Raw genomic sequence first — 72,089 nt, forward strand, 5'->3', positions numbered from 1 at the left:
GGGGACTTCCTTATTATGCTCACTCAGGTAGACTGGAATCGTCTTTTTACAGAAAAATATGATCTGTTTTGAGAGCTATCTGCTTCCTTAAAATTTCAGTGGGAGTATATAGCATTTGTCATGTGTGGTTCTATTTTGGAGTGTCTGTACTCTCACTTAGGTGAGAATATGAACAAAACTTAAAGCATTAGCATTAGTCTCAATAACCATAATTTTGGGCTTCCATCAATTGTTTTCTTTTCTTTTTTTTTTAAATTTTCTTTGTCTTAAAAAAATTTTGTTTTATACTTTACGTTCTAGGGTACATGTGTACAATGTGCAGGTTTGTTACATTTGTATACATGTGCCATATTGGTGTGCTGTACCCATTAACTCATCATTTACATTAAGTGTATCTCCTAATGCTATCCCTCCCACCTTCCACCACCCCACAACAGACCCTGGTGTGTGATGTTCCCCTTCCTGTGTCCAAGTGTTCTCATTGTTCAATTCCCACCTATGAGTGAGAACATGCTGTTTTTGGTTTTCTATTCTTGTGATAGTTTGCTGAGAATGATGGTTTCCAGCTGTATCCATGTCCCTACAAAGGACATGAACTCATCCTTTTTTATGACTGCATAGTATTCCATAGTGTATATGTGCCACATTTTCTTAATCCAGTCTGTCACTGATGGACATTTGGGTTGATTCCAAGTCTTTGCTATTGTGAATAGTGCCGCAGTAAACATACGTGTGCATGTGTCTTTATAACAGCATGATTTATAATCCTTTCGGTATATACCCAGTAATGAGATGGTTGGGTGAAATGATATTTCTAGTTCTAGATCCTTGAGGAATCGCCACACTGTCTTCCACAATGGTTGAGCTAGTTTACAGTCCCACCAACAGTGTAAAAGTGTTCCTATTTCTCCACATCCTCCCCAGCACTTGTTGTTTCCTGACTTTTTTATGATCACCATTCTAACTTGTCCCATCCCGCAGGATCGTCAATGTAGGCCCTAGAAGAGGGAGTGGGAACTCGGGGGGACAAGAGACACGAGAAATGGAGACAAGACAGTATCCTGATCAAGTCTCGTTTATTGGTGGCAGTGTAATGCCTTATATAGACTGGCAGGGGCGGAGGTTGGGCCAGGGCGATGATGGTGGCCCTGCAGTGGGCGTGGCCAGGTAGGTCTCGGTTTCTTCGGTCGGACGTCATGTTGCGCCTGCGCCGTCGGTTGGTAATTTTCCCGGGCACGGGATGGCGCCTGCGCTGTAAGTTGATCATTTTCCCGGGCGCGGGAAAATGGGTGATGAAGAACCAGGAAGAGCGCCATGTTGTACTGGCGTATGAGACAGCAGAACAGGGAAGAAAGTAAATCTAGGGAGGAGGCATAAAGTGGAAATGTATAGAGCTCAGGCGTCAGTCGTCAGTTATAATCGCTATGGCCGGGCCACGCAGCTCCAGACAGGTCCCCCTTTTTTATTATTTCATGATGAGAGATAGCCCCTCGGGAACTGCGCCTGTCTTAGGTTGGGTCAACTCATCCCCACCTTTTAAGCCCATCATGGGATTAGGCAGCAGCAAGGGCGGCCCTCCTGTCTTAGGCTCAATTGGGGGTGGTGTCCTCTTACCCGTCATTGACTGTCCAGTTCAGCTCACAGGGGAGGTGGTCTTATAAGGGCAGATAAGACTCACTATGTTCAGACATCTCAAGGCGATGATAATGGACCTGTATAGGCTTGACCTGGAAGGCCTCGATTTGTCGTCTGACGAATGCCATAAGCTTATTAAGGATTATAGGCCCAAGAGTGAGAAAGAGTAGAAGGGTAAGTAAAGGACCCAAAATGGTAGAGATATGGGAGAAGTCCGTGAGTCCAGTCCAAAGCCGGATTGGCGGCCAGGTCTTTTCTACGCTTTTCAGCTCTTGTAAGGTCTTTGTTTTATCTCTAATGATCCCGGATTTGTCGCATAAAACAGCATCTTCCCCCTAGGAGCCAAACAGATCCTCTCCCTGCACCGCTGTTAGTAAGTGCTCCAGGACCTCTATTTCAGAACTACTGTTAATGAGAGTCTACCTGACTTGTAGATCTTGTATAGTGCCTGACTATGGAAGTTACGTATTGCTTCCTGTTGTAAATGCAGTGGTGATTCCCAGTCCAGCCAACAAGGAATAAATTGTATGGCCCATTTTGGTCTATATATAAAATGCTCAATAGTGGGGATGGGGATAGGTTCATCTCCAGGATGATATCAATGTCGGGAGAAGATGCTAGAACACAAAGCCCCGTCCAATTTGTGGGTAGATAAGTATATGCCATGTTGTTTCTACAGAGGAAAAACTGTTTACGAGTAGCAATACTAAGGGGCTGGTGACATTGATTATGGAGGTACAGTTGTTGAATACAAATATAGCCTAGGATCAATTCCCTTTCAGTGCTATTGTAAGAGGGTGAAAAGAGGCAAGAGGAGTTAGAAAACTTCATTGGTTGAACTAAGAGGGGAGAAATAATTGGACAAGAGTTCTAACAAGGACTCAATTGCAATTGGACATAGGATAATGAAAGTTTGAGCACTCCATCATAAGGTTATCTCTAACCTTAGGCAGGGCCAAAGGGTGATATTGAATTTCAGGATATGTGGGCTTTATGAATTTCTTCTAGTTTTTCTGAACAGTTTTAATTCTTGTGGTGTCTAATGGACCTCCCATCAGAGATGTGATAGGGGCCAGAAGTGCTCCAGCAAAACAGGCTGTCCTTTTGGTCATTACAAGGAGATTGTACAAGTTTATTGGTGGATCCTAATACTTGTATGTCACTGGTACCTCCAGTTTGTAGTTTTTAGTAACATAGCCGTGATAGTATGTTTTATTGACTGATTTGCATTGTTACTATGAGGTGTAGCAAGAACTGCACAGAGGACTGGAAAGCAACTGCAGGGGCATTCTTGAGCTGCCCGCCAGGAGAGGTGTCTCTTGGGGTTGACTTCTACATTTCCATAGCTGGTTTGGCATTAAGTAAGCTGTCTTGCTCCTTGTGCAAGTCACTTGGAAGATTCTGTCTGGATCTGGAGGTTGAGATACTTTGTCCCTCTCGCTTTGCAGTCAAGCAAGGCTGGTCAGTGGTTGCTTTCTCAGATTAGTTCTATTGCTTTACGAGGGTCATCAAACCTGCATAGACTGTCACTATGTTATATAAAATGATTATTTCCAAAAGAACTTACAAGTTGGGCTTCATTTTCTGAAACAAAAGGGAAGAAACTTCTCAGGAGGATTGTTTTCCCTGGATTGACAATGGTTATGATTCATTTGTCTTACTAATCTTTCGGCACCCATCTGGCTGCATCATCATTTTTTGTGAGAAAAATATATACTGAGCCTCTTCCCAAATTAAAACTTGGTCAGGGCCATGCCATGAATTATCGAAAGTGGATCTTTTTTTTTTTTTTTTTTTTTTTAAATTACTGGCCATTATTATACTGTAAGTTGTAGGGTACATGTGCATAACGCAGGTTTGTTACATATGTATACTTGTGCCTTGTTGGTGTGCTGCACCCATCAACTCGTCATTTACATCAGGTATAACTCCAATGCAATCCCTCCCCCTCCCCCCTCTCTACATGATAGGCCCCGTGTGATGTTCCCCTTCCTGAGTCCAAGTGATTCATTGTTCAGTTCCCACCTATGAGTGAGAACATGCGTGTTTGGTTTTCTGTTCTGTGATAGTTTGCTAAGAATGATGGATTCCAGCTGCATCCATCTTCCATTTTACCATTGCTAACTGTTTTGAGATTCAGGCTGTGAAACGGTCGGGCAGATTTTCCGCGGGACTGTCCAAATTTAAAAAATTAAGGATAAAGAGGCATGATTAAGTATGTTTCTGGGGTACCCTTCACTGCATCAGCTCCCCTTTTATTTTTCGGGATAGTAGTTTTTAATGACAGATGGGCCCTTTCTACTATACCTTGTCCTTGGGGATTGTAGGGAATGCTCTGTGATGTTTAATTTGTAGGGTGTTGCAGAATTGTAAGAAAGTTTTGGCTATGTAACCAGGACCGCTATCTGGTCTTAATTTGTTTGGCATACCTAAGATGGAAAAAGCAAATGTAATAAATGAGTTATGACATGTTTGGTGGCCTCTCCTCTCTGGAGAGTTGCAATGAACCCACTATAGGTGTCTATGCATACATGAATATATTTTAGTTGGCCAAATTCTGAGTGATGCGAACGCATTCCATTTGCCAAATTTCGTTGGGGATGAGTCCTCAAGGGTTAACTCAGATGAGGAACGGTAAATAAGTTATGCAGTTGGCACATTGTTTAACCATTTGTTGGGCTTGTTCTCTAGTAATTTTAAACATAAGTTCCTTAAGGTCTGGCTTTAAAATGATGTAGGCATGTGCTTTTGTGCTTGTTGTAAATTGTCTATAGTGACTGTGGCTATGGTTTTTGTTGCCATGTCAGCTGTTGAATTACCTTGTATAAAGGCCCCGTAATCCTGAAGGTGCTCTTAATATGTCCAAGGAAAAGGGAGTAGTCCTTTTTGAATAAGTTGTTGACATTGTAGAAATAGGTTACCTGTGTCTGAAATATGTTTAATTTGGAGGCACGCTTCTAAGAGGGGTATTGAATGAGCCAGGCCAAGTCTGTAAATATTAAGTGGCTGGACAAGGAAAGCCGATAATGCTGCAATTATGGCTTGTAATTCACTCAGCTGAGCTGATGTATATGGTTTGGAATTTGGACAATTGTATTATTGTAGGTGTAAGCAGCGAAGTCCTGTGGGAAGATCCATCAGTGAAAATTAGTAATGCGCCATTGAGAGGTTCCTTACTGGTAATATGAGGAAATACAAACGCATGAAGTTTGCAAAATTGAATGAGTTTGTTAGGTGGGTAATGGTTGTCAATTGTGCCAGTGTAAGAAGCGCAAGCAATTGGCCAGGCTTCTGTATTTTGTAACAGCCAATGGATGTGTGATTGAGTGTAGGGCTGTATAATGGTAGAGGGTTCTATTCCAGCATTTTCTACTGTTTTCTCTCTTCCCAAGATAATTAGATCAGCTTGGCACTGCTAATAAGGCAACAAACCTTTTTGGGGAGTGAGGGCAGGTGTACCTACATAATGGGATTGTTTTTGCCAGAATAAACCAGTAGGGGTTATTGCTGTGTTAAAATAATGAAATAATAATGGCTGAGAATAACTGGCCACTGGTAACAAATTGTGTTGTAATGGCATTTTCACCCGTTGAGTGCCGCACGTTTCTTTGAAATGGACCTGGGGATTTCGGATTGTGAGTCTCCTTTTATATCGAAAAGAGTTTTAACCTCCTGTGGTAAGTTTAAGTATGGTCGGCTAATTTATGTCTCCTATAATTTTTGGAAATCATTTAAAGTTTTTAGATGGTCACGACGCATAACGCGCCTTTTTGATTAATGATTTTGGGTCCATTAATTTGAAAACCAAGATAGGTATATGGATTTTGTAGTTGTATTTTTCTGGGGCTATTTGCAGTCCCTGGGTTGTTGTCAAATCCTTGTTTGAGTTGGGCAATGCACTGTAAGACTTGGTCACCAAATTTGTCCTGCTATTAAAATGTCATCCATATAATGTATAATATACACTTGTGTCCATATTTTCTGACTGGTTCCCATAGCAGTCAGCTTTTACATATTTTTGACATAAGGTAGACTATTGGCCATACCCTGAGTGTGCAAGACTCTCCATTGGTAACGCTTCATTGGCTGCCTAAAATTTGTAGATGGAAGACTAAAGGCAAACCTTTTCTGATCAGCAGGATGAAGGGGATTGTAAAGAAGCAATCTTTAAGGTCAATAATGATTTTAAAATATTTTTGAGGAATCGCGAACTAGTGAGGGCAGTCCCGTTGTAAGGCACCCATAAGGACCATAGTGATATTTTACTGCTCTTAAATCTTGTAAGAGTCTCCATTTTGCCAGACTTTTCTTCTTAATGACAAAGATAGGTGCATTCCCCCAAGGGGAATTACTTTCTGTAATATGTCCTGCTAGCAGTTGTTCCTGCACTAACTGTTGGGCAGCACTTAGCTTATCATTAAGTAAAAGGCCACTGGATCAACCCAAATGGGCTCATCATCTTACTCCAAGTAATGGGGTCAGCACACTTTGGGGTGCAGGTATGCCAGTGGCCTGGGCTAAAAATTTCCAAACCCTCTTTTATCAAGTTGTCCTGAGACCTGCATAGGCTGTGGGACTGCCTTTTTCCAAGACCTTTAGCAGGGGTGTATCCCTGAGCTAGCATTTGTGCAGTAACTATATCATTTGGGCTGCACATTATAATTTTCATTTGGGAGAGCAGGTCTGGCCCCCAAAGATTAACAGGTAAGTGAGGGATGATAAAATGGCTTAATGAGGCCTGAATTGTTTCTTATCTGTCCATGTTAGGTATTTAGAACTCTTTGTTTAGGATTACTGCTTTGTCCAATTCCTCCCAGGTGAGTTAAAGTCTCTGTGGTAGGCCAATGAGAGGGCCAATCTTCTTGTTTAATGATGGTTACATCGGCCCCTGTGTCTATTAGCCCAGTAATGCCTTTTACCATCTAACCATAAGGTTAGAGAGGGTTTTTGATTTGTAATTGGTTGCACCCAATATATATATTTGATGATCCAAAACGTTTTGTATTCCTGTTAGAGTGTTGATATTATTATCTGTTTTAATCCATGGGTAGCAAAACTAACTGTGCTATTCTAACTCTGAGGGATAGCATTAATGTTGTTAATAGTGCTCTGGCCATGATTTAATTTCTTCTTCATAATCATTATCGATAACTCCAGGGAGGACTTGTAAACCTTTCATGGTGATACCTTACTTCTTCCCAAGCAAGAGTAATTTGCAAGTACCAGTGGTAAAGGCCCATATATTCTGTATTTAAGGTTTGTGGTCCCATCTCAGGTGTTAATACTGTGTGGGAGGTGGAACTGAGGTCCTCAGTCCTGCACTTCCTGGGGTTGCTCTCTACTAAGTTTTGAAATGGATTGTTGCTGCTGGTTGGAACAAAGCGGACCGCTCCCCATATGCTTGTTCTAGTCTGGGCTGGCCCCTCACCCCATTTCCTGCTGAGACAATAAAGGATTTCCTTTGACTATCAGTTTTAGATTTTATTCATTGGCCCAGTGCCTCTCCTCTTACACCTTGGGGCAAAGGCCTGAATTTTGTTTCTGGATTTTATTTTGCTTTTCATGGCAACCTTTTGCAAAGTGTCCTTTTACCGTGATTTAAAGCATCCCCTTTATCTTTACCTTTGTTATTGAGGAAGTTCCCATTGTTTGACTTAAAGGCGCGGGGCCATTGCTAGACCCTCTGTTGATAAGGAGGCCCAATATCTGAACAAAGCGCTAATATATCCTGTTAGATCTGTTTTCTTCGATAAGGTCTGGATTGCCGCTGGCAGGCAGGGCTACGCTTACATGCCAAATTGTTTAACATAATCTACACCCGTTTCTGTGCATTTCCAAAATTCTACCTGCCGCGGGTCATGAGTCTATGTACAAAATCTGAGAACGGCTCATCTGGTCCTTTTTGTTTGACTGCCGTGAGTGAGGCCCCCTGGGTCTCCCCTTTTTTAACAGGGAGTTTCCTCCAGGCTTTTGTAGCGCTGCCTGGATTTGTGAAAACAAGCCAGACTGCTTGCATTTGGGCCTGAGTGTCTGCATAGTTACCTGAACCAGTTAACAGATCAAAACCAGCCGCTTTCCTGCCTGTTGGTTTCTTTTTAGCTGTGTGCCTACAATTTTCGCAAAAACTCTGACTTCCAAATTAAAATGATCTCCAGAAAGAACTGCCCCTAACTAAGGTATTCCCAATCTGTAGGGTGAGCCAGTTATCGGCTACAGATTCCATTATTATGAGAGTATATGGAGCAGTAGGCCCCATATTGAGAAGCAGCAGTTTTTAACTCTTTATGATAGTGGAATCAAACCCAGTATGATGTCTCCAAGCTTGTCCCTTGCCCATCTGTGGTTCTTACAGTAACTGGGAAGATGTCTTTGGGGAGGAGTCTTCTATGTCAGCTAGCAACTAACCCCCTCTGGAAACATGTTGTCCAGGCTGAGGTGGGCTTAGGAACCCTCCACAACATCTGGGTTAGGTATCTTCTGCTTTCACTTTGGAGCCTAATTATCAATGATTGATGCAACTCCTCAAGTTTAATTTGTTCTTCTAGTTGAGCAATTTTTTCTTTAATTCTTTTCTCTTTGGGATCTACTACTGCCATAACAATGGGCTTAGAAGCCCCATTACGGTCCCATTATATGGGGACGGGCGGAGTAAAGGGAGGCCAGTCGGGTTATGATATTTAGTCAGCCTCTTTCCCTCTAAATCATCCCAATTTATGTCTGATTGATCATCAGGCTTATTAGTTTCTTCCTCTTTTTTGAGGCGTTTGTAAACTGATATTTTTTTCTGTTTGTTTTGTGTAACATTTCTTTTATCTGTTACAGAAGGAGACTTGACTTCCCTCATCATCGGCCTCAAGGGAAATGAGATCCTCCTCCATATCTTGTGGAGGCTTTGTGAAGTTAGAGCGGGAACTAACCTGAATATGCTCCCAGGTTTGAGCCACTGCGCCATGACTTGTGGATCGACTCCTCCTTTTTATCTATCAAATCTTTTTAATGAGATTCCAATAAGAGAAGGCCATGTCACAGGAATTTTTTCTGGCCCAAAAGTATTATAATAATCTTGAAAAACAATCTCCTACTCTACGCCATCTTTAATATCAATAGTTCCTTCCCTGTGGGAACCAAGGGCAAGTGTCTTTTACAAAATCAAAAAATTTAAAACAAATCATTACCTTTAACCTTTACTCCTCTTTATCTTTAAAGCCTCTTTAATTGTCCCACATAGACGATGCTGACTTAATTCTTGTCCCATTTCGACGCCAGCCACTTACCTTTTCTCGATTCTGACGCCGCAGGTTCCCGCCGTGATCGGAGGAGTTTAGTTTCAGCTTGACGGTCGACCGCTCTTTTCACGCCCTTCCTCACGGAATCCCTCATTTCCAGGCTCCACGCTGAGGCTGCTTACGCCGTCCCATCCTGCAGGATCGCCAATGTAGGCCCCAGGAAGAGGGAGTGGGAACTCGGGGACAAGACACGAGAAATGGAGACAAGACAGTATCCTGATCAAGTCTCGTTTATTGGTGGCAGTGTAATGCCTTATATAGACCGGCAGGGGCGGAGGTTGGGCCAGGGCGATGATGGTGGCCCTGCGGTGGGCGTGGCCAGGTAGGTCTGGGTTTCTTCGGTCGGACGTCATGTTGCGCCTGCGCCGTCGGTTGGTAATTTTCCCAGGCGCGGGATGGCGCCTGCGCTGTAAGTTGATCATTTTCCCGGGCGCGGGAAAATAGGTGATGAAGAACCAGGAAGAGCACCATTTTGTACTGGCGTATGAGACAGCAGAACAGGGAAGAAAGTAAATCTAGGGAGGAGGCATAAAGTGGAAATGTATAGAGCTCAGGCATCAGTCGTCAGTTATAATCGCTATGGCCGGGCCACGCAGCTCCGGACACTAACTGGTATGAGATGGTATCTCATTGTGGTTTTGATTTGCATTTCTCTGATGGCTAGTGATGATGAGCATTTTTTCATGTGCCTATTGGCTGCATAAATGTCTTCTTTTGAGAAGTATCTGTTCATATCCTTTGCCCACTTTTTGATGGGGTTGTTTTTTTCTTGTAAATTTGTTTGAGTTCTTTGTAGGTTATGGATATTAGCCCTTTGTCAGATGAGTAGATTACAAAAATTTTCTCCCATTCTTTAGGTTGCTTGTTGACTCTGACGGTAGTTTCTTTTGCTGTGTGGAAGCTCTTTAGTTTAATTAGAGCTTCATTTGTCAATTTTGGCAATTTTGGCTTTTGTTGCCATTGTTTTTGGTGTTTTAGACATGTAGTCCTTGCCCATGCTTATGTCCTGAATGGTAATCCCTAGGTTTTCTTCTAAGGTTTTTATGGTTTTATGTCTAACATTTACATCTTTAATCCATCTTGGATTAATTTTTGTATAAAGTGTAAGGAAGGGATCCAGTTTCAGCTTTCTACTTATGGCTAGCTAGTTTTCCCAGCGGCATTTATTAAATAGGGAATCCTTTCCCCATTTTTTGTTTTTGTCAGGTTTGTCAAAGATCAGATGGTTGTAGATGTGTGGTATTATTTCTGAGGACTCTGTTCTGTTCCATTGGTCTATATCTCTGTTTTGGTACCAGTACCATGCTGTTATGGTTACTGTAGCCTTTTAGTATAGTTTGAAGTCAGGTAGCGTGATGCCTCCAGCTTTGTTCTTTTGGTTAAGGATAGTCTTGGCAGCACGGGCTCTTTTTTGGTTCTGTATGAACTTTAAAGTATTTTTTTCCAATTCTGTGAAGAAAGTCATTAGTAGCTTAATAGGGATGGCATTGAATCTATAAATTACCTTTGGTAGTATGGTCATTTTCATATTATTGATTTTTCCTATTCGTGAGCATGAAATATTCTTCCATTTGTTTGTGTCCTCTTTTATTTCATTGAGCAGTGGTTTGTAGTTCTCCTTGAAGGGATCCTTCACATCCTTTTTAAGTTGGATTCCTAGGTATTTTATTCTCTTTGAAGCAATTCTGAATGGGATTTCATTCATGATTTGGCTCTCTGTTTGTCTGTTATTGGTGTATAAGAATGCCTGTGATTTTGGCATATTGATTTTCTACTCTGCTGAAGTTGCTTAGCAGCTTTAGTAGATTTTCGGCTGAGATGATTGGGTTTTCTAAATATACAATCATGTCATCTGCAAACCAGGACAATTTGACTTCCTCTTCTCCTAATTGAATACCCTTTATTTCTTTCTCTTGACTGATTGCCCTGGCCGGATCTTCCAACACTATGTTGAATAGGAGTGGTGAGAGAGGGCATCCTTGTCATGTTCCCGTTTTCAACAGGAATGCTTCCAGTTTCTGCCCATTCAGTATGATATTGGTTGTTGGTTTGTCATAAATAGCTCCTATTATTTTGAGATACTTTCCATCAATACCGAGTTTATTGAGAGTTTTTAGCATGAAGGGCTGTTGAATTTTGTCAAAGGCCTTTTCTGCATCTATTGAGATAATCATGTGGTTTTTGTCTTTGGTTCTGTTTATATGTTGGATTAAATTTATTGATTTGTGTCTGTTGAACCAGCTTGCATCCCAGGGATGAAGCCCACTTGACCATGGTGGATAAGTTTTTTGATGTGGTCCTGGGTTCGATTTGCCAGTATTTTATTGAGGATTTTTGCATCAATGTTCTTCAGGGATATTGGTCTAAAATTCTCTTTTTTTTGTTGCGTCACTGCCAGGCTTTGGTATCAGGATGATGTTGGCCTCATAAAATGAGTTAGGGAGGATTCCCTCTTTTTCTGTTGATTGGAATAGTTTCAGAACTAATTTTACCAGCTCCTCCTTGTACCTCTGGTAGAATTCAGCTGTGAATCCATCTCATCCTGGACTTGTTTTTGTTGGTAGGCTATGAATTATTGCTTCAATTTCAGAGCCTACTATTGGTCTATTCAGGGATTCAACTTCTTCCTGGTTTAGTCTTGGGAGAGAGTGTATGTGTCCCGGAATTTTTCCATTTATTCCAGGTTTTCTAGTTTATTTTCGTAAAGGTGTTTATAGTATTCTCTGGTGGTAGTTTGTATTTTTGTGGGGTGAATAGTGATATCCCCTTTATCATTTTTTATTGTGTCTATTTGATTCTTCTCTCTTTTCTTCTTTATTAGTCTTGCTAGCAGTCTATCAATTTTGTTGATCTTTTCAAAAAACCAGGTCCTGGATTCATTGATTTTTTGAAGGGTTTTTTTGTGTCTGTGTCTCCTTCAGTTCTGCTGTGATCTTAGTTATTTCTTGCCTGCTGCTAGCTTTTGAATGTGTTTGCTCTTGTTTTTCTAGTTCTTTTAATTGAAATGTGATGTTAGGGTGTCAGTTTTGGATCTTTTCTACTTTATCTTGTGGACATTTAGTGCTATAAATTTCCCTTTACACACTGCTTTTCATGTGTCCTAGAGATTCTGGTATGTCATGTCTTTGTTCTCATTGGTTTCAAAGAACATCTTTATTTCTGCCTTCATTTCTTTATGTATCCAGTAGTCATTCAGGAGCAGGTTATTCAGTTTCCATGTAGTTTTGTGGTTTTGAGTGAGTTTCTTAATCTGGAGATCTAGTTTGATTGAACTGTGGTCTGAGAGACAGTTTGTTATAATTTCTCTTCTTTTACATTTGCTGAGGAGTGGTTTACTTCCAACTATGTGGTCAATTTTGGAATAAGTGCGAGGTGGTGCTGAGAAGAATGTATATTCTGTTGATTTGGGGTGGAGAGTTCTATCGATGTCTACTAGGTCCGCTTGGTGAGGAGTTGAGTTCAATTCCTGGATATCCTTGTTAACTTTCTGTCTAGTTGATCTGTCTAATGCTGACAGTGGGGCGTTAAAATCTCCCATTATTACTGTGTGGGAACCTAAGTCTCTTTGTAAATCTCTAAGAGCTTACTTCATGCATCTGGGTGCTCCTGTATTGGGTATATATATATTTAGGATAGTTAGTTCTTCTTGTTGAATTGATCCCTTTACCATTATGTAATGGCCTTCTTTGTCTCTTTTGATCTTTGTTGGTTTAAAATTTGTTTTAACAGAGACTACAAATGCAACCCCTGTCGTTTTTTTTTTTTTTGTTTTCCATTTGCTTGGTACATCTTCCTTCATCCCTTTATTTTGAGCCTATGTGTGTCTCTGCATGTGAGCTGAGTCTCCTGAATGCAGCATGCTGATGGGTGTTGACTATCGAATTTGTCAGTCTCTGTCTTTTAATTGGAGCATTTAGTCCATTCACATTTAAGGTTAATATTGTTATGTGGGAACTTGGCCCTTTCATTATGATGTTAGGTGGTTATTTTGCTTGTTAGTTGATGCAGTTTCTTCCTAGCATTGATGGTCTTTAAAATTTGGCATATTTTTGCAGTGGCTAGTACCAGTTGTTCCTTCCTATGCTTAGTGTTTCCTTCAGGAGCTCTTGTAGGGCAGACCCGTTGGTGACAAAATCTCTCAGCATTTACTTGTCTGTAAAGGATTTTATTTCTCCTTCACTGATGAAGCTTAGTTTGGCTGGATATGAAATTCTGGGATGAAAATTCTTTTCTTTAAGAATGTTGAATATTGGCCCCCACTGTCTTCTGGCTTGTAGATTTTCTGCCGACAGATCCACTGTTAGTCTGATGGCTTCCCTTTGTGGGTAACCAGACCTTTCTCTCTGGCTGCCCTTAACAATTTTTCCTTCATTTCAACTTTGGTGAGTCTGACAATTATGTGTCTTGGAGTTGCTCTTCTCGAGGAGTATCTTTGTGGCATTCTCTGTATTTCCTGAATTGAATGTTGGCTTGCCTTGCTAGGTTGAGGAAGTTCTCCTGGATAATATCCTGCAGAGTGTTTTCCAACTTGTTCCATTCTCCTATTCACTTTCTTGTACACGAATCAGATGTGGATTTGGTGTTTTCACATAGTCCCACATTTCCCGGAGGCTTTGTTCATTTCTTTTTACTCTTTTTTCTCTAAACTTCTCTTCTCACTTCATTTCATTCATTTGACCTTCAATCACTGATACCCTTTATACCAGTTGATCGAGTTGGTTACTGAAACTTGTGCATTTGTCACTTAGTTCTCGTTTCATGGTTTTCATTTCTATCAGGCCGTTTAAGGACTTTTCTACATTGGTTATTCTAGTTAGTCATTTGTCAAATCTTTTTTCAAAGTTTTTAGTTTCTTTGCGCTGGGTTCGTACTTTCTCCTCAAGCTCGGAGAAGTTTGATTGTCTGAAACCTTCTTCTCTCAACTCCTCAAAGTCATTTTCTGTCCAGCTTTGTTCCCTTGCTGGCAATGGGCTGCGTTCCTTTGGAGGGGGAGAGGAGCTCTGATTTTTAGAATTTTCAGCATTTCTGCACTGCCTTTTCCCCATCTTTGTGGTTTTATCTACTGTTGGTCTTTGATGATGGTGATGTACAGATGGGGTTTTGGTGTGGATGTCCTATCTCTTTGTTAGTTTTCCTTCTAACAGTCAGGACCCTCAGCTGCAGGTCTGTTGGAGTTTGCTTGAGGTCCACTCCAGACCCTTTTTGCCTGGGTATCAGCAGCGGAAGCTGCAGAAGAGTGAGTATTGCTGATCAGCCAATGTTGCTGTCTGATCATTCCTCTGGAAGCTTCATCTCAGAGGTGTACCCAGCTGTGTGAAGTGTGGGGTGTCAGTCTTCCCCTAGTGGGGATGTCTCCCAGTTAGGCTACTCAGGGGTCAGGGACTGTCTGTCCTGACAGGATTGTGTCAGGCAGTCTGTCCTTTCTCAGATCCCAAACTCCATGCTTTGAGAACCATTACTCTCTTCAAAGCTGTCAGACAGGGACATTTACATCGGCAGAGGTTTCTGCTGCCTTTTGTTTGGCTATGCCCTGTCTCCAGAGGTGGAGTCTACAGAGGCAGGGAGGCCTCCTTGAGCTGTGGTGGGCTCCACCCTGTTCAAGCTTCCTGGCCGGTTTGTTTACCTACTTAACCTCAGCAATGGTGGGCGCCCCTCCCTCAGCCTCGCTGCTGCCTTACAGTTAGATCTCAGACTGCTGTGCTAGCAATGAGGGAGCCTCCATGGGCATGGGACCCTCTGAGTCAGGTGCAGGAGATGATCTCCTGGTGTGCCGTTTGCTAAGACCCTTGGTAATGCACAATACTAGGGTGGGAGTGACCTGATTTTCCTGGTGTTGTGTGTCACGGTTTCCCTTGGCTAGGAAAGGGAATTCCCTTCCCCTTGCACTTCCCTTGTGAGGCAATGCCTCACCCTTCTTCTGCTCTCATTCGTTGGGATGCACCCACTGTCCTGCACCCACTGTAGAAGATGCCACAGTGAGATGAACCCAGTACCTCTGTTGGAAATGCAGAAATCACCCATATTCTGTGTTGCTCATGCTGGGAGCTGGAGTCTGGTGCTGTTCCTATTTGGCCATTTGGCACCACCACCCCCCTTTTCTTTTTTTTAAATGGAGTCTCCCTCAGTGGTCCAGGCTGGATTGGAGTGGCACAACCTAGGCACACTGCAGACTCCATCTTCTGGGTTCAAGTGATTCTCCCACCTCAACATCCAAAGTAGCTGGGATCTGGCCAGCAGCCCACAATGCAACAGGCCTCTTTCTTTGTTCCCAGGTAGATTGGCAGGTCAAGAAGTGAAAGACACACACATGATATTGAAAGCTGGGTCCATGGTTGTCATTGCCTTCTGGTTCTGCGATGCCACCAATGCACTGAATATACCAGCATTAGTTATTAAGTTTAGTGAGGGCGGGGGTAGGTTAGTGAGGGATTTAGGGTCATTTGATTATGAGGTGAGATGGTCACATAGGGATGAAGTAATTCTTTAACATAACATCGGTATGCAGAAGTACAGTATACAGAGATAAGAATTTACATCATAGTGTGTGCGTCAGTAATTTCTAACAGAGCCTTAAAACAGAAACACAGTCTGTCCATATCCTATGATTAGCAAGATATTAATCACCAGTAACAGTTGAAGGAAAAGCTGGTTGCTAGCAATCAATAGAAACAGGGCTTGAAGCTAGACAACTGGTTAAACCAAAAAATTCTCAGAAGGGAGTATGCCTAAATGCTACAGAGACCTAGAAGAGCTGTGGCAAAGTAAGGGCATTTATAACCCTATCTTATCCATATGAACAGGCGCTCCTCATGTGTCCATTTATAGGCTCTCCACAAGGGTTGCATTCCATTTCCAGAGCTATGAACATCTGCTTTTCTGGGATAGGAATCTTGGTGATGTGAAACCTCCATGACTACAGGTCCATTTATAGGCTCTCTGCAGGGAGAAGTACATCACGCGCTGTTCGCTCATTGTGGCAGCCCAACCTGGCATTGTCTTTACACAATCCTGCAAGCCATTTTGTATTTACAATAATCAGGAACATTTCATCTTTTATTCCATAGCAATGGTTTCAGGGGTTCTCCCTACAGGACTACAGGTGTGCACCCTCACACCCGGATAATTTTTGTATTTTTAGTAGAGACAAGGTTTCACCATATTGACCAGGCTGGTCTTGAACTCTTGACCTTGTGATCAGCTCACCTTGGCCTCCCATAGTGCTGGGATTACAGATGTGAGCCAATGCACCTGGCCCATATACCCCACATTTCTCTGAGTTTTTGAATTGCAGCCCAAGAGAAACACTTTGATATTGGAAGGATGGCTGCACACAAATATTTGCACACAAATAAAAATGTTTGTAGATTGCACCACATGAGGGAAACTACCAGTATGACTATCAGGATGAAAATATCGAGAGTTTGGAATATACACCTTAGGCAAGATGCAAACCAACTACGATAGAATAAATCAAAGAAGAAACCAGAAGAGTCTAGTCATTTTAACCAGGCAGCACATTTGTTGATTTTTACAACTGAGTATCTATAATACCCGATGTATTTATCCATGTGCAACAAGAAGTGTCAGAAACTGCACAGGCTCCCCCCTGCTTAGCTGGTAGAGAGCAATTCTATTTTCTAGCGTTGCATGTTTACATTAAATTAAAACAGGGAGTGAGAAGAATAGGCAAGTATATAAGTAGAAGTCTGAAAGAAAAACTCCATACATTTGAGGAAAAAGTTGTGTTAAAGATGCAGCTAACATCAGCCTTTGGGTGGACTAAAGGATCTCTTGTTATGTAAAAATGTGTGGGCCAGGTGCGGTGGCTCACGCCTGTAATCCCAGCACTTTAGGAAGCCAAGGCGTGTGGATCACCTGAGATCGGGAGTTTGAGACCATCCTGACCAACATGTAGAAACCCCATCTCTACTAAAAATACACCATTAGCCTGGTGTCATGGTGCATGCCTATAATCCCAGCTACTAGGGAAGTTTAAGCAGGAGAATCACTTGAACCCACGAGGCGGAGGCTGTGGTGAGCCAAGATTGTGCCATTGCACTCCAGCATGGGCAACAATGGAGGAACTCCATCTTTTTTTTTTTTTTTTTTTTATACTTTAAGTTCTAGGGTACATGTGCATAACGTGCAGGTTTGTTACATATGTATACTTGTGCCATGTTGGTGTGCTGCACCCATCAACTCGTCATTTACATCAGGTATAACTCCCAATGCATTCCCTCCCCTCTCCGCCCTCCCCATGATAGGCCCTGTTGTGTGATGTTCCCCTTCCTGACTCCAAGCGATCTCATCGTTCAGTTCCCACCTATGAGTGAGAACATGCGGTGTTTGGTTTTCTGTTCTTGCGATAGTTTGCTGAGAATGATGGTTTCCAGCTGCATCCATGTCCCTACAAAGGACAGGAACTCATCCTTTTTTATGGCTGCATAGTATTCCATGGTGTATATGTGCCACATCTTCTTAATCCAGTCTGTCATTGATGGACATTTGGGTTGATTCCAAGTCTTTGCTATTGTGAATAGTGCCACAATAAATATACATGTGCATGTGTCTTTATAGCAGCATGATTTATTATCCTTGGGTATATACCCAGTAATGGGATGGCTGGGTCATATGGTACATCTAGTTCTGGATCCTTGAGGAATCACCATACTGTCTTCCACAATGGTTGAACTAGTTTACAATCCCACCAACAGTGTGAAAGTGTTCCTATTTCTCCACATCCTCTCCAGCACTTGTTGTTTCCTGACTTTTTAATGATTGCCATTCTAACTGGAGTGAGATGGTATCTCATTGTGGTTTTGATTTGCATTTCTCTGATGGCCAGTGATGACGAGCATTTTTTCATATGTGTGTTGGCTGTATGAATGTCTTCTTTTGAAAAGTGTCTGTTCATATCCTTTGCCCACTTTTTGATGAGGTTGTTTGTTTTTTTCTTGTAAATTTGTTTGAGTTCTTTGTAGGTTCTGGATATTAGCCCTTTGTCAGATGAGTAGATTGCAAAAATGTTCTCCCATTCTGTAGGTTGCCTCTTGACTCTGATGGTAGTTTCTTTTGCTGTGTAGAAGCTCTTTAGTTTAATTAGATCCCATTTGTCAATTTTGGCTTTTGTTGCCATTGCTTTTGTTTTTTTGACATGAAGTCCTTGCCCATGCGTATGTCCTGAATGGTATTACCTAAGTTTTCTTCTAGGGTTTTTATGGTATTAGGTCTAACATTTAAGTCTCTAATCCATCTTGAATTAGTTTTTATATAAGGAGTAAGGAAAGGATCCAGTTTCAGCTTTCTACTTATGGCTAGCCAATTTTCCCAGCACCATTTATCAAATAGGGAATCCTTTCCCCATTTCTTGTTTTTGTCAGGTTTGTCAAAGATCAGATGGTGTAGATGTGTGGTGTTATTTCTGAGGGCTGTGTTCTGTTCCATGGGTCTATATCTCTGTTTTGGTACCTGGACCACGCTGTTTTGGTTACTGTAGCCTTGTAGTATAGTTTGAAGTCAGGTAGCGTCATGCCTCCAGCTTTGTTCTTTTGACTTAGGATTGTCTTGGCAATGCGGGTTCTTTTTTTATTCCACATGAACTTTAAAGCATTTTTTTCCCAATTCTGTGATGAAAGTCATTGGTAGCTTGGTGAGGATGGCATTGAATCTATAAATTACCTTTGTCAGTATGGCCATTTTCATGATATTGATTCTTCCTATCCATGAGCATGGTATGTTCTTCCATTTGTTTTTGTCCTCTTTTATTTCTCTGAGCAGTGGTTTGTAGTTCTCCTTGAAGAGGTCCTTCACATCCCTTGTAAGTTCGATTCCTAAATATTTTATTCTCTTTGAAGCAATTGTGAATGGAAGTTCATTCATGATTTGGCTCTCTGTTTGTTACTGGTGTATGAGAATGCTTGTGATTTTTGCACATTAATTTTGTATCCTGAGACTTTGCTGAACTTGTTTATAGCTTAAGGATATTTTGGGCTGAGATGATGGGATTTTCTAAATATACAATCATGTCATTTGCAAACAGGGACAATTTGACTTCTTTTCCTAACTGAATACCCTTGATTTCTTTCTCTTGCCTGATTGCCCTAGCCAAAACTTCCAACACTATCTTGAATAGGAGTGGTGAGAGAGGGTATCCCTGTCTTGTGCCAGTTTTCAAAGGGAATGCTTCCAGTATTTGCCCATTCTGTATGATATTGGCTGTGGGTTTGTCATAAATAGCTCCTATTATTTTGAGATACGTTCCATCAAAACCGAATTTATTGGGAGTTTTTAGCATGAAGGGCTGTTGAATTTTGTCAAAGGCCTTTTCTGCATCTATTAAGATAATCATGTGGTTTTTGTCTTTGGTTCTGTTTATATGCTGGATTATATTTATTGATTTGCATATGCTGAACCAGCCTTGCATCCCAGGGATGAAGCCCACTTGGTCATGGTGGATAAGCTTTTTGATGTGCTGCTGGATTCGGTTTGCCAGCATTTTGTTGAGGATTTTTGCATCAAATTTCTTCAGGGATATTGGTCTAAAATTCTTTTTTTTGTTGTTTCTCCGCCAGGTTTTGGTGTCAGGATGATGTTGGCCTCATAAAATGAGTTAAGGAGGATTCCCTCTTTTTCTATTGATTGGAATAGTTACAGAAGGAATGGTACCAGCTCCTCCTTGTACCTCTGGTAGAATTCGACTATAAATCTGTCTGGTCCTGGACATTTTCTGGTTGGTAGGCTGTTAATTATTGCCTCAATTTCAGAGCCTACTATTGGTCTGTTCAGGGATTCAACTTCTTCCTGGTTTAGTGTTGGGAAAGTGTAAGTGTCCAGGAAATTATTCATTTCTTCTAGGTTTTCTAGTTTATATGCGTAGAGGTGCTTATAGTGTTCTCTGACATTGTTTGTTTTTCTGTGGGGTCGGTGGTTATATCCCCTTTATCATTTTTTATTGCGTCTATTTCATTCTCTCTTTTCTTCTTTATTAGTCTTGGTAGCAGTCTATCAATTTTGTTGATCTTTTCAAAAAACCAACTCCTGGATTCATGGATTTTTTGGAGGAATTTTTGTGTCTCTATCTCCTTCAGTTCTGCTCTGATCTTAGTTATTTCTTGCCTTCTGCTAGTTTTTGAATGTGTTTGCTCTTGCTTCTCTAGTTCTTTTAATTGTGATGTTAGGGTGTCAATTTTAGGTCTTTCCAGCTTTCTGTTGTGGGTATTTAGTGCTATAAATTTCCCTCTACACACTGCTTTAAATGTGTCCCAGAGATTCTGGTATGTTGTATCTTTGTTCTCATTGGTTTCAAAGAACATCTTTATTTCTGCCTTCATTTCGTTATGTACCCAGTAGTTATTCAGGAGCAGGTTGTTCAGTTTCCATGTAGTTGAGCGGTTTTGATTGAGTTTCTTAGTCCTGAGTTCTAGTTTGATTGCACTGTTGTCTGAGAGACAGTTTGTTATAATTTCTCTTCTTTTACATTTGCTGAGAAGTGCTTTACTTCCAACTATGTGGTCAATTTTGGAATAAGTGTTATGTGGTGCTAAGAAGAATGTATATTCTGTTGATTTGGGGTAGAGAGTTCTGTAGATGTCTATTAGATCCACTTGGTGCAGAGTTGAGTTCAATTCCTGGATACCCTTGTTAACTTTCTGTCTCGTTGATCTGTCTAATGTTGATGGTGGGGTGTTGAAGTCTCCCATTATTATTGTATGGGAGTCTAAGTCTCTTTGTAAGTCTCTAAGGACATGCCTTATGAATCTGGGTTCTCCTGTATTGGTTGCATATATATTTAGGATATTTAGCTCTTCCTGTTGACTTGATCCCTTTACCATTATGTAATGGCCTTCTTTGTCTCTTTTGACCTTTGATGGTTTAAAGTCTGTTTTATCAGAGAGTAGGATTGCAACCCCTGCTTTTTTTTGTTCTCCATTTGCTTGGTAGATCTTCCTGCATCCCTTTATTTTGAGCCTACGTGAGTCAAAAACTTCTTGAGACTAGGAAGCCAAACCAAGGCCAACTTCAGACTTTGCCTGCATTCCTTTTGGGTTTATTGTATGTATATTCTCAAATAGAACATCCCAGTCAAAGCCTTGGTAATATAACCAATGTTTTCAAATGTATCCTGTTATAAGAGAGACAATTCTTACTGAACATGTGCAAATAACTTTTTTAGCATAAGCACATGAATATTCATGAATAGTTTTTCGATTCTGGGGCACTCAGATTGGGAGCTAAAGCAAATGTTTCAATTTTTATTTATGGAAGTATACTTAACCAAATTGCTGTAAATTATAAATAGCTTAAGAGAGAAAGTCCATAAATCTGGAGAATAAAACATTCAAAGAATTAGCACATTTTCAAATAAAAAATTATGAAAACATTATCCTTTTGATTATTTAGTCCAATAAATCTGAGTTTCTTTTTTTCTTCTTTGTCTTGAATTTCATGAAGGTATCAGCCTGTTTATTAAAATTTTGAAAGTCCTCAGAAGTCCAGTGGTATGATCTTGAAGTTATCAGAAACTTGTATTCAAGAGTCTTTGTCAGAGTCTTTTCCATATATCTCCTCAAAGAAACTGCAATTTTGGACTGTAGCTGATTATAAATACTTCGAGGAATAATCAAAGCAACTGTCTGGGAATGACAAAGATTTAAAATGACTATGGTTAAAAATCTAATGAGATTTTTATTAGGTTTATTATGGTAAAGACACAGCTCACAGAGAAATTTCGTTACTTCTGTGGCATATGACACTATGACTGGTAACATATTCGATTTCCAGAAATTTCATATAGTTTTTAGAATACTCATTTTTAAAATTTTTTTTTTGTTTTTTATTTTTATTTTTTGAGCTGGAGTCTCGTTCTGTCGCCCTGGCTGGCGTGCAGTGGCAGGATCTCTGCTCACTGTAAGCTCCCCCTCCTAGGTTCACGCCATTCTCATGCCTCAGCCTCCAGAGTATATAGGCGCCTGCCACCATGCCTGGCTAATTTTGTTTTTATATTTTTAGTAGAGATGGGTTTTCAACGTGTTAGCCAGGATGGTCTCAATCGCCTGACCTCATGATATGCCCGCCTGAGCCTCCCAAAGTGCTGGGATTACAGGCATGAGCCTCCGCACCCAGCATAGAATACTCATATTATTAACATTCTCATAAATATTATTTAGAGAAGGTTTAGCATCACTTATCACTCATTTGAAAATACTTTATATATATTTTAACATATCAAATAAGGTGGCTTTTCCATTCAGCTTCTGTTTCCCAACTGGATTACTGAGTTCTTGGTGTAGCCCATTAATAATTAGGGCCAAAAAAGTATAGTCTTATGTGTGTTGAAAAAGGTCCTTAAGTAGTTCAAGTACTTCTACCTAAACATAATTGATTTAGTTTTAAGTTCTACCTATTATAACAAGAGTTCTTCATCCTCGTTACATGTTTGTAGTGTCAGGGAAGACTTAAAAATTAAGAGGGCCTGGGTCCTTCTCCAGACCTTTAAACTGGAACCCGTGGGTGGGGCTTGAGCATCCACTTTTAAAATGTTTTCCAGTGATTCCAATGTGTAGCTATATTTCCCATCAGATTTCTCTGATTTCTTGTGGCCTTCACTTTTTTTCTATTTTGGTATCATGATTATTTTCAGGTCTCATTTCCTGTCTTAGGCTTTATGTCCCCTGGGGTAGGGACCTTGCCTTCTTCATTTCTGTATCTTTTTGGAACACGTGAATTGGTCATCAGGGAAAGGTCTCAATCACACATAGGTTTTGTTCTGAGTCTCAGGTTCACAGGCTAATCCCAAAGTCTTTTTTCTCCATGAGGTCAGAGATTGTTTGTGATGAAGGGTGTGGTTAAGTCTGTAGTGCAGATGGTGGAGGGGAGTTCACCCTGTTTTTAGGCATAGCATTGGCACTAAGAATTTTATGTCTATATGGGTGAAGGGGAAGGGATGTGTAGGAAGACAGTTCCAATTAGGATGGAGGAATTATACTAGGAAGTAGAGGTAAAGGAAGTGAGAAGGATTAGTAAATAGAAGAAATGTGAACTTACCAAATAGGCTAGAGTAGACCTCTGGAGATTCTTGATTAAGTGAATTAACTAGATTTTAGAAAGGTAATGAGGCAGTCATATGCAAGGAAGATTTCAAAGTCTGGACACAAGAAGTCAAGCAACACTTCGAGAAGTGGTTGGGTTTTATGGGAATGGAGAGAATTACACTATTGAGAGATGTTAACAAATAATGATGAAAGTTTCACAATGTGAAATTGTGTTTCTCATTTGAATCTGAGAAACAAATGAACAGAGGCTGAAGATAATTATGTCTAAATGACAGTGGGATACAGGGAGCGTAAAGGCCAGGGAGAAAGGGAACTGTAGGAATTAGTACCGAGAAGCAGGAGTTTGGTGGAGGAAGGAGGAGATCCAGTCCCAGATACAGGCAAATAAGTCTTTTCCCTCTCCCAAGCATGGCAGTCAGTCCTGCAGGAAATGGGACAAGAGAAAAGACCATCATACCTGCCAGTCTTCCTGAAATACAGAAATGACATCATGGCTGCTATATTGGATTAAAGTCAGGATGGACGTCCTATTCCTGAATGAGCTGTCATGGAAGGAAAAGAAAAAAAGGAATGTAGGTGATGTTATTTTACAGGGGGGAGCCTCAGGAACAAGCATGTAACATGAGATAATCTCTAAGTGTTTCTTCAAGGAACACATTATTTCTGTTGGAAAGTTGATGGGAGATGATTATATTCTTGCAGGTTTTTTCCCCTCTCACCATGTTTCTAGGTTGGTGATCAGTCCTCTGTCAATTCTCTACCGCACTCAGATATTTCAGAAAGCTTTCAGATGTGCAAAAGGCTGATTGCTATTTTCTATGTCATTAGAACTTTCCACCTTTCCAACTTTCCATGGTTGCATCTTTTTCTCAGTGTCTCTGTAGTGGCATCCATGAATGAGACCCTGCCAGGTGTCCATGGCAGGGACCTGATCGACAGAAGGCCCAGGTCAGTGCATTTCAAATTCACCACCTCCTTTGCACAGAAAACTTCCTTCCCACAGGCTCCCAGCAAGGGCGTGAAAGCAAGCCTAGTTCTTTCAGGCTCTCTTTAACTCTAATGGGTGACTGGTTGGAGGACTCCCCATCAGCGTTGCAAAAACTCTCTTAGAACTGTATTGATACTTAAAACTTCTTTCTCTTTCTTTTTCACAGGATTCAGCTTTGCATAGTGGTCTGTGGGTTTTCCCATACTATTTTCATGCCCTCCCCGCATTCCCTCACAAGTGTCTTCCCTGATAAATTATCTTATATGTCTAATCTCATAATGGATACATCTCAGTTGGTAAAAGGTAACATACCAGGCTTGGTTCTTTGCACTTAGCTTTTTTCCTTTGTCTCCCACAAGTGGTCAGTAACCATGTCCTAGTGTGTTATGTGGTACCTCTTTTTCTATATATACATGGAAATAGGTACTGTTGAGGGGCACGTCCTATATGCCAGGCCCTGTCCTACATACTTTACCTATACTTCATTTAATTCACACAATAACCCTGATGGGTAGACATGATTTCCATTTTGCTGATGAAAAGACAGAAGACAGACCAGAAGTCAGAAAAGATAGAAGCTTAGGGTTGTTTAAAATCTTTCCTGTTGTCGTATGGCTAGTAATAGATGGATCTGCGATTCAATTCTAGGACTATTTAACCTTAAGGCTAATGATGATGGTAGTAATATAGCCGCTGACATTGGTTCATCTATATGTGGCATCTTGTTTCATTGACTGCTTGAAACCTTAAAAGAATGGTATGATGCAAGCTCTCTCATACTTTAGGATATGAAAGAAGAACAAACTAAACCCAAGCACAGTGAATGAAGGAAACAATAAGGATTAGAGTTGGTAAAAATAAAATGGAGAATGGAAAAAGATAGAGGAAATTATTGAAACCAAAAGTTGATTCTTCAAAATAAAATCAAAAAAATTGATGACCATTAACTAGACTGACTAAGAAAAAAAGAGAGAAGATTAAAATTACTAAAATCAGAAATGAAAATGGAGTCTGAGCATGGTGGGTCATATTTTAATCCTAGCATTTTGGGAGGTCACAGAGGGAGGATTTATTGAGGCCAGGTGTTTGGACCGGCATAGGTAACCCGGGGAGACCCTCTCTCTACAAAAAAAATTAAAAACCAATTAGCTGGGCATGGTGGCATGCATCTATAGTCCTAGTATCTTGGGAGGCTGAAGAAGGAGAATTGCTTGAGCCTTGGAGGTTGAGGCTGCAGTAAGCCATAATCACACCACTGTATTTCAGCCTGGGCTGGCCTACAGAGTGAGAACCTGTCTCTCTCTCTTCCAAAAACAACAACAACAACAACAAAAAAAAAAAATAAAAGAAAATGAAGCGATTACTATCAATTCTAATAAAATAATGATTATGAAAGTACTATAAATAATTGTATGCCAATAAACTGGATAACGTAGATGAAATAGACAGATTCCTAGAAAAACACAAATATATGAATAGAAGTAAAATCAGTAATAAGATTGAATCAATAAAAGCATTTAATGAAATTCAATATTTTTTCATAATAAAAATATTCTAACTAATAATGGAAGGAAACCACCTCAACATAAAGGCAATATGTGAAAAACACAATGCTAACATCATATGCAATGGAGAAAGACTGAAAGGTTTCCCTGTATGAGCAGGAACAAGACAAGGATGCTGCTTTTGACATTTCTATTCAATGTAGTATTGAAAGGTCTAGTCAGAAAAATTAGGCAAGAATTTAAGAAAAGACATTCAAATTGGAAGAAAGGAGTAAAATTATTTCTGTTCGCAGATAACTTGAAGTTATATGTAGAAAATCCTAAAGATGGAACAAACCTATTAGAACTAATAAATGAATTCAGTAATGTTGCATAATACAAAATCAACATTCAAACATCAGTCGTATTTCAATACACTAACAATGAACAATCTGAAGGGAAATTAAGAAAAAAAAATTAATTTGCATTAACATCAAAAAGAATAAAATATTTAGGAATAAGTTTAACCAAAGAGGTGAAATGATTATACCTGAAATCCATCAAATATTGCTTAATGATGACATCAATAAATTGAAAGACATTTTGTTTTCATGAATTAGAAGACTCAATATTGTCAGGAGGACAATGCTACCCAGAGTGAGCTGCAGATTCAATACAATTCCTATCAGAATCTCAGTGACATTTTTGCAGTAAAAGAGAAATCTGTCCTAAAATTTGTATTGAATCTCATGACTCTAAATAGAGAAACAACTTTGAAGAGGAAGAATGAAGCTGGAGGGACTCACACTTCCTGATTTCAACATTTATTACAAAGCCTCAGTAACCAATACAGTGTGGTACTAGCATAATGAAAGACATAGAAATTAATGCAATAGAACAGAGAGCCCAGAAAGAAATACTTGCATATATGGCCAAATGATTTTCATCGAGTGTGCCAAGATCGTTCAATGGGGAAAGGACAGCGTTCTCACCATACGATGTTGGGAAAGCTGGATATCCAAGGGCAAGAATGAATGGAACCTTTACCTAACACCATATACCTAACCCACAATGAATCAAAGATCTAAATATAAGAACAAAAACTGTACAATTCTTAGAAGAAAACATAGGAGAAAACCTTAATGATATTGGATTTCACAATGATTTCTTGGTTGTGACAACAAAAGCATAGGCAACAAATAAAATGGATAAATTGGACTTCATAAAAATCAAAACCTTTTATATATCGAAGAACATTATCAAGAAAGTAAAAATGCAACCCATGAAATGAGAAAAATATTTGCAAATTATAAGTGTGAAATTAATTTCCAGAATACATGAGAAACTACAAGTCAAAAACAGCAAACATCCAAAAATCCAATTAAAAAATGAACAAAGGGCCGGGCACGGTGGCTCAAGCTTGTAATCCCAGCACTTTGGGAGGCCGAGATGGGCGGATCACGAGGTCAGGAGATCGAGACCATCCTGGCTAACACAGTGAAACCCCGTCTCTACTAAAAATACAAAAAACTAGCTGGGCGAGGTGGTGGGCATCTGTAGTCCCAGCTACTCTGGAGGCTGAGACAGGAGAATGGCGTAAACCCGAGAGGCAGAGCTTGCAGTGAGCTGAGATCCGGCCACTGCACTCCAGCCTGGGCGACAGAGTGAGACTCCGTCTCAAAAAAAAAAAAAAAAAAAAAAAAAAAAAAAAATTAACAAAGGATTAAAATAGAGTTTTCTCCAAGGAAGATATACAAATATCCAATAAGCCCATGCAAAGTTCCTCAGCGTCACGAATACTTAGAGATATGCAAATCAAAACCACAGTGTTGCACCACCTCACACACTTAAGGATGGCTTTGATAAACAACAACAATGACAGCAACACAAAACAACAAGTCTTTTCAAATAGGTGGAAAAATTGGAGCTCTAGTACATTGCTGATGAGAATGGGAAATGTTATAGCCACTGTAAAAAGTGGTGTGGCTGTTTCTCAAGAAATTAAACAATAAATTACCATTTGATCCAGCAATTCCACTTCTGGACATACTCCCTATAGAATTGAAAGAAATTTGAACAAATATTTGCACACTGATATTCAGAGAAACATTACTCACAATAGCCAAAAAATGGAAACAACGGAAAAGTCCATTGAAAGATAAGTGGGTAGGCAAATGAGGTATATCTATACATCGAAAAATGTTATTTAACCTTAAAAAGGAATAAAATTCTAATACATCATGCAAAATGGATGAACCTTGAAGACATTATGCTAACTGAAATAAGCCAGACACAAAAGGATAATTATTATATAATTCCATTTATGAAAGATAGAATAGCCAGTTATGTAGAGACAGAAACTAGCATGGTGGATGCTAAGAGTTAGGGGGAGAAGGAGTGAGAGTTACTGTTTATTGGGTACAGAGGTTTAATATGGTAAAAGGAAAAAGTTCTGGAAATGGATAGTGTGATGGTTACACAACACTAAGTTGCACACTTAAAAATAGTTAATGATAAGTCTTATAATAGATATATAAAGTGTCCTGGTAGTCTTACACTCTATAAATACATTTTTTTTGGCATTGCCCCTTTCCTGCCATGCAGAGGCCCAGAGGTGAATCTCCCTATTTCTCCAAGTGTGCATCACTTACTATCCTCTGTGCTGTGTCCCACGTGCTGTGCGCACAGCCTCATACAGCCTGTGACTTCAGAGCCAGGACACAGCTCAAGGGTCTGCCCCAAGGCTCCCTCTCGTCTTGTTTCCCTGCAGCCTTGGCTTATCTTCAACTGGCAGCTCGATTTATCCGAATTCAGGACAGGCCACCAGGGCTCTTTCTCCATACATGCTGGTCCCACCCTAGGTGGAGTCAGGCAGGGCCAGTCACTGGAGAAGCCCGGAGCAGAGCAGGGAGCAGTCTGAGCTGCTCCTCTCAGCCAAGGGACTTCCTCCTCTCATTTGGGGGAAAAATGTGAAAAATTTGGGGAAAAATGTTTCAAAGCCTCAGATATTCCTTGTAGCTCATGGAGTAGGTGAAAGAAACAAAGATGTGGCAGAAAGGTATGTGTTGGTGACACTGAGAAGCAACCTGACCTTGAGGACTCTCCTTCATGTCCCTCTGTGAAGCCTCTTCCAACACAGGGCTCAGGGCTGAAAAAGCCCCCTCCCCACCCTTCTTAGACTGAATACAAAGTCAGCCATTAGAAAACAGGAAAACAAGGAGAAGAGAGTCTGTAGAGACAAATTGGGAGGGTTCAAGAGGAGAATTTAGGATTTGCTTCTGCCCATGGGACACAGACTGGGAATAAAAATGTTTTCCTGACTCTTCTCTGAAAGCCAGATAGACTCCACCTAAAGCCCTATTGCCAATGATGCAGGGATCCACTTACCTGAGACTCTGATCGTCTCTAATGTGGAACGTTCGCTGCCAGTGGCTGAGTTACGAGCACAGCAACGATAGAGCCCGCTATGCTTTGTAGTAATTTTGGGGATATAGAGCCTTGGTCCTGATTGCAGAAACTTCCCATTTATCATCCAAGTATACTCTGCCGGTGGATTAGAGTACGCGAAGCATGACAAGTAGAGGTTTTCTCCTGAACGGTAGTCGATCAATGAAGGGAAAATCCTGGGGACGTCTGGACCATCTGGAGTAAAGGGAATAAAGCCACAGGTGATGTCATCCAAGGGAAGGGGATGCTCCTGATCTCTTAAATTGACACAGTGTCCCCCTGAGCCAAGACACACCCTTAAGTCCCAGCCAAACCCCTTCTGTGTTCACTGAGCCAAGGCCTGAGGTATTCACCTGTTTCTCCCATCACAGGTTGTAGACCCCAAGTCTCCCATGACAAGAGCATCCCCTCCCCTTATATTCTTGGTTAAGGCTGTGCCTACCCAGGTTTTCCCAGGGCAGGGAGTCATGTCCCCCTCGGGTGTCCAGAAATAAAATTGTCTGTACTTGGACCTTAGATAGACTGAGATGTCTGGTCTCTGGTCGTTTGGATTTAAGCTGGTGGCCTGGCCCACAGAGGAAACAAAGATATAGAGGACATCCAGGGTGACTGGTCACTGCAGATGCTACCAACTTGGTCCCATATTTCACATTCATAGGTTCCTGTGCCATTTCTTGTGACATTGGGTACAATGAGGATCCTGTTTTCACCGAGTTGCTTTAGCCTGGGACTGACCGGGAGGCTCTGACCATTTCCCCACCACATGTAGGTGTAGCCCTGAGTCTTAGGTTCACAAGTTAAGGCTACAGAATTCTTATTCTCCATGGGGTTGAAGTTTTTGCTGGTGATGTAGGGCTTGGGCAGCTCTGCTGTGTGGACAACAGAGAGAAGATTGTCCGGTGTGGCACCTTTGATTCCTCCACAGGCATCCTTCAATCAGAGTTGGCATCCCCCACCTCTCAGCCCTCCTGAGTCCTTGAAAGTCAACAGCTGGTGCATGTGTCACAAGACAGATGCATGATGATCTAAGGGCTCAAAGACTGTGAGGCTGCCTGCTCTGTCTTAGGGAAGCACAGACTTTCTCAAGTGTGAATTGAGTAGCAGTGTTGGGTCATGGACAGACACATCAGTGGGAGTCACAGGCCCAGGTACCCTTTCCAGTCCCTCTCTAATCAACTGACCAGCTGGCTCACCTTGGGTTCCTTACCTGGAATGTACAACTGCTGTGCCCCTTCCAAATTCCATCCTACTTTGCCCCTCTAGATGTGATTTCTCTGCAGTTTCCATTTCCAAGGATATTCTGGAGATGAGTAATAATGGGACTTCCCATTGTCCTCAAATCCTGAAGATACTGAGCAGCCTGGCCTGGGACTGGATGTTTCAGCAGAAATAAGACAGGGGAGACCAGAGTCAAGCCTTGAGGTCAGTTCAGTCATCAGGCAGTGGAGGCACAAGGTGGGGCAGTTTTCTGCAGGTGTTTCATGATGACTTACTTGAGCCAGTGACCTCCAAAGATAGAGCAGAGTGCAAGGAGTGATCTAGAAAGAGTGAAGGGGACAGGCAAGAGCTAGTGGCTTGGGAGCAGAACCATGTTCCCTGTTTTGGGTTCTTTAAGTTTCTTCTCCTTCTGCAGAGGACAGGTGAGGACTATGTGGATCTTTCCAGAAACACATGTGGACATTTGTAAATGCAGAACTGACTGGTGGAAAGGGTGGGAATGAACTGCTGGAAATCTAGTACTCATGGATCATGTGTGTTTGATGGATATGAGACAAATTTGGGGAGAAGTTTTGCAAATATTTTCTTTCATTAAACACTCTACTCTCCGATTCCATTTGTTTTACTACTCTAGGGACCTCATGTAAGTGGATTCCAGAGTGAATCTGAGAAGTGACTGCTGGTTGCCAGGAGCTGAGACTGGGAAGAATCAGAAGTTGTTCATGGGTGTGCAATTTGAGTTATGCAAGACGGGGAGGTTCTAGAGATCTGCTGTACAGCTTGATGCCTACAATTCTCACAAATTGAGTATTTCTTATGCATAAGACTGAGGACAAAAAGTGTTTTGGATTTCTGACATTTCTTGATTCTGAAATATTTGTCATATAGTTACTGGTTTGGCATCCCAAATCTGAAGGATTCAAAATCTGAAATGCTCCAGTGAACATTTCTTTTCAGCATCAGATTAGTATGCCAAAGTGGGAGGTGATAAGCCAAACAAATTCTTGCCTTTTTTTTTTTTTTTCTCTCACTACGTTTCTAGCTTGGTGATTAGTTTTTGGGCAATTCCATATTGGCCATGCTGCACTCGTGTATTTTTGAGGGATTTGGGATGTGAGAGAGGCTGATTGCTATTTTCTATGTCATCAAAAGTTTCCACCTTTTCATGGTTGCATCTTTTTCTCAGTGTCTTTCTTGTGGCCATCATTAATAAGAGCCTGTCAGGTCAGATTTTGGACAGATTTTTGTAATTCTGCAAAAAATGTTACTGGGATTCTGGTAGCGGATGTGTTGAATCTGGAGCTCAATTTGAGTAGTATTGTCTTACTAACAATATTGATTCTTCCAATTCGCGAGAATGAAATGTCTTTCCATGTATTGATGTCGTGTTTAATTTCTTTCAGTAATGTTTTGTTGTTTTCAGGGTATAACCCTTAGACCTTTTTGGTTAAACTTATTCCAAAATATTTTATTCCTTTTGATGTTAATGTGAATGGAAGTTCTTTTCTGAATTTTCTTTCACATTGTTCATTGTTAGTGTATAGTCTAAAGAATGATCTAAAATGAGTGAAGGATACATGCAAAAGCTGGTGGTTTTGGAGCAAAAACATATTCCCTGTCCTGGGATTTTGATTTTCCCTCTCCCTTTGCAGAGGGCATGTGGCTCTTCCCTGATAGCCAGATAGGCTTCACTGGAAAACATATTGCCAATGCTCCAGGGATCCACTTACCAGGGACTATGATCTTCTTGATTATGAAATTTGTTCCACCAGTGGCTGAGTTATGCATGAAACAGATATAGACCCCTCTATATGTTTTAGTGGTTTGGGGGATAAAGAACACTTGTGCTGATTGCTGGAACTTCCCATCAGTCAGCCAAGAATGCTGTGCCAGTGGGTGAGAGTCTGTGAGGCAGGAGAGCTTGGGGACTCCCCTGTGTGGTAATAGGTGTATGAAGAAGAAATGGTGGGGGTATCCAGGCCATCTGGAGCAAAGAGAAGAAATCACAGGAGATGTTGTCAGAGGGAAGGGAAAATCCTGGTCTGTGGAAGGGCCACAGTGACCCTGTGAGCTAAGTCACAACACTGAAGTCCCAGTCAAATCCCTGCTGTGTTCGCTGATCTGGAGCCTGAGACATCCACCCATTTCTCCCATCATAAGCTGTGGACCATGATTCTCCCATGACAGTAGCAGCCTTTTCTTGTTGTTGATCAAGCCTAAGCCTACTCTTAGTACTCATGGCCAGCTTTGATGTCCAGGAGTAAAAGTGTCTGTATTGGACCTGAGAGGGACTGGGAGGCCTGGCCTCTGGCCATGTGTATTTGGGATGGCAGCCTGGCTCACAGAGGAACAGAAGATACTCACAGAGGAGATTCAGGGTGACTGGGTCACTGCGGCTGGCACTCACTGGATTCTTCATTTCACATTCATAGGGTCCTGCAGTATCCTTTGTGACAACAAATAGAGTGAGGGTCCTGTTGTTTTTGGACAGCTGCAACGTGCGACTGTTACGGAGGCTCTGACCATTTATCCACCACCGGTAGCTTGTGTCCTGAGTGTCAGGATCACAGGATAAGATGACAGTCTCCACGGCCTCCCTGGGGTTTAAGTTGCTGCTGGAGATGGAGGGCTTGGGAGTCTCCACTGTGCAGATAACAGAGAGAAGGTTGCCCTGTGTTGCACCTTTGATGCCTCCAAAGACATACAGGGATGGCCTTTCCCAACTCTCAGCCCACACAAGTCCTTAAAAGCCCATGGCAGTTGTGTGTGTGTTACAAGACGGATGGCAATATGAGGGCTCAGAGATTGTGAGGCTGCCTGCTTTATGTGGGAGAAACACAGACTTTCTCAAGTGTGAATTGAGCAGCATCATTGGGTCATGGAAAGATATGGGACCAGCAGTCACAGCCCCTGGTGCCTCTGTGAGTCCCTCCCTCTCCAACTGCCTGTCTGGCTCACCTTGTGTTCCTCACCTGGAGCATGCAGTACTGGAATCGTCTTAGTTTCAGTCTTACTTTGCCCCCCAAGGTATGTTTTCTCTGCAGCTTCCCTTTCCAAGGATATCCTAGATATAGATGATGGAACTTCCCATTGTCCTTAAACCCTTTGTGTACTCATTGTTGGACGAAGGCTAGGCTAACCATGGGAGGAATTTAGTGTATGGTTTAACTTTGAAGCAAGAATAATAGTTTCTCCCTAAAACTAATACCCTTATTTTGCCCAGGGATTGCCTTTAAAACTGGTGAAGACCATGAGAGTAAGATTATAGGAGGGAACTGAATTCTGCTAAAATGTAGGCACAGTTTCTATAATCCCTTACTTATCAAATGTTATTTGGTCAGAGTTTACAAAATTTGTAACTAATTGCTGCTCTAGATAACATCACTATTGTAGAACCTGAGATTGGTCTTTTGAGATGTTTCTCATTCTTTGCATTCTGGTAACCCACTGATCTCATCCATACCCATGACTAAAGGCTCTGCCAGTCATGTGGTCCCCACCTAGAGATGGATTCAAGCGCAAACAGATCATTTCCCTCCGCCCGCATGATTCCATCCGCAAACAATCAGCAGTACCCATTTTTTACTCCTGTGTCCCTGAAACTATCCTTGAAAATCTCTAACCCCTGATCCACTAGGGAGGCTGATTTGAGTAATAATAAACCTCCGTCGTCCTGTTTGGCAGACTTGGAGTCATTAAAATCTTCATTTACTGCAAATCACCATCTGGATCAATTGGTTTTGTTTGTGCAGGAGGCCAGAAAAACTTGTCTGGGAATTATAAGAGTGGATGGAGGAGTTGTCTATCCCTGTCCCACGGTCTTGTCCACAGAACAACCTCACAAAGGGAAAGAGCTCTGGATGGGGATACAGTGGAAGCTTATTCTCTTAGGGACCTGGGGACATTAGCTCAAGATGAAGCCTGGCAGGAGTGGCAACTCCAGGTGATTTCTGCACATTTCCCATTTCCTGGGAGGTGGGCCATTCCACAGTGTTAGCAGGAAGGGAATAGAACAGTCAGCCTAGTTAGAGGGAGTGTCTGGGGAAGGGCTAGGAGTGGAGGAAGAAGCTGTGCAGGGCAGGGCTTGCCAGTTAGAATGAAGTGGGAGGAAGATGAGGGACACAGAGAAGCAGAGAGAGGTAGAGACAGCATGGCAGTGAACAGTGGGGGCTACAGTGACTTCAGAGACCCCAGGGACTAGGTGTCCCCATTTCCACAGTCCAGGACTAGGGAGCCCTGAAAACCTTCCAGTGCCCAAGGAACTTCAGAGTTACATGAGGTGGAGTGTCTTTAATGGCAAGAGTTAGTAGGGGGATGAAACATGGGCGTCAGCCTCTGAAGGAGAAGGGACAGGTGTGGCTAGAACCTCTTAGGATTCTACATGTGAGATCCAGTCTCTAAAGAGGTTATGAATCACTCATTTCTTCATTCAATTCCTTCATTTGTTATGTGAGAGCACCTGACTGTGTGTCTCTCACTGGACTTGAGCTGGTGCAGGGCATGAGTGGGAAAGAATACAAGCTCCTCTCCTTTATCTTGTCATGCCAGTGACATGGACACTTTGGGAAACACAGGATTTCAGGTCCAGTGATAGGGCTGAAGATCTGAGGGGGAGGCCTGGACATATTTTGCACTGACTCTGACAGTTGAGGCAGGTGATTTAGTTTGGAGAACAGACTAATCAGCTGACCATTTGCTCTCACTCCTCTGAGGTTTGGATGCCTAAGAAGAGAGGATTTGAACCAATAAATGACTATGGGGTCCTCGAAACCCAATAAGCCCTCACTTCTGGTGGAGGAGAGGATGGGCCTGTGGCTGCAGACAGACCTCATGTGACCCTGATCTGCCTTTTGTGTTTGTGTGACTCTGGTTCAGTGACTGTGCCTTCCTGTGCCTCAGTTTTCTCTCAGTCAAATAAGCTAAATGGCAAATGGACTGTGACTTTTTGTGCTATCTGTGAATAAATTGTAAATTCTTCACAGTCACCTGACCTAATGCTTGGCACAGTGGAAGTGTTCACACAAACAGTATTTATTATTATTCACTTCCATGAGAGAGCACCTTTAGGTCAGATCCCTGTGGACAAGCTGCTGCCAGGTACATTTTCTCTCTTCTGTTTCTGCTTCTGGGGACATTAGACTTTCTATGGAGTGTCCTAAGCCTCACAAGGCAGTTGGCTGATGGCCTACAAAGCTTGTCTTTCTGTCCTCTCCACTCTGAGTCTCAGGTGAAGAAAGTTCTGTCCTTGCCCAGATGAGGCTCTGAGGGCTGAGCCCTGGCAGTGAGCAGCTCCAGGAGACACAGTCCTCAGACAACTGGTAAATCCTTGGTCCCAGTAAGCCCTGCCACAACCCAGCCATGGCACAGGCTCCTCAGCTTTATCTGGAGTAAGGATTTAGGGACAGGGGTCTGGGGTTGAGGCTTCTTGGGCTGAGCTTCTCTGAGAGTATCTCAGGGGTCCTCTTTGGCAAAGCCCTGCTCAGTTCTCCAGGGTCTTTCTCAGGGTCAAGTTTATGAAGAGGACATGAGGTGCTTGGCTGAGACTGATCTCCTCCTGCTGAGCACCCTCCCCCCCCATCAGACTGTCCTTCCTGTGCAGCAAGTGTCTGCAGGGTCTGGAGGCAGGAAAGGAATTCTGATCTGCTGAAGTTTGTCTCCTCTGTGTGTATCCTGCACTAAATGCCAAAACCCCAACATGGGACATAATGCAGAGTGGGACACAGCCACAGTCTAGGCCTGACAGTCCTGTGTGTGCAAAGTAGAAGTGACCCCGCTCCCCCACACCCAGGGATCATATGGAATCACTCACGGTATAAGGTGTAATGTCCAGTTTCTCCTTCAGTCCTATCACCTCGCTTTATGATTTCTATGGTGTAGGATCCTGTGTCCTTCCGGGTGACATTCTGGATCAGCAGGGATGCATTGGAATATACTGTTTCTCGTCCACTGTATGCAGGCCCAAATATAATTGTTTCAGCGTCTATTACATATGATGTAACGTAAAGGTGGAGGTCCGTTTTTTGCCCTTTGTATCAGATGTAGCCAGTAAGATTCTGGGGCAAATTGTGGACAAGTAGAAGAACATCGTTCCCCTCGGAAACTTTGGTTGGCTGGGCTTCAATTGTGACTTGAGCAGTGGTGGGTGGGTTCCAGAAGATTAAAAGTGATGCTAGGAGGTGGAGAGCGCATCAGTCAATATTGAGACCTATGTATGGGGGTGAAAGCATTGAGCCCTGGGTCCTGAGAAGATTTCTTCAATTATCAGCCTTGAAGATACACACACACCCCAGTAGGACAGTAGGACACACACACACCCCTTTGTGTCTGTGTGTGTGTTTGCGTGTGTGTGTGTTTGTGTGTGTGTGTGTCCTACTATCCTACTGGGTGAAAGTCAGCAACATGACCCCCATTCCTTCAACCCTTCTGACCTTGGCATTTTTCTGTTTGGAATCCTCTTCCCCAGGGATCTTCATGGCTCCCTCCACAACACCCTCAGGTCCTGCTCACATCAGGGCATCCTTAGACTTCTTTCCTGACACCTCCTTCAGAGACCCTGGGTCTTCCCTTTCTGACCTTTCCCTGCTCTGCTCCCTCCAGAGCACTTGTCAACACCTGACCTCACATTCTAGATCTCTTTGCATGTCTGTCTTCCTCCCCATGACAGTGTGAGCTCCGCAAGGACAGGGACTTTTATGATCTTGGTTGCACCCCAGTGCCTGGGACAGGCTGCAGACTTTTGTAGATGTGAGAGTTCCCAGGGCCCTCCATGCCTGGGTTGTTTCTTTTATTCTTTCCCCAATTGTTGAGGTTTTTTGCTGAGGACAATGTTTCATGCCCTGTTTATATTTTCATTTGAAGTGTCATCTGATAATAGTTATTATCATTTTACAAAATGTGGTGTCCGGTGCTGATTAACCTGGAAAACAGAACACTTGAGATTTTCCTACCTCTTACCAATTCCGGTTCAATGTCATTTTCCTGTTTTAGCCCCTGTCCCTCTCTGGTGTATTTTCCCCTATCCAGGCTCCAACAGAGCCTTCTTTCCTGTTTTTTGTTTTTTCTTTCTTTCTTTCTTTCTTTTTTGAGACGGAATCTCGTACTCTCTCCCAGGGTGACATGCAGTGGCACCATCTCGGCTCCCTGCCACCTCTGCCTCCCAGGGTCATGCAAACCTCGTGCCTCAGCCTCCCGAGCAGCTAGGATTACAGGAGCATATCACCACACCTGGTTAACTTTTTTGTATTTTTAGCAGAGACGGGGCTTCACTGTGTTGACCAGACTGGTATTGAACTCCTGGACTCATGATCCGCCCACCTCAGCCTCCCAAAGTGCTGGCTTCTTTTATTTCTTAGAACCCCATCCTCTCCAGGAAACCCCATTCAATCATTCTGCTTCCTCCTCCTGTCCTCTCCCAGGAAGTTCTCTCCTCACCTGTGAGCAGGAGCTCCTTCCAGGTGATGTGCAGTGTGCAGGGAGGGGCTGAGAGGCTCCCCATGGCTTGTGCCGCCTGCGTGTTCTCCTCTGTGGAGATGAGCCTGGGATCCAGAAACTTTCTGAGCACGGCTGTCAGCTGTGCTGTCCTTCCTCCTTCTGTGCTGAGCCTCTTCCCGGGGCAGGAGCACCTCTCAGGCTCATGGGCAGGGTCTGTGCCCAGGACACCTCTCTGTTCCCTCCCCTCTCAGTCCTGCCTCCTTGTCCCTCCTTCTCTATTTCCTTTTGTCTGTGTGTCAGGTCCCTGGGAATTGTGGAGGCCTCTGTCTTTTTCAGCAGTGATTCTGTCACCAATCCTCAACACACACTGTGTGCAGAAACATAAACACACACACAAAAGAGACACACGCAGACACACACATACCCTGTATGTTGGAGCACAGTTCTGGGCCTCAGCCTCCTGCTGTCCCCATGGGTCTGGGTCTGGATGCACATTTGCACCCTTTGCCCTCTTGCTGGAGCTGTACCAGGTCCCTGTCACAGGGACACCCCATTGTGCTGTGGGTGAGTTCTGTGTCGCCTGGTGACAGGAACCCTTCCTTTCTTTAATTGTGTCTAGCTTGGCTGCAGCTTCCAAGGATAGACATTCTGGACCCGGGTGTCCCAGAGGAAACTATGCTTCCTGGAGCTGTGCAGGATGAATCTCTCATGTCTCTTGGGAGGAGAGGCCTGTGGTGGTTGCTCAGTGGGGGCTGTGAGTCCCATGGTCAAAGGGACGGTTCTCAGTCACTCTGTTGCTCCCTGGGGTCTGGTGGCTGAGCTGGGGCTCACGGTTTCTCATTTGTTCCTGACCATCCTTGGTGTCCTCTCTTCTCTGTCCAGCTGATTGTCCTGTGATTACCACACCTTCCCCATGGTGGTGCAGGAGGAAGTGGGGAGTTACCCAGGAACCCCGTGGAACATGGCTCATTGAGATGCAAGAAGGGGAGCCTGGGACAGAGCAGGGCTTCAGAACTGGAGAGATTCATCCCGACTTACTCCGTGGTCGTGATGGGCTCAGCCCTCCATGTGCTGACATACCCAGGGGTCTGTACTGAGGGTTTTGACCTGGCCGAGCTGCTCTCTGTAGAGGAGGAACAGGCAGTCGCCAGAGAGCCTGTCTGGAGGGACGTTGCCCACCCCTGAGAGGGCGGGTGGGGGTGAGTTGTGTTCTGGGAGCAAATAGCAATAATACCCCCTTCTCCCGGCAAGGACACAGGAGAGGTCTGTCTTCCCAAGGGATAGCCGGGTGTAGGTGACCACGTCCTGGATGGTGCCTGTGTGTGACCATCCAGGCGCTCTGAGCCCCACAGGGTACAGCGGGCAGACAGGTCACAGGGTGCCTGACTGATTCCCGGGGAGGCTGTAGACCCTCAGGCAGCCGCTGTTCTGTGTCAGCGCTAGGCTTGGCCTGGGACGCCCCAGAAAACAGGACAGATGGAGTAGGGGCGGGCATTTAGTGAGCAGTGACAGAAAGAGTTGATTAGGATGGAGGGAGGTTACGAGGGGAGAGCGCCCAGTATGGCGTCGCGTGCACCATCGCTGCCCTGGGAGATGTCTTTTTAGCTGATCCCAGGGAAGGAGCAGGTGTGTGGGTCAGGAGCTGCCTGCAGAGGGAGTGGTGTCAGGTTGGAGGCCTCCAGGTCAGGGAGGAGCTGACAGAGTCCGTGTGGGGAGCATGGAGGGCCCTGAGGACTTGGGCCGAGGTGACCCTGGTGAGGGTGCCTTTGGGTTTTGCTTTGGGTTTTGCTAAGGGAGGTCTGCATCCCCTGGGATCCAGGCTGGGAGGGACTCCGCCGCCCTCTGGTGGACAGCAAGGGAAGTGTGGGTGGCCCTAGTCCCAGGCCAGGCGGCGTGTTTTATTCCTCAAGGATCTGCACATTTCACATGAGGTCACCCATATGTTATGTTGCAGCTGCATCACCTTTCAGCCCCGTGAGTGCCGGTCTCTGCGGTTCTACATTCGCTGTTCTCCCTCTTTCACAATTGGATGTCCCAAACGCAGATTTTTGTCAACTTCTGTGAGTTTGTGTTTCTAGGCGGCACTGCGTATACCCTGGGGGGCAGTGATATCTGGGGCTGAGCACTGCACATGGGCTTGGGAGCAGAAGAGGGAGCAGCAGGGTGGGAGGATCAATGCCAGGGGAGCAGGGACAAGTCATTTTCATTTTCTCATTCCCAGGGACCAGAAACCAGGATTCTGACTCCAGGGCACAGTACCACACCCTACTGGTGTCCCTGGATGTCATGAGTGCTCATAGTGTCATGTTACCTTGACATTCATTTTTTAAGGTGTAAGTTTTTTTGCCTCACATCAGAGTCAGGTCTTGGTCACCATGGCAGTTTTCAATACTGTATCTGTTTCAAGTGGCTCCAGTTTGTGTCCAGAGATAAAATCTTAGAGGCATCTCTCCTGCTTGGTGTGCTGGGCTCCCCTCTCTCCAGCTGCTTTCTTTAAACGGATAATTCTGACATTTGCCCTCACATTTAAAGTGACCACTTGTCAGTCACAGCATGATCTCCTGGTCCCAGTGTTTGCTCTCCTGGTCCCAGTGTTTGACATCTGTGGTCTCCAGGTGTGCCGAGTGCTCCCCAGTGTCTGTAAGTAGTAAAATCACTTACACTTTCACGTTGTGGTTGTATCACTATAGCCTCACATGCCATCCAGGGCCTGACATCGAGGCTGCCCTATGGGACCTGTGCTGGTTGAGCCTCTGCTGGAGCTCTTGTTTTGGGACCTCTGGTTCTGCTGGGGACAGGAGCTTCCAGTTAACTTGATTGAAAATGTGATACGATTCATTGAAAACACTGGGTCAGATGATGTATTCATGGGCTTCAGCTGCCATAACAAACACCTTAGCCTGGGTGAATTAAGTAATAGAAATTGATTTTTCACAGTTCTGTGAATAATGTGCAATTTTAATCACTTTAAAATGTGCAGTCAAGTGGAATTAGCCACATACACAGTGTTCAGTTGCCATCACCACTGTTTTTCCTAGAAAAATTTTTATCATTGTAAACTGAAACTTTGTATCTTTTGAACAATAATAACTCCCTGTATTTTCCACCCTAGACCTTGATCACCTCTACTCTGTCTCTATGAATTTGCCTATTCTTGATGTTTCATAGAAATGGAATTATATATATATGTTATTTTGTTTCTGATATGTTTCACTTTGTATAATATTTCCAAAGTCCATGCGTGTTCCAGCGGATGTCAGAGCTTCATTCCTCTTTATGGCAGATTAACATTCTGTTGTATGTGTGACCACATCTGTTTATTCATGTGTTAATGAACACTTGGATTGTTTTCATATTTTATCTTTTGTGAGTATTGTTGCAATCAACATTCCCATGTAAGTACCTGTTTGAGTCCCTGGATTCAATTCTTTGGGTACATATCCAGGAATGGATGCTGTTTCACATGAGAATTCTATGATTAGCTTCCTGAGGAACAGCACAACTGTTTCTCCCGGTGGCTGTACCTTTTTATAATCTCACCAGCAATGTATGAGGATTCCAAATTCTACATAAGGCTTTCACTTGTTATTTAACATTTTAAAAGAATGGTAGCTATATTTGTAGGTGTAGTGTGGTGTCTCATTGTGGCATTGAATTTGTATTTTCCTAATGAGTAATGATATTGAGTTTCTTTTCATGTCCCTCTTGATGATTTGCATATCTTCTTTGAAGAAATGTCTATTTGAGTCCTTTGCCCATTTATATAAATTGGGTGGTTTGTCTTTGTGTTTTTGAGTTGTAGCCGTTCTTTATATATTCTGGGCATGAAACCATTGTCTGAGTGATTTGCAACTATTATGTCTCATTCTGTGTTTGGTCTTTTTATTTTCTTGATAATATCCTTTGATGCACAAAAGGCTTGCGTCTTTAGCTCAATTTATCTATTTTTCCTTTTTATTTTTCAGGCATTTGGGTCATACCTGAGAATCCATTGCACATTTGAGGTCATTAAGTTTTACCCCTATGTCTTTTTCTAAGATGTTTTTATGGTTATAGATCTTATAATTAACTGATGATCCATTTTTAGATAATTGCTTGATATGGTTGTAAGTATAGTTCTCTAAGTTTATTGTTTTACATGTGGTTATCTAGTTCTTTCTGCACTGTTATTGGAGAGGATGATTGTTCCTCTATTAAGTTATCTTGACACCCTTATGCAAGAGCAATGAACTATAAGGGTGAGGGTTTATTTCTGGACTCTCAATTCTATTCCTTTGGTCCCTATTTTTGTTCTTATTCCAGCAGCTTCTGTTTTTAGTAGTTGTAATGTCTTGTGAGATTTCAAATAAGAAAGTTCAAGTTGTGCAATTTATTTTGGCAAAATTGTTTTGGTTATTTAAAGGGTACTTTTTTGAAAAGCAAGGAGGCCAATGTTTTCCAATTGGAAAGTCTTTTCTGTCTTCTTCGGAGGGAAATTTTGCAGCGTAGGGATGTTTTCAGGAACTTTATCAAAGTAGGTAAATTATCACCACTTCCATTGCTGAGGTACTGTGTTAAAATGTGTGTTGCCTCCCGTTGAGGAATTGAGAGACCCTGAAAGCACTTGCCTATGTGGTGAGGGACAGTGACCTCCTTCATGAGGGGCACAGAAGACATTGCTTTGGTACACAATATTGTCAGGGGAGCTGTGTGCATCTCTATTTCTTTATTTTTTTGTACAGGTTGCATCTCTGCTGGACATACTAGATATTGAAATCTTTGTTCATTCTCTTGGTTCTGGGTTGGCTGACATGTCAGCTGGAGCTGGAGGACATGCCTGGCAGGGGAGTGACTCCCATGGGAAAGAGCAGGGCTCAGCAGAGTGAAAGCAGCTGGGACCCAAAGAAGCCAGGGAGGTCTGAATCTTAGAAGCCAAAGACCAGCAGGTGGGTATCCTCAGGGGCAAATGGACTGCACTGGTAACCATTGCGGTGAACTGGAAAATGGTACGAGGCTTTGGATATTCCATTTTCTTTCTCAGCTCTTCAGCAGGAGATTTGGGCCCTGGGCTGGTACTGTCCTGCAGCAGGAACAGGGTAGGCAGGAATGGCTGCATATCAGGCCTAACTCCATGTCATCCTCTCAGGCATTGCCACTGAAGATGGAGAATTTTGCTTAGAGGCCTAGCCTTGGCACATGGGAGAAACCATCTTGTTAAAATTAATTTAAAAAAACGGTGTGCATGCTTTATTCTTCTAGAATAATTATTTTATTTTTAGTTTTTATTATACTTTAAGTTCTAGGGTACATGTGCACAACGTGCAGGTTGTTTACATATGTATACATGTGTCATGTTGCTGTGCTGCACCCATCAACTCATCAGCACCCTTCAACTCATCATTTATATCAGTCATAACTGCCAATGACATCCCTTCCCCCTCCCCACTCCCCATAATACGCCCCGGTGTGTGATGTTCCCCTTCCCATGTCCAAGTGATCTCATTGTTCAATTCCCACCTATGAGTGAGAACATGTGGTGTTTGGTTTTCTGTTCTTGTGAAAGTTTGCTGAGAATGATTGTTTCCAGCTGCTCTACAAAAGACATGAACTCATCCTTTTTTATGGCTGCATAGTATTCCATGGTGTATTTGTGCCATATTTTCTTAATCCAGTCTGTCACTGATGGACATTTGAGTTGATTCCAAGTCTTTGCTCTTGTGAATAGTGCTGCAATAAACATACGTGTGCATGTGTCTTTATAGCAGCATGATTTGTAATCCTTTGGTTATATACCCAGTAATGCGATGACTGGGTCGTATGGTATTTCTAGTTCTAGATCCTTGAGGAATAGCCATACTGTTTCCCACAATGGTTCAACTAGTTTACAATCCCACCAACAGTGTAAAAGTGTTCCTATTTCTCCACATCCTCTCCAGCACCTGTTGTTTTCTGACTTTTTAATGATTGCCATTCTAACTGGTGTGTGATGGTATCTTACTGTGGTTTTGATTTGCATTTCTGTGATGGCCAGTGAGGACGAGCATTTTTTCATGTGTCTGTTGGCTGTATGAATGTCTTCTTTTGAGAAATGTCTGTTTATATCTTTTGCCCACTTTTTGATGGGGTTGTTTGTTTTTTTTCTTATAAATTTGTCTGAGTTCTTTGTAAGTTCTGGATATTAGCCCTTTGTCAGATGAGTATATTGCAAAAATCTTCTCCCATTCTGTTGGTTGGCTGTTCACTCTGATGGTAGTTTCTTTTGCTGTGCAGAAGCTCTTTAATTTAGTTAGATCCTGTTTGTCTATTTTGGCTTTTGTTACCGTTGCTTTTGGTGTTTTAGGCATGAAATCCTTGCCCATGCCTATGTCCTGAATGGTATTACCTAGGTTTTCTTATAGGGTTTTTATGGTATTAGGTCTAACATTTAAGTCTCTAATCCATCTTGAATTAATTTTCGTATAAGGAGTAAGGAAAGGATCCAGTTTCAGCTTTCTAATTATGGCTAGCCAATTTTCCCAGCACCATTTATTAAATAGGGAATCCTTTCACCATTTCTTGTTTTGTCAGGTTTGTCAAAGATCAGATGGTGTAGATGTGTGGTATTATTTCTGAGGGCTCTGTTCTGTTCCATTGGTCTATATCTCTGTTTGGTACCTGAACCATGCTGTTTTGGTTACTGTAGCCTTGTAGTATAGTTTGAAGTCAGGTCATGTGATGCCTCCAGGTTTGTTCTTTTGACTTAGGATTGTCTTGGCAATGCAGGCTCTTTTTTGGTTCCATATTAACTTTTAAGCAGTTTTTTTTCCCAATTCTGTGAAGAAACTCATTGGTAGCTTGATGGGGATGGCATTGAATCTATAAATTACCTTGGGCAGTATGGCCATTTTCACGATATTGATTCTTCCTATCCATGAGCATGGTATGTTCTTCCATTTGTTTGTGTCCTCTTTTATTTCACTGAGTAGTGGTTTGTAGTTCTCCTTGAAGAGGTCCTTTACATCCCTTGTAAGTTTGATTCCTAGGTATTTTATTCTCTTTGAAGCAATTGTGAATGGACGTTCATTCATGATTTGACTCTCTGTTTGTGTGTTACTGATGTATAAAAATGCTTGTGACTTTTGCACATTAATTTTGTATCTTGATACTTTGCTGAAGTTGCTTATCAGCTTAAGGAGATTTTGGGCTGAGACAATGGGGTTTTCTAAAGATACAATCATGTCAACTGCAAACAGGGACATTTTGACTTCTTGTTTTCCTAACTGAATACCCTTTATTTCTTTGTGTTCCCTGATTGCCCTAGCGAGAACTTCCAATACTATGTCGAATAGGAGTTGTGAGAGACGGCATCCCTGTCTTGTGCTAGTTTTCAAAGGGAATGCTTCCAGTTTTTGCCCATTCAGTATGATATTGGCTGTGGGTTTGTCATAAATAGCTCTTATTATTTTGAGATACGTTCCATCAATACCGAGTTTATTGCGAGTTTTTAGCATGAAAGGCTGTTGAATTTTGTCAAAGGCCTTTTCTGCATCTATTGAGATAATCATGTGGTTTTTGTCTTTGTTTCTCTTTATATGCTGGATTACGTTTACTGATTTGTGTCTGTTCAACCAGCCTTGCATCCCAGGGATGAAGCCCACTTGATCATGGTGGATAAGCTTTTTGATGTGCTGCTGGATTTGGTTTACCAGTATTTTATTGAGGATTTTTGCATCAATGTTCATCAGGGATATTGGTCTAAAATTCTCTTTTTTTTGTTGTGTCTCTGCCACGTTTTGGTATTAGGATGACGTTGGCCTCATAAGATGAGTTAGGGAGGGTTCCCTCTTTTTCTATTGATTGAATTAGTTTCAGAAGGAATGGTACCAGCTCCTCTTTGTACCTCTGGTAGCATTCGGCTGTGAATCTATCTGGTCCTGGACTTTTTTTGGTTGGTAGACTATTAATTATTGCCTCAATTTCAGAGCCTGCTATTGGCCTATTCAGGGATTCAGCTTCTTCCTCGTTTAGTCTTGGGAAAGTGTAAGTGTCCAGGATATTATCCATTTCTTCTATGTTTTCTAGTTTCTTTGCATAGAGGTGTTTATAGTATTCTCTGATTGTAGTTTGTATTTCTGTGGGGTCGGTGGTGATATCCCCTTTATCATTTTTTATTGCATCTATTTGATTCTTCTCTCTTCTTTATTAGTCTTGTTAGTGGTCTATCAATTTTGTTGATCTTTTCAAAAAACCAGGTCCTGGATTCATTGATTTTTTGAAGGGTTTTTTGTGTCTCTCTATCCTTCAGTTCTGCTCTGATCTTAGTTATTTCTTGCCTTCTGCTAGCTTTTGAATGTGTTTGCTCTTGCTTCTCTAGTTGTTTTAATTGTGATGTTAGAGTGTCAATTTTAGATCTTTCCAGCTGTCTCTTGTTGTCATTTAGTGCTATAAATTTCCCTCTACACATTGCTTTAACTGTGTCCCAGAGATTCTGGTATGTTGTATCTTTGTTCTCATTGGTTTCAAAGAACATCTATATATCTACCTTCATTTCGTTATGTACCCAGTAGTTATTCAGGAGCAGGTTCTTCAGTTTCCATGTAGTTGAGCAGTGTTGATTGAGTTTCTTAGTCCTGAGTTCTAGTTTGATTGCACTGTGGTCTGAGAGACAGTTTGTTATAATTTCTCTTCTTTTACATTTGCTGAGAAGTGCTTTACTTCCAACTATGTGGTCAATTTTGGAATAAGTGTGATGTGGTGCCGAGAAGAATGTATATTCTGTTGATTTGGCATGGAGAGTTCTGTAGATGTCTATTAGGTCCGCTTGGTGCAGAGTTGAGTTCAATTCCTGGATATCCTTGTTAACTTTCTGTTTCGCTGATCTGTCTAATTTTGACAGTGGGTTGTTGAAGTCTCCCATTATTATTGTATGGGAGTCTAAGTCTCTTTGTAAGTCTCTAAGGACTTGTTTTATGAATCTGGGTTCTCCTGTATTGGGTGCATATATATTTAGGATAGTTAGCTCTTCTTGTTTAATTGATCCCTTTACCATTATATAATGGCCTTCTTTGTCTCTTTTGATCTTTGATGGTTTAAAGTCTGTTTTATCAGAGAGTAGGATTGCAACCCCTGCTTTTTTTTGTTCTCCATTGTCTTGGTAGATCTTCCTCCATCCATTTATTTTGAGCTTATGTGTGTTTCTGGATGTGAGATGGGTCTCCTGAATACAGCAAACTGATGGGTCTTGACTCTTTATCCAATTTGCCAGTCTGTGTCTTTTAATTGGTCCATTTAGTCCATTTACATTTAAGGTTAATATTGTTATGTGTGAACTTCATCCTGTCATGGTGATATTAGCTGATTATTTTGCTTGTTAGTTGATGCAGTTTTTTTCATAGCATTGATGGTGTTTACATTTTGGCATGTTTTTACAATGGCTGGTACTGGTTGTTCCTTTCCATGCTTAGTGCCTCCTTCAGGGTCTCTTGTAGGGCAGGCCTGGTGGTGACAAAATCTCTAAGCATTAGCTTGTCTGTAAAGGATTTTATTTCTCCTTCACTTATGAAACTTAGTTTGGCTGGATATGGAATTCTGGGTTGAAAATTCTTTTCTTTAAGAGTGTTGAATATTGGCCCCCACTCTCTTCTGGCTTGGAGAGTATCTGCTGAGGGATCTGCTGTTAATCTGATGGTCTTCTCTTTGTGGGTAACCCGACCTTTCTCTCTGGCAGCCCTTAATATTTTTTCCTTCATTTCAACTTTGGTGAATCTGACAATTATGTTTCTTAGAGTTGCTCTTCTCGAGGCGTATCTTTGTGGTATTCTCTGTATTTCCTGAATTTGAATGTTGGCCTGCCTTACTAGGTTGGTGAAGTTCCTTTGGATGATATCCTGCAGAGTGTTTTCCAACTTGGTTCCATTTTGCCCCTCACTTTTAGGCACATCAATCAGACGTAGATTTGGTCTTTTCACAAAATCCCATATTTCTTGGAGGTTTTGTTCATTTCTTTTTCCTCTTTTTTCTCTAGACTTCTCTTCTTGCTTCGTTTCATTCATTTGATCTTCAATCATTGATACTCTTTCTTCCAATTGATCGAGTTGGTTACTGAAGCTCGTGCATTTGTCATGTATTTCTCGTGTCATGGCTTTTATCTCTGTCAGTTCATTTATGGTCTTCTCTTCATTGATTATTCTAGTTATCCATTCTTCCATTCTTTTTTCAAGGTTTTTAGTTTCTTTGCGCTAGTTACGTAGTTCCTCCTTTAGCTCTGAGAAGTTTGATAGACTGAAGCCTTCTTCTCAACTCGTCAAAGTCATTCTCCATCCAGCTTTGATCCGTTTCTGGCGATGAGCTGCGTTCCTTTGGAGGGGGAGATGCACTCTGATTTTTTGAATTTCCAGCTTTTCTGCACTGTTTTTTCCCCATCTTTGTGGTTTTATCTGCCTTAGGTCTTTGATGATGGTGATGAACTGATGGGGTTTTGGTGTGGTGTCCTTTCTGTTTGTTACTTTTTCTTCTAACAGTCAGGACCCTCAGCTGTAGGTCTGTTGGAGATTGCTTGAGTTCCACTCCAGACCCTGTTTGCCTGGGTATCAGCAGCGGAGGCTGCAGAAGATAGAATATTGCTGAACAGCGAGTCTTGCTGTCTAATTCTTGCTCTGCAAGCTTCATCTCAGGGCTGTACCCCACTGTGTGAGGTGTGAGGTGTCGGTCTGTACCTAGTGGGGGATGTTTCCCAGTTAGGCTGCTCAGGGGTCAGGAACCCACTTGAGTAGGCAGTCTGTCCATTCTCAGATCTCAACCTCTGTGCTGGGAGATACACGGCTCTCTTCAAAGCTGTCAGACAGGGTCATTTACTTCTACCGAGCTTTCTGCTGTGTTTTGTTTAGCTATGCCCTGTCCCCAGAGATGGAGTCTACAGAGACAGGCAGGCCCCCTTGAACTGCGGTGGGCTCCACCCAGTTCCAGCTTCCCAGAGGCTTTGTTTACCTACTTAAGCCTCAGAAATATGGGCGCCCCTCCCCCAGCCTCGCTGCTGCCTTGCAGTTAGATCTCAGACTGCTTTCTAGCAATGAGGGAGGCTTTGTGGGTGTGGGACCCTCCCATCCAGGTGTGGGATATAATCTCCTGGTGTGCCATTTGCTAAGACCCTTGGTAAAGCTCAGTATTAGGGTGGGAGTTACCCGATTTTCCAGGTGTTGTGTGTCTCAATTTCCCTTGGCTAGGAAAAGGGATTCCCTTCCCCCTTGTGCTTCCCTTCTTCAGCTCTCCCTGGTCAGGCTGCACCGGCTGACCAGCACTGATTGCCCAGCACTCCCCAGTGAGATGAACCCGGTACCTCAATTGAAAATGCAGAAATCACCCGTCCTCTGTGTCGTTCACGCTGGGAGCTGGAGGCTGGAGCTGCTCCTATTTGGCCATCTTGCTCTGCGGTCTAGAATAATTATTAATTTCATGTTTCACAATGTATCTCTTAAAGGAATGGTGAGAATCATCTACATAATGTATGTTTTAAGTGGTCTTTTCTATAATTACAAGTTTCACATATTCTTATAGAAACCATTTCCTTTGGGAACACACAGGCAGTATCTCTGTGTTCATTTCTACTGGGAAATCTTTATACAGGGTGGAGAGAGTCACATTTCCTAATGAGAGATGGAAAGCATCTGACTACCAGAAAAAGTGTCCAAATGCTTCTGATAATGATCATGGGGCTGCAGGTGGAGGTCAGTTTAAGAAGGTGTCAGGGAAATTAATTTTGAAAGTCTTTTTTATTTTATTTTTATTTTTTTACAAAATCATGGACAGAAGCCACCACCCGGACCCACCACATTTTGGAATGGATGAGGGACAGAAATAGAGCTCAGTAAATTAAGAATAAAATCCAGGAGTGGGCAAGAGGTTTGAGAGGATGACAGGTGTGTGAGGTGAGTGGGTGAATGATGAGGATGTTCAAAACATCTTCTTTCTCCATAATTAGAGAGCGTTTAGGCCCCTCAGTCAGACCGTATCCAGGCCAGGGGGAGCAGGATGTTGTCAGCTCTCCTGGCTAAAAGTGAGACTCCAGCAGTGTCCAGTTATTTGGTCCAGTTTGGGATTTATTCCTATTTTAAAAATGATCCAACAGTATACAATTTTGAAACTATACAAAAATCCCTATGCTACCATTCATAGATAGCCACAATGGCTTTTTACCTTCTCCTTCCATCATTCTCTACCACTTACTCACCTCAGCTTGCTCCTTGAACCTTAATGCCCCCCACTTGAACTTGCCCTTAGTTTAAGACCTGCTGTAATCTCTTGACTTCCTTGGCCCCTTTCTGATCCTTAGCAGGGTGTCCTCTAGAGGGCTTCCCTGGAGCTTCCCAGGATCCAGATGCACCTGCCCTGTGTGGGCACCAGGGATATGACAATTTGCTTGTGTCCCTAAAGGTCTTGTCACTCAGGACCTTTGTGTAAGAGCAACTGGGGTGATATTACCCTCCCCTACTTTTCTGGGAACATAAAAATTTGTAGAAATCTTGTAGAGTAAAATTTCTTAATGCATGTCAAAATTTAAAAAATATATATTTTTGCCTCCCACACTTTACTGGGTAAAATTTATCACAGTCCCAGTCAGGAAAAATGACACCTAATTAGGGTTATTCACTGTATTGTTTGTTTAACAGCAAAATAATGGGAAAAACCTAGACTTACCAGCATAATGCCAATGAAACAGGTTACCTTATATCTACACAATAGAATATGATGCAGCTGCATTAAAAAGTATAGAAACTTTCAGCTATTCATATGGAAACAGCTCCATGTTCTATTTTAATTATAGCATGTAAACATCACAGAATTAGATGCAGTTTTTGTACTAGATCTGACCTTAGAACATTATTTTTACTGTTTTTTTGGGTTTAATTTAAAAACAGAGTGTCTCACTCTCATACCCAGGCTGAAGTGCAGTGGCGAGATCATAATTGACTGCAGCCTCAACCTTGTGAGATCCTGCCTCAGTCTCCTGAGTAGCTGGAATCACAGGCACGTGCCATCATGCCTAGTTAATTTTTTGTGTTTGTTTCTGTAGAGATGGAGTTTCACCCAGGCTGGTGAAATCCCAGGCTGGTCTGAAAGTTTTGGGCGCAAGGGATCTGCCCACTTTCACTCCCTAAATGGTGGAATTACAAGCAAGTGTCATCACACCTGCCTTTTTTTTTTTTTTTAAATTGGACTGCCGTCTACTCACTCATCTCTTCCCCGTCAGATGATTTCTATTTTTCTTCTATTTCTCTACCATATGTCCATGCCAAAATCTAGATGTATTTGCTTTTGTTTAGAATTAGATTTTTTTTTTTTTTTTTTTTTTTTTTAAAAGAGAAGCCTTAGGAATGATCTCCTAGCTGATTTTCAGGATTCTAATCTTCACTGTCTAAGCCATAGGTTTCCAATTCCAGATACTGATTAGAGTCACTTGCAGGGCATTTAAAGCCTAACAATGCCTGTACCATCCCTCAAGCTTATCTGATTTGGCTGATGTGTGATGTGGTCCAGGGATTGGTTGTTTAAAAATGCTTTCAAGGAAAAGGGTTATTTTGCAGTGGAGGAACTTTAGCCCAGTGATCAAAATTGACATCCCCAGTAATCAGAGTTAATGAAATCTTAGGGCATTCTAATATAATGCATGGAGAAGGTGCAGTATCATCCCTGTGGTATTCTTGTACAAAGTGTATAACCTGAGTTTAATCATGAGAAAATAATAGAAAAGTCCAAACTGAAGGTCATTCTACAAAATAAATGACGTATACTCTTCAAAAATGTGAAGCTCTTAAAGGTAAATCCTAACTTTCCCAGATTAAAGGAGACTGAGAGAACGGTACAATGAAGAGCAATATGTAATACTAGATGGGATCCTGGTCCAGATAAAGGACATTAGTCAGAAGATAGAGGGGGTTTGGGTAAGGTCTGTACAGGCATTCATTTTACAGTGTTAACAATCATTTATAGATTTTGATTATTAGGTACATATATATAATGTTAATATTTGGGGAAGTTGAATGAAAAGCATATGAGGACTTTGCCTAATTTTGGAACATTTTTGAGAGTCTGATATTATTTCAAAATTAAACATAAAGAGCAAGGAAAAGAAATAGAGATCTTTTAGATATTTCTGTTAAGTTGCGAAAGTTGAAGATCATTTCCCAACTTATCTTGCTTGATACTGGTCAGAGTAATCTTCCTGGAAATGCTGTTTGTCATGTTTGTGACCTTCTCAAAGCTTTCCAGTGACCTCTCTTATCTGTAGGATGAAGTTTCCATTACTAGTCTGCCATTCAGTGTCCTCATAGCATGGCCCTAATCTCCCTTTTTTTTATCTGTGTTGAAAGACCTGACCAACATTTTACTTTCTTATGGCCAAACTTGTTCTAATTTTTTCTTATATGATGCCCTTCCCTGTCTTCTCAACTGTGGGACTTCAGTCAAGGTGGTGGGAAATATTTTAGAAGAAAAATTATAAAGATAGTTATAGGAAATAGTCACAAACCTTCTTGAAAGTCTGGGGAGTTGCATAGCTTCAGTAAAAGGTTTGGCTGAAGGCAGCTGAATTATCGTAAAAGCTTAAGGCATAGATACACAGCAATGTAGAGGAGTTTATCTAAATAGCTTGTTTACTCAGGCCATCCTAAAACCAACATTTAATTTTATGCTGGGGAAACTACTCTCCGGGAGGTCCACAATGTCAATTACCTTCTTGTGGTGTTTACTCAAGGCCTTTGTCTTTTAATCCGTACTAAATAATGCGAACTTCACTGGCTGATCAGGACCTCTGCTGTTAACTCTTTACAGGACCCTTCTTGGTATCAGTGAGTGACAGGGCCACCTAGCCTGCTGTTTCACTGGATATTTGTGTCTGAGTGTATTTGTTGATCCATTGCTGCATCAGGGTCTGCCGGTCGGACCCAGAGAGTTGGTGCCCCATGTGAGGACCTGGCATGTTGGTGCCCAGGTCTGAGGTATAGCTGCAAATAATTGCGACAGAACCCTCAAAAAGTAAGGTGAAGACTGTGTGGTTGGTAAGCCAGTAAGTGGATAAGTCAGTAAGTCAGTAGGTCATCGGTACCCGCTTGGGATCTTCAAGTTCCAGGGAATTGTTCAGGGTAGGGTTTTATCACGGGACAACAGTTATCAGCACAACAGAAACAGTATTTAAAAGTATTCAAACAGCTGCTTAAAGCCACTGGATCCTCAGTTTTGCAGGCTCAATTAAGGGACCTAATGCAAATTGTATCACTTAACCCATAGTTCCTGGAAGAAGGTAAGCTAGACGTAGAGCTTTGGGAACAAGTGGGAATAAATCTTTTCGTTGTCGTTGTTGTTGTTTTCTTTCTTTCTTTCTTTCATTTTGAGACAGTCTCGCTCTGTCACCCAGGCTGGAGTGCAGTGGCCCGATCTCGGCTCACTGCAAGCTCCGTCTCCTGAGTTCACGCCATTCTCCTGCCTCAGCCTCCTGAGTAGCGGGGACTACGGGCGCCTGCCTCCACGCTTCGCTGATTTTTTTGTATTTTTAGTAGAGACGTGGTTTCACCGTATTAGCCAGGATGATCTCGATCTCCTGACCTTATGCGCAAGAGCAACGGGTCCCAGTATAATCTTTAATGCTATGGGCTTTAGTGAGGGTGACTCTGGTCCCATTATACACAGAAGATACTAAAAAGGGAAAGGAGAAAGAACCGTCACCTACTTTACCACCCCTGAGTCCCCCAGCCCCACTATCACCGGGTCAAAATAACAAAGAGGAAAGGGAGGTTTTGCCTAAGCCCCCTCCTCCAATAAACAAGAGAAAAGACAAGGCATACACTACAGCTATGGGACACTGTCTTAAGCAAGCGGCATTAGAAGGGGAGCTTTTAGCCTGCCCAGTGATGCAAAATCAATAAGGCAATCAGGTGTATGTTTATAAAGAGATAAGAAAAGGTATTAGAAGCCGAAGCTGTGCAGCCAAGCGGGCAGCGTGCGTTAGGAAAGGTTCAGCGGGAAAAAAGCCGGCAGTGCCCAAGCTGACAGGGTTCATCCAGGCAGGCAGCCTCAGCCCAGCGGTGGGAAGAGTGCAGACAAAAAATGCCGCCTATGCAAGCCCAGTGGGACTGCTGCCCAGGACTTGAGTCATTGCCCTCAGGCTACAGGGGCGGCCCACTGTAAAATTCCATGTGTTCCTTGTATACAAGGAACATCCCAAATTATAATTCTCTGTTAAAATTTAAGTTAAAATTAAATTTAAATTAAATTATAATTATGGCCACTATTTTTCCTCCACTACCCCTGATGTGGCTCTCCCAAAATCTTAACTGGGTAGAACAATGACCTCTGAAGGGAGAGAAATTACAAAAAGCCCATGAATGCGTTGAGGAACAATTAAAGCCGGCCATATAGAACCAGCTAACAGCCCTTGGAATTTGCCCATTTCTTCATTCCCAAAACTGTCAAATGGAAACTTTTGCATGACTTCCGTGCTATTAATGCTAATCTACAGCCTATGGGACCCCTTCCTCGTGGTGATTCCTCAAGATTGGCCTATAATTGTGATTGACTTAAAAGACTGTCTTTATACTATTCCTTTCACAGAACAGAGAAAAATTTGTGTTTACATTATCAGCTATGAATAATGAAAGGCCAACTTGCTGATTTCATTGGAAAGTGCTCCCTCAGGGAATACTGAATAGTCCTACCATGTATTAGTAGCAGGTAGATCAGGCTTTGCTCCGCAGTAGAAAAGAATTTTCTAATTGCAAGATTATTCATTGTATGGGTGATATGTTACTGGCAGCCCCAAGAGAGCCAGCACTTTTAAGTTTATATGCCTCTATCATAAAGAATACACAGTTGGCCAGGCGCGGTGCCTCACACCTGTAATTCTAACACTTTGGGAGGGGGAGGCGGGTGGATCATGAGATCAGGAGATGGAGACCATCCTGGCCAACATGGTGAAACCCTGTGTCTACTAAAATACAAAAATTAGCCAGGCATGGTGGCATATACCTGTAGTACCAGCTACTCAGGAGGCTGAGGCAGGGGAATCACTTGAACTCAGGAGGAGGAGGTTGCAGTGAGCCGAGATCACACCACTGCACTCCAGCCTGGTGAGAGAGCAAGACTCCATCTCAAAAACAAAAACAAAACAAACAAACAATCAAAAAACAGTTAAGAGATTTACTCATAGCACCTGAAAAAGTACAAATGTCCTCTCATTGGAAATATCTGGGGTATATATACTAACTTCCCCTTCAGTAAGACCTCAAAAGGTTAAATTAAACACTAGCAACTTACATACCTCAAATGATTATCAGAAATTTCTGGGTGATGTAAACTAACTTTGCCCTGTCTTGGGCATAACGACTTATCAGTTGCAAAACCTGTTTTCTATCTTAAAGGGCAATACAGCCCTAGATTCTCCCAGATATTTAACACCTGCAGCAAAAAGGGAGATTGATGAAATAGAACAAGCCATCTCTCACAGGTGACTAGATCGCATGGCTCTGCTCTATTCTGTTCAGTTGTCTGTTTTTCCCAATAAACACTCCCCTACAAAGTTAAGAGGACTGATGTCCCTGGGACTGTGCTTTCTAGAAATGGATTTTTGCTCACATACCAGGACTAAAACACTATCTCCCTATATCCAGTTAATAAGTAAAGTCATGTATTTGGGCCACAGACGATGCAATCAGTTGCTAGGTTATGATCCTTGTATCATCAGGATTCCTTTAAGTAAAAAACAATTCGAAGCAGTTTTGCCTCTAAAAGGGAAAGAATGATTAAGAGAAAGACTAGAAGAGACAGATAAGAAACAGAAACAAAAAGTAAGACAAAGAGAGAAGACACAAGCCCCGGACATTACTTGGGGAATGCTGAAGAAGACAACTCAGGAGGCTAAATGAATCCTGCTCTGGATACAGATACCATTTACTCCAGATAATTTGTTCCTTGCTATGCTCTCTGTTGTTCATTGCAACTCATGTAGGGTATTGATCGTTTTTATACTCTCGCTTTGTCTGCAACCTGTACCTGCTACACTCTATTGGGCTCATATCTTAGATCCACCTTTCTTTCGCCCTGTCACCTGGGCAGATACTCCCTTCCCAGCCTCAAAGGATGGGACTGCTTGGCTAGAAAGGATTAGCATACCCCCAGGGGGGTTTCTCAGTAATGGCATAGGTGAACTGAGGTGTCAAGTAACACTAGAGGTCACTCCTTGATTAGAAAAGAATGTTGCTAATTATGTTTGTCTCATGTGATTTGCTAATTCTAGGATGCATAGCTGGAATAAGAGCAATGACCATCTCAACTGACAAACCTATTGCTGCACACACCTGTGCTCTTCAATCAACAAAGCCTGATACAAGAAACAGAAAAAGGGGAGATGTGGGAGTTCAGTCAGGGTGGTGGGAAAGATTTTAGAGGAAAAATTATAAAGATAGTTATAGCAAATAGTCACAAACCTTGGAAGTTGGGGGGTTTGCATAGCTTCAGTAAAAGATTTGGCTGAAAGCAGGTGAATTCTCTTCAAAGGTGTAGCTACATAGGATTGTATAAGAGTTTACTCAGGTGATCTTAAGAACAACTTTTGATTATCTGCAGATGCAGGATTGCTCTCTACTTGGGAGGTCAGTAATATCAATTACCCTCTGGTGGTGTTTACTCAAGACCTTTGTCATTTAATCTGTACTAAATAAATGCAAACTTAGCTGGCTGATTGGGGTCACTGCTGCTAACTATTTTCCTGAACTTTCTTGGTGTTGGTGAGTGGCTTGACAGCCCAGTCTGCTCTTTCACTGGATATTTGTGTCTGAGTATATTTGTTTTTCTGTCACTGGGTCAGGGTCTGCCAGTCAGACTCAGACAATCAAGCTCCTTAATTGTTTTTGTCCTAAGGCCCATTTCAGACCCTGTCTCTTCATTGATGTCTGTATGGTTATTTCTGTTAGAGGCAGCCAACTTTCCTTTCTTTGGCTTCTGGTAGGTACAATTGTGTAGAATGAAATACAAGTTTTAGTTTATTACTCTTTTAGAAAAAAGAAACTAATTCATTCTGCTCACTAAAAGTTTTCTTTTCAAAACAAATCTTAAAATCTTGTTTGGAGAAGGATTAGAGATTAAACTGTTGATGTTTGAAATTCATCGTGGCTTTAAAAAATGCTTATTTTAGTTTTAGGGGTACACGTGTAGGTCTGTTATATAGGTAAACCCATGTCATGGGTGTTTGATGTACAGATTATATCATCAATTAGGTACTAAGCCTAACACTCAATAATTATTTTTTTCTTCTGTTGTTTTGCCTCCCACCCTCCACAAGTAGGCCCTGGTGTGTGCTGCTCCCATCGTGTCCATGTGTTCTCATTATTTAGTGCCCACTTATACATGCAATATTTCATTTTCTGGTTCCTGCATTAGTTTGCTAACGATGTTATCCTCTAGCTTCATTTATGTTCCTGCAGTAGACTATCCCGGCCCGCGGGATCGTCGAAGCAGGCCCTGGAGGAAGGAGTGGGAATTTGGGGGACAAGAGACACGAGAAATGGAGACAAGACAGTGCTCTGATCAAGTCGTTTAATAAGCGGTAATGCAATGCCTTATACACTTTCCGGAGGGAAGGGTTGGGCCAGGCGGGAATGATCTCATCGCGGAGGTGTGGCTGGGAGTAGGTATTGGTTTCTCTGTGGTCGGGACGTCATGTTAGCCTGCGCTGTCAGTTAGTAATTTTCAGGCGCAGGATGGTGCCTGTGCTACAAATTTTAGCGGGGAAAAACAGGTGAAGAAAAAGCCGGGAAGAGCCATCTTTTATGAGGTATTGATACGAAAGAGAAACAACAAATCTAGGGAGGAGGTAGAAGGTGGAAAGGAATAGAGCTCGGGCGTTTGTCGGTAATTATTATTTGCTATGGCCCAGGGCACACCCGGCTCGGACAGGTCCCCTTTTTATTATTTTATGATAGAAATGACCCACTCAGAGACTTCTGCGCCTGTCTTGGGTTGGGTCATCTCATCCCCATCTTCTAGGCCGTCATGGGATAAGGCAGCAGCAAGGGCGGCCCTCCTGTCTTAGGCTCCGATGGGGATGAGTGTCCTCTTACCTGTCGTGCGGCTGTGGTTTCAGCACACAGGAGGTGGTCTTATTAGGTAAATAAGGCGCACCATTTTCCGTCATCTCAAGGCGATGATAATGGACCTGTATAGGCTTGGCCTGGAAGGCCTCGATTTGTTGTCTAACAAACGCCATAAGCTTATTAAGGATTATAGGCCCGAGAGTGAGAAAGAGTAGAAGAGTAAGTAAAGGACCAAGGAATGGCAGGAGATAGGGGAGAAGTCCATCGAGTCCAGTCCACAAGGGATTGGCGGCCAGGCCTTTTCTGCGCTTTTCTAGTTCTTCTTGTAACGTTTTTATCTTATCTCTGACGATTCCGGATTTGTTGGCGTAAAAACAGCACTTTTCCTGTAAAGCCAAACAGATCCCTCCCTGTTCTGCCGTTAGCAAATCTAGACCTCTTCTATTTTGGAGAACTACTTCTGCTAATGAATCTACTTGATCTTGTAAATCTTGTATAGTACTGGATAAGGTCTGTACATCTGAAATTAATTGATTGGATAATTTGGTATATTGGGTTAGTGAGACTCCTAGGCCTGTGGCTCCTGTAGTAAAAGCAGTGGTGATTCCTAGTCCGGCCAACAAGGGAATAAATTGTATGGCTCGTTTTGGTCTATAAATAAAATGTTCGATGGCAGGGATGGGGATAGGTTCATCTCCAGGGATGATATCAATGTCGGGGAGAAGAGTGGCCAGAACACAAAGCCCTGTCCAATTTGTAGGTAGATAAGTATATGCCATGTTGTTTCCACAGACGAAAACCGAGCCATTTACAGCACACAAAGGGTTAGTGGCATTGATTATGGAGGTACAGTTGTCAAACACAACATAGCCTAGATCAATTTCTTTCGTGTTATTATATGATGGTGAAAAGAGGCAAGAGGAATTAGAAAACGTCATCGGTTGAACTAAGAGGGGAGAAATAATAGGACAGGAATTACTTACCAAGGATTCATTTGAGTAATTGACATAGGACGACAAAAGGTTAGGTATAGCTAGAGGAATAGGGGGGCCCATTTTAAGACAAAGCCAACAATCGTGGGCTAGGCTTGTATTGGAAATTGAAGTAAATTGTAAGTAGCATTGAGGATATCAAAAGTTTGAGCATCGAGCCTAAAATTATCTCTAATCTCAGGCAGGGCTAAGGGGTGATATTGAAGTTCAGGATATAGAGCTTTATGAATCTTTTCTAATTTTTTTTTGGACGGTTTTAATTCTTGCAGTATCTGATGGGCCTCCTCCATCAGAAATGTGAATGGGAGCGGTAGTGCTCCAACAAACAGGCTTTCCTTTTTGGCCGTTACAAGGAGATTGTACAAGTTTATTAGTGGATCCTAATACTTGTACGTCATTGGTACCTCCAGTTTGTGTTTTTAGTAACGTGGCCGTATAGTATGTCTTATTGCCTGATTTGCATTGTTGATAGGAGGTATAACAGGAACTATGTATAGAAGATTGAAAAGAGCTACAAGGGCATTCTAGGAGCGGCCCGCTAGGTGAGGTGTCTCTTGGGGTAGACTTACATTTCCATAACTGGTTTGGCATTAGGTAAGCTGTCTTGCCCGAGCAAGTCACCTGGGTGATTCTGTCTGACGGAGGTTCAGATATTTGTCCTCCGCTGCAGTCACAAGGCTGGCCGTATTGTTTTCGTATTAATTCTCTCGCTTTACGAGGGTCACCAAAACCTGCATAGACTGTCACTATGCTATATAGAGCGATTATTTTCCAAAGGAATCTCATTTTAGGCTTCATTTTCTGAAAAACAAAAAGGAAGAAACTTCTCAGGGAGATTTATCTTCCCTGGACTGACAATGGTTATGATTTATTTGTCTTACCAATCTTTCAGGCAGCCATCTGGCTGCATCATTTTTTTGCGAGAAGATGCATACTGAGCCTCTTCCCCAAATTAAAACTGGATCGGGGCCATGCCATGAATTATCAAGTGGATCTTTCCATTTTACCATTGCGAACTGTTTTTGAGATTCAGGATGCCAGAAACGGTCGGCAGCCGATTTTCCATGACTGTCCAAATTTAAAAAATTAAGGATAAACAGGGCATGATTGAGTATGTTTCTGGGGGTACCCTTCACGGGGTACCAGCTCCCCCCTTTTAATTTTGTGATAACAGTTTTTAATGACAGATGGGCTCTTTCTACTATACCTTGTCCTTGGGGATTGTAGGGAATGCCTGTGGTATGTTTAATTTGTAGGGTATTACAGAATTGTAAAAAGGCTTTGGCTATATAACCAGGGCCATTATCTGTTTTGATTTGTTTGGGTATTCCTAAGATAGAAAAGCAGTGTAATAAATGAGCTATGACATGTTTGGTGGCCTCTCCTGTTTGGAGAGTTGCAATAATGAATCCACTATAGGTGTCTATGCATACATGGATATATTTTAATTGACCGAATTCTGAGTGGTGAGTAACGTCCATTTGCCAAATTTCGTTGGGGATGAGTCCTCGGGGGTTAACTCCTAAATGAGGAACAGGTAAATACGTTATGCAGTTGGCGCATTGTTTAACTATTTGTCGAGCTTGTTCTCTGGTAAGTTTAAACATAAGTCTTAAGGTTTGGGCGTTTAAATGATGTAAGGCATGTGCTTTTTGTGCTTGTTGCAAATTGTCTGTAGTGACTGTGGCTATGGTTTTTGTTGCCGTGTCGGCTGTTGCGTTACCTTGTGTTAAAGGTCCCGGTAATCCTGAATGTGCTCTGATATGCCCAAGAAAAAAGGGAGTAGTCCTTTTTTGAATAAGTTGTTGACATTGTAAAAATAAGTTAGCTGTGTCTGAAATATGTTTAATTTGAGGCACGGTCTCTAAGAGGGGTATTGAATGAGCCAGGTAGGCGCTGTCTGTGTAAATGTTAAGTGGCTGACAAGGAAAAGCTGATAATGCTGCAATTATAGCTTGCAATTCGACCAGCTGAGCTGATGTATAAGTGGTCTGGAATTTAACGATTACATCATTGTAGGTGTAAGCGGCAAGCCCTGTGGAAGATCCATCAGTGAAAATTAGTAATGTGTCATTGAGAGGTTCTTTACTGGTAATATGGGGAAACACAAACGCATGAAGTTTGCAAAATTGAATGAGTTTGTTAGGTCGGTAATGGTTGTCAATTGTGCCAGTGTAAGAAGCGCAAGCAATTGGCCAGGCTTCCGTATTTTGTAACAGCCAATGAATGTGTGATTGAGTGTAGGGCTGTATAATGGTAGAGGGTTCTATTCCAAAGTATTTTCTACTGTTTTCTCTTCCCAAGATAATTAGATCAGCTATTGCATCATAATAAGGCAACAAAACCTTTTTAGGGGAGGAGGGCAGGTGTACCCACATAATGGGATTGTTCTGCCAGAATAAGCCAGTAGGGGTTATTGTTGTGCTAAAAATAATGAATATTAATGGCTGAGAATAATCAATACTGGTAACAAATTGTGTTGCAATGGCATGCTCTACCTGTTGGAGTGCTATTAATGCTTCTTTGGTAATGGACCTGGGAGATTTTGGATTAGAGTCTCCTTTTAATATATCGAAAAGAGGTTTTAACTCTCCTGTAGTGAGCTTTAAATACGGCCGAAGCCAATTTATGTCTCCCAGTAATTTTTGGAAATCATTTAAAGTTTTTAAATGATCACGACGTATAACGGCCTTTTGATTAATGATTTTGGGTCCATTAATTTGGAAACCAAGATAGGTGTATGGATCTTGTAATTGTACCTTTTCTGGGGCTATTTGTAGTCCGGCTGCTGTTAACTCTTGTTTGAGTTGGGCAAAACACTGTAAGACTTGTTCGCCAATTTCTCCTGCTATGAAAATATCATCCATATAATGTATAATATACATTTGTGTCCATGTTTTTCTGACTGGCTCTATAGCAGCAGCTACATATTTTTGACACAAGGTAGGACTATTGGCCATACCCTGAGGTAAAACTTTCCATTGATAGCGCTTCATTGGTTGTCTAAAATTTGTAGATGGAAGACTAAAGGCAAATCTTTTTTGGTCAGCAGGGTGAAGGGGAATTGTAAAAAAGCAGTCTTTAAGGTCAATAATGATTTTAAAATATTTTTGAGGAATCGCAACTGGTGAAGGCAATCCTGGTTGTAAGGCACCCATGAGGACCATAGTGATATTTACTGCTCTTAAATCTTGTAAGAGTCTCCATTTACCAGACTTCTTTTTAATAACAAAAATAGGTGTATTCCAAGGAGAATTACTTTCTACAATATGTCCTGCCTCCAGTTGTTCCTGCACTAACTGTTGGGCGGCACTTAATTTATCATTGAGTAAAGGCCACTGATCAACCCAAACGGGCTCATCTGACTTCCAAGTAATGGGGTCAGCGCACCTTTAGGGTGCAGGTATGTCAGTGACCTGAGCTAAAAATTTCCAAACCCCTTTTTATCAAGTTGTCCTGAAACCAGTATAGGCTGTGGAATACCGTTTTCTCCTTTTCCAAGACCTTTACCAGGGGTGTATCCTTGAGTTAACATTTGTGCAGTAACTATATCATTTGGACTACACATTATAATTTTCATTTGAGAGAGCAGATCTCGCCCCCAAAGGTTAACAGGTAGGTAAGGGATGACAAATGGCTTAATAAGGCCTGAATTGTTTTCTTTATCTGTCCATGTTAGGTATTTAGAACTTTGTTTAGGATTACTGCTTTGTCCAATTCCTCTCAACTGAGTTAAAGTCTCTGTAGTAGGCCAATGAGAGGGCCAATCTTCCTGTTTAATGATAGTTACATCAGCCCCTGTGTCTATTAGCCCAGTGAATGCCTTCCCGTCTAACCATAAGGTTAGAGAGGGTTTTTGATTTGTAGTTGGTTGCACCGAATATATCTCTGATGATCCGAAACCTTTTATATTTCTATTAGAGTGTTGGATATTATTATCTGTTTTAACCAAAGGTAGCAGGATTAACTGAGCTATTCTAACTCCTTGAGGGACAGTAATAATGTTGTTAATAGCTCTGGCCATGATTTTAATTTCCCCTTCATAATCATTATCGATAACTCCAGGGAGGACTTGTAAGCCTCTCATGGTGACACTACTTCTTCCTAAAAGTAGCCCAAAAGTGTTAGGTGGTAAGGGTCCATATATTCCAGTATTTAAGGTTTGTGGTCCCATTTCAGGTGTTAGTACTGTGTGGGAGGTGGAACTGAGGTCCAGTCCTGCACTTCCTGGGGTTGCTCTACTAAGCTTTGAAATGGATTGCTGTTGCTGGCTGGAACAAAGCTGACTGCCCCATATGCTTGTTTCGGGGCCTGGGGCTGGCCCCTCATCCCGTTTCCCTGCCTGGGAGATAAAGGATTTCCTTGACTGTCAGTTTTAGATTTACATTCGTTTGCCCAGTGCCTTCCTCTTTTACACCTTGGGCAAAGGCCTGGGATTTTTGCTTCTGGATTTTTATTTTGGTTTTCATGGCAATCTTTTGCAAAGTGTCCCCTTTTACCGCACCTAAAACATCCCCCTTTATCTTTACCTTTGTTAATGAGGAAGTCTCTTACTGTTTGGCCGCTAAAAGCGGCGGCCATTGCTAGGCCTTGTTGATATGAGGGCCCAATATCTGAACAAAGGCGAATGTATCCTGTTAAATCTGTTTTCTTTCGATAAGGTCTGATTGCCGCTTGGCAGGCGGGGTTAGCGTTTTCATAAGCTAACTGTTTAACATAATCTACACCCGTTTCTGCATTTCCAAAAATTCTACCTGCCGTGGTCATAAGTCTATGCACAAAGTCTGAAAATGGCTCATCGGGTCCTTGTTTAACTGCCGTGAGTGAGGCCCCTGGATCTCCTTTAACGGGAAGTTTTCTCCAGGCTTTTGTAGCAGCAGCCTGGATTTGTGAGAACAATCCAGGATCATATTGCATTTGGGCCCGAGTGTCTGCATAATTACCTGAACCAGTTAACATATCAAAATCCCAACCGTTTCCTGCCTGTTGATTTCTTTTAGCTGTATCTCTACAATTTTCAAAGAACTCTGACTTCCAAATTAAGTGGTCTCCCCCAGAAAGAACTGCCCTAACTAAGGTATTCCAGTCTGTAGGAGTGAGCCAATTATCGGCTACAGATTCTACTATAGCAAGAGTATATGGAGCAGTAGCCCCATACTGAGAGGCAGCAGTCTTTAACTCTTTTATAATAGTAAAGTCAAACCCAGTATGATGTCTCCAAGCCTGTCCCTGTTCATCTATGGTTTCAGTGACCGGAAAAACGTCTTTGGGGGAGGAGTCTTCTCTATGTCGGCTAGCAACCAACCCCCCTCTTGGAACATGTTGTCCAGGCCGCTGAGGTGGGCGCAAGGAACCCTCCATAGCGTCTGAGTTGGGTATTTTTTCATTTCCTGTTTTTAGCTTTTGGAGCCTAATTATCAATGATTGATGTAACTCTTCAAGTTTAATTTGCTCTTCTAGTTGAGCAATTTTTTGTTTTAATTCTTCTTTGGGATCTATTGCTGCCATAACAATGGGTGCAGAAGCCTCATTATATGTCTTATTATATGGGGGCGGGTATGAAGTAAAGGGAGGCAGATCAGGGTTGTGATATTTAGCTGCCTCTTCCTCTAAATCATCCCAATTTATGTCTGATTGATTAGGCTTATTAATTTCCTCCTCTTTTTGAAGCATCTGCAAAATTGGGTATTTTTTTGGTTTGTTTTCGTGTGGCATTTCTTTATCTGTTACAGAAGGAGACTTAATTTCCTCATGATCACTTTCGAGGGAAATGAGATCCTCCTCCGTATCTTGCGGAGGCTTTGTAAGGTTAGAGCGGGAGCTGACCTTTAAAATATGCTCTGTTTGAGCGACCGCAGCCATAACTTGCGGATCGGCCTCCTTCTTATCTATTAAATCTCTAATGAGGTTCCAATGAGAGAAGGCGGTCACAGGAATTTTTTCTGGCCCAAAAGTATTATAATAGTCCTGAAAACAATCCCCTACTCTACGCCATCTTTTAATATCAATAGTTCCTTCCTGTGGGAACCAAGGGCAAGTGTCTTTTACAAAATCAAAAAATTTAAACAAATCATTACCTTTAACCTTTACTCCTCGTATCTTTAAAGCCTCTTTTAATTGTCCTACATAGATCTGATGCTGACTTAATTCTTGTCCCATTTCGGATGCGCCACTTACCTTCGATTCAGACGCGGCAGGTTCCCGCGGTGATTGGAAGAGTTTTACTCCTTTTGTCTGGGTTAGCGGTCGACCGTCCTTTGGCGTCCTCTTCCTCACGGAGTCCCTCGTTTCCAGGCCCCACGTTGGGCGCCACGTATCCCGGCCCGCGGGATCGTCGAAGCAGGCCCTGGAGGAGGGAGTGGGAAATTGGGGGACAAGAGACACGAGAAATGGAGACAAGACAGTGCTCTGATCAAGTCTCGTTTAATGGCGGTAATGCAATGCCTTATATACACTTGGAGGGGAAGGGGTTGGGTCAGAGGCGGAGATGATCTCATCGCAGAGGGTGTGGCTAGGTAGGTATTGGTTTCTCTGGTCGGACGTCATGTTGCGCCTGCGCTGTCAGTTGGTAATTTTCCCGGGCACGGGATGGTGCCTGCGCTACAAAGTAACAATTTTTGCAGCGCAGGGGAAAAACAGGTGAAGAAAAAACAGGAAGAGCACCATCTTTTATGAGGTATTGATACAAAAGAGAAACAACAAATCTAGGGAGGAGGTAGAAGGTGGAAAGGAATAGAGCTCGGGCGTTTAATCATTAATTATTATTTGCTATGGCCGGGGCGCGCAGCTCCGGACATTCTGAGGCCTCCCTAAAAGCCAAGCAGATGCTCCATGCTTCCTGTACAGTCTGTGAGATCATTAGCCAATTAAACTTCTTTTCTTTATAAATTACCCAGTCTCAGGTATTTTTTATAGCAGTGTGAGAATGGACTAATTCACAGAAGTATATGAAATAGTTAAATAGAAGCAGAATAAAATAGTGATTGCCAGGAGCTGGGAGAAGGGAAAAAATGGGGAGTTCCTATCCAATGTGTATAAAGTTTCAGTTATGCAAGATAATTACACTTTAGAGATATGTTGTACAACATCATGCCTACAGTTAACAATAATGTATTTCACACTTAAAATTTTGTCAAAAAGGTAGTCCTCATGTTAAATGTTCTTACCATAATAAAAATTGAATTCTGCCAACAGTATGAATGAAATTGTTTGAGGATGCCATGCTTCAGATGAGACCAATAACCCTAGCTGACACCTGATTGCAGTTGTGTGGGATGCTATAATGGAGATCTAGATAAACTGTGCCTGATTTTTGACCCAGTGAAACTGTGAGATGATAGATATGTTTCATTTTACATTGATAAATTTGTAATAAGTTGTTACTCAACAACAGAAAACTAACATAAATAGATGTTTTGTTTCCTTTTCTTTTCAGATGAAGTCTCACTGGAGTGCAGTGGTGCAATCTCAGCTCACTGCAGCCTCCCCATCCTGAGCTTAAGCAATTCTGCTGCCTTAGTCTTTCACGTAGCTGGAACTACAGCTGATACACCTTGCTAATTTTTGTGTGTTTAGTAGGGATGGGGTTTCCACATGTTTTCCAGGCTGGTCTGCAACTTCTGAGTTCAGATGATCTGCCCACTTCGGCCTCCAAAAATGCTGGGATTACAGGTGATGTTTTGTTTCTTGATCATTTCAACTTAATGTAATTGAGGTAATTTTGAGATGTATCAATAAGATCATGAGATGGGTGATATATAAAATATAAAGTAGTTCACCATATTGAAATGGCAAGTATTGTAATGTAAGGCAATACAGTTTATTTTGTCATCTTTTGGTAAACATGTAGATAATTGTAAACCTAGGTGTATTAGTTCATTCCCATGCTGCCAATAAAGACATACCCAAGACTGGTTAATTTATAAAGAAAGAGGTTTAGTGGACTCACAGTTTTACATGGCTGGGAAGGCCTCACAGTCATAGCAGAAGGCAAAGGGAGAGCAAGGGCACATCTTGCATGGTGGCAGGCAAGAGGGCATATGCAGGGGTGCTATGATTTCTAAAACAATCAGATCTCCTGAGACTTATTCACTATCACGAAAACAGCATGAGGAAAACCTACCTCATAATTCAATGAACTCCTACTGGGTCCCTTCCATGACACATGGAGATTATTATGATTCAAGGTGAAATTTGAGTGGGGACATAGAGCCGAACCATATTATTGCACCCCTGACCCCTCCCAAATCTCATGTTCTCACATTTCAAAACACAGCCATGCCTTCCCAACAGTCCCCGAGAGTCTTAACTTGTTTCAGCATTAACTCAAAAGTCCACATTCCAAAGTCTCATTTGAGACAAGGCAAGTTCCTTTTGCCTATGAACCTGCAAAATCAAAAGCAAGTTAGGTATCAGATACAATGAGGTTATCTAGTTACTAGATATAATGGGGGTACAGGCATTGGGTAAATACAGCCATTCCAAATAGGAGAAATTGGCCAAAACAAAGGGGCTACAGGGCCCATGCAAGTCCAAAATCCAGCACTGAAGTCAAATCTTAAAGCTCCAAAATCATCTCCTTTTATTCCATGTCTTGCATCCAGGTCACAATGATGAAAGAGATCAGTTCCCATGGTCTTGGGCAGCTCCATCTTTGTGGTTTTGTAGGTACTGCCTCCCTCCTGGCTGCTTTTGTGGCCTGGTATAGAATGTCTGCAGTTTTAAAAGTACATGGTGCAAGCTGTTGGTGGATCTACCATTCTGGGCTCTAGAGTACAGTGACCCTCTTCTCACAGTTCCACTAGGCAGTGACCCAGACGGGACTCTGTGTAGGGGCTCCAACTTCATAATTCCCTTCTTCACTTCCTTAGTAGAGGTTCTCCATGAGGGCCCCAACCTTGAAGCAAATTTCTGTCTGGATATCCAGGCATTTTCATACCTCCTTTGAAATCTAGGTGGAAGCTGCCAAATTTCAATTTCTGACTTCTGTGTACCTGCAAGCTCAATATCATGTGGAAGCTTCCAAGGCTTGGGGCTTCTACCCTCTGAAATCACAGCACAAGCTGTAGTTTGCCCCTTTTAGTCATGGCTGGAGCAGCTGGGATGCAAGGCACCAAGTCCCTAGGCTGCACAGAGCAGGGGGGCCCTGGGCCCAGCCCATATAACCATTTTTTCCTCCTAGGCCTCCAGGCCTGTGATGGGAGGGGCTGCCATGAAGACCTCTTACATGCCCTGGAGACATTCTCCTTATTTTCTTGATGATTAACACTTGGTTCCTTGTTACTTATGCAAATTTCTGCAGCTGGCCTGAATTTCTCCTCAGAAAATAGGTTTTTCTTTTCTATCTTATCATCAGGCTGCAAATTTTCCAAACTTTTAACTCTGCTTTCCTTTCAAACATAAGTTCCAATTCCAAACCATATCTTTGTGAATACATAAAACTGAATGCCTTTAACAGAACACAAGTCAACTCTTGAACACTCTGCTGCTTAGAAACGTCTTCCATCAGATTCCTTAAATCATCTCTCTCAACTTCAGACTTCCACAAATTTCTAAGGAAGGGGCAAAATGCCACCAGTCTCTTTGGTAAAGCATAACAAGAGTTACCTTTGCTCTAGTTCTCAAAAAGTTCCTCATCTCCATCTGAGACCACCTCAACCTGGACTTCATTGTCAATATCACTATCAGCATTTTGGTCAAAACCATTCAAAAAGCCTCTAGGAAGTTAGAAAGTTCCCCACATTTTCCTGTCTTCTGAGCCATCCAGATTGTTCCAACCTCTGCCTATTACCCAGTTCCAAAGTCTCTTCCACATTTTTGGATATCTTTACATCTGCACCTGACTCCTGGTACCAATTTACTGTATTAGTCCGATCTCATACTGCTAATAAAGACATACCTGAGACTGGATAATTTATAAAGGAAAGAAATTTAATGGCCTCACAGTTCCACATGACTGTACATGCCTCACAATCATGGCTGAAGGTGGCAGAAGAGCAAAGTCACAAGATCTTGCATGGCGCCAGGCAAGAGGGCATGTGCAAGGAAACTCCTCTTTATACAGCCATCAGATCTCCTAAGACTTATTTACTATCATGAGAACAGCACCGAAAAAAACCAACCCCATGATTTAATTACCTCCCATTGGGTCCCTCCCACTACACATGGGAATTGTTATAATTCAAGGTGAGGTTTGGGTGGAAACACAGAGCCAAATCATATCACCATATCACTAGGTAAAAGTAAATTCAAACCATGATGAGATATCACTTCACACCCGAGAAAATGGCCATTAATAAAAAGAAAAGACAATTGATTACAAGTTTTGGCAAGGATGTGGAGAAAAGGAACTCTTGTACATTGTTTCTGAAATGTATATTAATGCAGCCATTTTGAAAAATAGTACGGAAGGTATTCAAAAACCTAAAAATAGAATTACAACATGAACTGTCAATCCACCTTCTGGGAATACAGGCAGCCCTCTGTATCTCTGGTTTTCACATCAGTGCATTCATTCAACTGTAGATTGAAAGTAAAATATTTCTGGAATGCCAGCTTCTTAGAACTAAAGGGCAGACTTTTTGTATCCTCAGGATCCACTGGGTGAACTGGGGAATTGAACGTACAGAGATTTTCATATCCTTGGGGGTTCTTGTAAGAATTCTCCCGAAGTGGCCGGGCGCGGTGGCTCAAGCCTGTAATCCCAGCACTTTGGGAGGCCGAGATGGGCGGATCACGAGGTCAGGAGATCAAGACCATCCTGGCTAACACGGTGAAACCCCGTCTCTACTAAAAAATACAAAAAACTAGCCGGGCGAGGTGGCGGACGCCTGTAGTCCCAGCTACTCGGGAGGCTGAGGCAGGAGAATGGCGGGAACCCGGGAGGCGGAGCTTGTAGTGAGCTGAGATCCGGCCACTGTACTCCAGCCTGGGCGACAGAGCGAGACTCCGTCTCAAAAAAAAAAAAAAAAAAAAAAAAGAATTCTCCCGAAGTATGGAGGTATGAGGGTATATCCAAAGGCATTGGAATTGGTATGTAGAAGAGATATCTGCATTCCCATGTTCATTTCAGCATTATTCATAATACCAAAGTGTGGAAACAATCTAAGTGTTCATCAACAGATAAATGGATAAAGAAAATGTGGTATACATACACAAGAAAACACTATATAACCTTTTTTAAAAAAGAAAATTCTGCCATTAATGACAACATTGATGGAAGTTGAGGACATAATGCTATGGAAAATATGCCTAAGACAGAAAGACAAATACTGCATATTCTCATTTACGTGTGAAATGTAAAACAATAAAACTTATGCTGGGTGCAGCAGCTCACACCCGTAATCCCAGCACCCTGGGAGGCCAATGCAGGTGGATCACCTAAGGTCAGAGAGTTCAAGACCAGCCTAGTCAACATGGTGAAACCCCGTCTCTACTAAAAGTACAAAAATTAGCCGGGTCTGGTGGTGGGCACCTGTAATCCCAGCTACTTGGGGGGCTGGGTCAGGAGAATCAGGTGAACCCAGGAGGTGGAGGCTGCAGTGAGCTGAGATCATGCCATTGCACTCTAGCCTGGGCAAAAAGAGTGAAAATCCATCTCAAAAAAGAAAAAAAAAAAATAGAGAGAAAAGAAAACTTATGAAATCGTAGAATCAAAAGTTGTTGACTAGATCCTAGGGGTAGGGAGAGGAAGGGGTAGATAAAGAGAAGATGTTGGCCGGGCACAGTAGTTCAGGACTGCAATCATAGCACTTTGGGTAGCCGAGGCAGGTGGGTCACTTGAGGTCAGGAGTTCAAGACCAGTCTGGCCAACATGGTTTCTACTAAAAATACAAAAATTAGCTGGGTGTGGTGGCCTGTAGTCCCAGCTACTCAAGAGGTTGAGGCATGAGAATCACTTGAACCCAGAAGGTGGAGGTTGCAGTGAGCCAAGATTGCACTAAAAAAACAAAACAAAAAAATGAGGAGATGTTGATCAAAGAGTACAAGGTATCAGTTACACTAAAGAATTAAGTTCAGTGTTTGATTGCATTGCCTAGTGACTAGAGTTAAGATTTGAATATTATATGTTTTTAGATTAGTAAAATAATATATTTTAACTTTCTCACTACAAAAACATAAATTGGTGAGGTAATGGATATATTAATTAAGTGGATTAACTTTTCTACAATGTATAAACAGAACAAAACATCACATGGGGCTAGGCACGGTGGCTCACGCCTATAATCTCAGCACTTTGGCAGGCTGAAGTGGGTGGATCACTTGAGCTCAGGAGTTCAAGACCAGCCTGGGAAACATAAGAAGACAACCCTGTGATGATTAATATTAGATGGCAACTTGATCGGATTGAAGGATACCCAGATAGCTATTAAAGTATTATTTCTGGGTGTGTCTGGGAGGGTGTCGCCAGAGGAGACTGATATTTGAGTCATTAGACTGGGATAGGAAGACCCACCCTCAATGTGGATGGGCATCATCCAATTGACTGCCAGCACAGCTAGAACAAAGCAGGCAGAAGAAGTTGGGATAACCTTGCTTGCTGAATCTTCTGGCTGCCTTCTTTCTCTCATGCTGAATGCTTCCTTCAGGCCCTCCTGTCCTTGAACATCAGACTGCAGGTTATTTGGCGTTTGGACTCTGGAACTTGCACCAGCAGCTTGCCAGGGACCCTCCAGTCTTTGGCTACAGACTGAAGGCTGCACTGTCAGCTTCCCAGGTTTAAGGCTTTCATATTTGGACTGAGCCACTACCAGCTCCTCTCTTTCCCACCTTACAGATGGCCTATCGTGGGACTTCACCTTGTAAACATGTGAGTCAATTCTCCCTAATAAACTCCCATATATAAATATATCCTACTAGTTCTATACCTCTGGAGAACACTGACTAACACACCCTATGTCTACAAAAAATTAAAACATTAAATTATCATAGTGGCAATGCCTGTGGTCCCAGCTACTCGGAAGGTTGAGATAGGAAGGTTGCTTAAGCCTAGGTGGCCAAGGCTGCAGTGAGCCATGATTGCACCACTGTACTCCAGCCTGGTGACAGAGAAAGAACCTGTCTCAAAACAAAACAAAAAAAATCACATAGTACCACATAAATATACACAATTACAATGTTTCAATTAAAATAAATTAATGTTTATACTACAATGTTGTATCAACCAACACAACATGGTACTGGTATTGAAATAGACACATAGATCAATGAAACAGAATAAATAACCCAGAAATGAAGCCATATACCTCCAGCTGACTGAAAAAGTCTTTTGAGAAAGTTAACAAAAATATACACTAGGGAAAGGGCATCATATTCACTAAGTGGTCCTGAGAAAATTAGATTCCATATGGAAAGGAATAAAACCAGACCCCATCTCACACTATATGAAAAAAATTAACTCAAGGTGAATTAAAGACTTAAATGTAAGACATGAAATTATGAAAATACTATAATAAAATCTAAGAGAAATTCTTCCAAACATTGACCTAGGCAAATAACTCATGACTAACACATCAAAAGCAA

General features: G+C 42.1%; 1 pseudogene across 1 annotated transcript; it reads right to left on the reverse strand.

Moving 5' to 3' along the window:
* Positions 1-28,586: 28,586 nt before the first annotated feature.
* On the reverse strand, positions 28,587-37,769 carry LOC101017623 (annotated as a pseudogene). The gene is made up of 4 exons (XR_004181298.1): positions 37,541-37,769; positions 35,919-36,278; positions 32,474-32,752; positions 28,587-29,086 (listed from the first exon to the last, which is right to left on the reverse strand). The product of XR_004181298.1 is annotated as a pregnancy-specific beta-1-glycoprotein 2-like (transcript).
* Between the last annotated feature and the right edge of the window lie 34,320 nt (positions 37,770-72,089).

This window comes from Papio anubis, unplaced genomic scaffold, assembly GCF_008728515.1.
Source record: "Papio anubis isolate 15944 unplaced genomic scaffold, Panubis1.0 scaffold152, whole genome shotgun sequence".
In the NCBI taxonomy this organism is placed as follows: Eukaryota; Metazoa; Chordata; class Mammalia; order Primates; family Cercopithecidae; genus Papio; species Papio anubis.